At 41.6% G+C, this 69,823-nt stretch overlaps 1 protein-coding gene across 1 annotated transcript; it reads left to right on the top strand.

Moving 5' to 3' along the window:
* Window positions 1–13,890: 13,890 nt before the first annotated feature.
* Window positions 13,891–60,505, top strand: fndc7b (fibronectin type III domain containing 7b). Its single transcript, XM_033621518.2, is given in 58 exon segments — window positions 13,891–14,005; window positions 15,237–15,497; window positions 16,067–16,327; window positions 17,360–17,629; window positions 18,088–18,351; window positions 20,931–21,049; window positions 21,688–21,829; window positions 22,076–22,342; window positions 23,547–23,807; window positions 24,284–24,544; window positions 25,913–26,164; window positions 26,552–26,812; window positions 26,905–27,168; window positions 27,629–27,889; window positions 28,038–28,298; window positions 28,381–28,638; window positions 30,435–30,695; window positions 30,837–31,094; window positions 31,401–31,661; window positions 32,361–32,627; window positions 33,190–33,453; window positions 33,671–33,928; window positions 34,038–34,301; window positions 34,405–34,662; window positions 34,995–35,255; window positions 36,170–36,433; window positions 37,127–37,387; window positions 37,592–37,852; window positions 38,011–38,271; window positions 38,660–38,929; window positions 39,448–39,708; window positions 39,908–40,168; window positions 40,405–40,668; window positions 41,078–41,338; window positions 41,441–41,701; window positions 42,227–42,487; window positions 42,912–43,172; window positions 43,255–43,515; window positions 44,454–44,711; window positions 44,793–45,053; window positions 45,526–45,575; window positions 45,724–45,934; window positions 46,570–46,830; window positions 48,505–48,765; window positions 48,879–49,139; window positions 49,362–49,622; window positions 50,008–50,268; window positions 50,371–50,628; window positions 51,075–51,338; window positions 51,567–51,827; window positions 52,362–52,622; window positions 53,569–53,829; window positions 55,295–55,552; window positions 56,490–56,750; window positions 57,252–57,539; window positions 58,138–58,374; window positions 59,811–59,875; window positions 59,997–60,505. Coding segments are annotated over 58 exon segments (14,319 nt in total). The 3' UTR covers window positions 60,279–60,505.
* Window positions 60,506–69,823: the final 9,318 nt, after the last annotated feature.

Here is a 69,823-nt window from a genome sequence, read left to right as displayed (position 1 = left end):
GCCAGTTCAATGAAATGTACCAAATTAACTTAGGGGGAGAGCAGGGCACAACCTAACACATTTTAGTTTGGGCTGAAAGTTATTAAAACTCTTTGAGATTAATTATTTTTTTGTTCTGTTCTTACAACATACACATCTCTGCTAGAAATAAACAGCTATTGTTTTTTCTAGAACTTACCTTTCATCTGCAAATGCATGGGTTGGGTAAATTGTAACAGGCAAGAGGTTAGTTCAATCAATACCATTATATCAATATACTACAGGTCTCCATCTTCATCAGGGTAAGGATAGGGATCCGTACAGGTATCCATCCATCTGTTAGTCTGTCATCGATATTCAGATATACATGGAATGGGTTACCTAGATCCACATGTCAAAATATGAGTATGCAATGTATGAATATTGACAAGATTGTAAAATTGTGTTTCTATAAGATACCTGGTACATTTAAAAATACAAAGCGTAACTCATTTAATTGAGGACATGAGGCTTAGCTGTAACACTGCATTACAACTAACGCTACTGTGGTGAAATTATTTCAAGCCTAGCTAACACTTGATGGGAGTTGGTTACGTAGTTAAAATGGTGCTTTGTTTTAGGCAACAAGACAGTTGTTAAGATGGTATATGCTTGGATTCGGTGATTTACATAGATAACTCAGTGATCAAAAAAGGAGTATGACAAAGAAATTTACTCATGTCAGCTGAAAACAATCTGAACTCAGCTGAAACACGTCCAATTTCTGTGGAATTTTGAGGGTCACTGTTTGGTGGTATTGTGGTCAACTGGCTAGAAGCAGGAGAGGATAGACCCTGTGTAACCAACCACATCAAAAGTCCATGTTACAATTTACCATGCATATTGTGTGAGGTTCAGGGTATCATTGGATACTTCGTAATTCATTTGAAATTTAAAAACAAACCAAATCAAAATTCAACGGTCCAGATACCCTGACTTGTGAGTTATAATTTTTTGGTATTTGGCCTTCTACTATTACCTTCTCTTTTGTGATTATTGTGTATTTTAAATGTTGCCCAAATTAGGCCTATGTCTTTGCTATTTTTTCCAAACCCTTCTGAAAACCCTTTCGACACTTCACCTTCTGTAGGTTAATGCTGAAAGCAAACATAAAATTGTCTCTCCTGTGTTACTGAGAGAGCGGCAGGTCTGTGACTGTTAAAACATGGCAGAGGGTGTGGCTGAAGTACACTTTGGAAGTACACATTTATGGAGCTGGGTAATGGCTGCACACAGAGGCAGGATGAAGTGTATGCTCCGGTTGAATTCACACAAAATGTGACAAAGAGACGCCTGCCTACAGGGTCATTTTGAGCTTAAAATCGTAACCGTTGTGACACAGTCAAAAATTTAAGTGTCATCTGATTTACTGCTTTATATGCGCGACTCTCTCGCCCCCCTCCTTGAGCTGGATTATCCATGCCAACTTTGAGTAGAGCTTTAATAAGCAGCAACCAACAAATCCAGCATAGTATTGAGGTTTAATGATGACAAAAAAACCCCATGATCATCCACCTCTTATAAGCTTGGTTCACAGTAACACTTTGGTCACTCTATGCTTTCTTTTTATGTAGTGCTTTCTCTGTCAAACGAGGATGGACTTGCGCTTCAGATAGTTAACCCTATGGGCCCTAGGCCTTTTTTGGGGTATTTTTACTGCCTTTACTTTAAAGATCATATCACAGTCATTATAAAGGCTACATACACATGCTTGTTTTTTTCAGGACAATCTGGGCAATCCAGATTTGCCATCATTCCATGACCTTCTATGTGCCTGTATTTTATATTCATTTTTATATCAATGAAATGCCCTCTTGGGAGCCAAAACGCGCGCTAAAGTGCCCTCCTGGGAGCCAAAACACACACTAAAGTGCCCTCTTGGGAGCCAAAATGTGCGCTAAAGTGCCCTTTTTTTTCTTTTCGCCTCTGCACTTCAAAAAGTCTGTGCACGTCACTGGGTTTGTGCCAGGCGGACATGATTGCCAGCATTTTTTCATTATAAGTCAAAAATGTGATTTATCTGAAAGAAACATGCAATATTTACATCTAAGATCATAGAAAAATAGTCAGCCAAGTGCAATGATGTCCTCCAAGATAATATTTGCCACTTTGTTTGCAGTTAAAAAAAAATAATTTGGGCATTGGGGGGGACGTGTCCCCCTCAATGTATATGGTGACTACGGCCCTGTCAGCATGCATAATTAGGTCTCAGTTGTCTGGGGGCGCAAAGGTGAAATGGCTGGTCTTGTCATACAAAGTTTGATGGAGTGTCAACTGGACAATATGGAGATATTTGCATCTTGAAAGCCGGACTACAAACGTGGATAGTCAGGGAGAAACACACGCAAGCCTAAGACGTGGTAAGATACGATATTCCTCACTATATGTATAATGGATTGTAAAGAAATTTGTCAGGATTTTATTTTGTAGACAATTGATCTGTATTTATAGCATGATGGGATGACAGCACAATGATGCGTGTGGTATCACTGGAAAGCTCTGGTCCTGCACTTTCAAGTATGTGTGGCATTTCTGTGCGAGCCAGCATTCGCGAGTAATCCATTTAAGAGTAATGTGTGTGCAAAGCTGTACGAAAGCTCTGTTATACATCATTTTAGTGTAACTTTATCTTTTTTTTTCGCTGTGAAAACACTGGACTACCGACAAGTGCTTGGTCTTATCGGAAAGCTGTGTTCCGCTCACGGTCGCAGAGAAAATCAATAGAAAAGAACAAGTGTGAATTTGGATGCACTATGCCTCGTTCAGGCCCATAGGGTTAAGGTGCCGTGTAAATAGTCCTGAAAATGTAGTCGTGTAGCATCTCCATCTGTCTACAAGATACAGAATTAATAGCAGTTTTTTTTCATGCTACATCAGTTGACAATCATGCTCCACCAGATTGCAATTTGCCATTAAAAGAAGACGACAATGGCGGAGGAATACGTTTTGAAAGTGAAATCGTGGTGTACTTAACCTGACCGGTCAGTGACCACGCAGTGGCAGTTGAAAGGAGAGATGAGGTGAGTGGGTACCTAAATCAATGACTTCAGGCAACCCAGCAAGGAAATCAATTGCTGTGATGTTAATATTTATAAATATGTGCTGTCTTAGTTTAACGCAGTTGGTCGCAGAACAAACATGGAAAATTATGTCAATGTAGCACCTTCGCTAACGTTAGACCGTCCGCCATCTTGTTTCATACTTTAGGCTAATGTTAGACAATGGTTTAGCAAAGTAGTTGAGAGTCAATGACTTTAGGTAATTTTGAAACTTAATGTGAAGTGATTTCAGGCTGTTTAGAGTTTCTGGTGGTTGACTACTTGTGGTAAAGTTTCCAGCTGACCAACTCTGGTGGTGGAGGTTTACCGAGTGTTAGCTGGCTAACGTTAGCTAGCAAGGCTTATTAGCAAGCTATCACATTAAACAGCACATTTTCACACTAAGATTTTTAGTTTAATGAAAACGTATATGATTAAAAAAACTCGCCATCTTGTGCCGCCATATATGTAAGGCAGCCCTAGCGGACAATCCAACCAGCCAGAGAACGCGTTTTGCGTGTATAAATAAACCAACAAGACAGCGGATGGAAGGAAGAAGGAGGAGGAAACAGCAGAGAGTGTTAGTAGTTCGTCGACAGAGAGTAGTGAAAAGTTTTTTTAGTTATAAAGTTTGCGAAAGGACCACACTTACCACGCAACAGGAGAGAATGAACCCGAACCGTCATCTGTGAGGAAAAGAAGACGCAACTTCACTCCTTGTGATGCACTCTCTGCAGCGCTTTTCCTCCTGGTGATATATCTCCCCAACGATGGTAGCACCGAATCCCATTCTGTGCACTAAAATGGGAGCGGAGGATTCAGCCTCTCTTCTCGCCCGCTCAGCATCCAAGTTCCTCATCTGTATGCTCCGGCTCAAACAGGTATGGCTCTGGGTCTGTGTCCGCTACAAGAAACTCTTCAAAATCGCGTTCAAAGTCGTCCATTGCAGCTACTATAGTCCGGAGATATTGCTAGGCTAAATAAACAGCTGAGCTCTGTTTACCGGCTACACTGTCAGTCAGTGTGCGGGCTGGAGATTGGCGGAGCAGAGAGGGGAGGGGGTGCCCGCTTGGTACTGTAAACGAGTATGTGTGTATGGAGTGTGTGTGTCACGCTAGAAGAGTCAGAGTTTGGGACGGAGTCTTTTACCCCCTGGAGTGTTACCGGAGTTTTTGGAGTGCTCAAATAAACGGGCCTTTTTCCCGAACGCTCCTCTGGTCTCCTGCGCGTGAGGGATTCATTACAATATCATAACATGGCTTAGATTACTAAATAAACATTTACCTCGTCGTTAGATAGACCTACTCCTGAAAAACTCTTGTCTGCGCAAGGCTTTTTGTCCCTACGAAGCCACCGTCATTTACCCAACGGGAGGGGTGAGCGAGTGAGCCCTGCAATCTAGAATTTGACCACTGATGTCACTGTTTTCAACGGTTTTCAACCCATTTTACACAGTGGCCCTTTAAGGCTCAACTTCAACAGGGAACAAACTGTCCAACATGAACATTTCACTGTTGCTGAAGTTGGGCTTTAATGGACTCAGTTAAACTGTTTAAAAAATATCATATCCTCCATACCTCATGGTGAAATAAATTCCATCATGCAAAAATCACCCCCGAGTGTCAAACCTTATGCGAGGGTGATGTACAAAGCTGCCACCTAAACAATGAACTTATGGAGCTATAACACTGTTCACAAACCTGCGGGCCTTGTCAATCCTCTCCGGACTGGCAGCAGCCTTAGACCTGCACCTCTGGGTGGTGCCATACCACACTATGACACTATTACACTACACTATTCCCTCTGTCCAGATGTAAAAAAAAAAAAAAAAAAAAAGTCTGCTGTACTGTTTTACACTTAACAGCAATAGAGAAGTAACTATTACTCACTTGTGTGGCTTTGTGTGAGTCTATATGAAATGAAGCAGCACTCAGTTTTGTAACCTTTTCTGAAAGAGAAAGAAAGAATCATTCCAACAGATGTTTTTGACGACTGTCATCAACACTGAAATGAACAGGACCTGCATATAAAAAATGACCTTAACCACAGAACGTTAATATTAATACACACTTACTAAACAAACTGTAACATTACTGTGTTTAGCTGGGAGAATACTACACATTAATCAGTGAAGATTTTTAGTGCTGTAACATTAAAGGGCCAGTGTGTAATATTTGGCATGGTTTATTGTCAATCTGAATCTGAATATTCTACCCATTAATATGTTTATACAAGTGTATGATCGCTATAAAATAAAATTCGTTTGGTTTTCGTAGCCTTATAATTATGCTTATATATATATATATATATATATATATATATCAAGGGCCTTGCTTTAGAGAGGTCGCCATCTTGCGCCGCCATGTATGTACGGCAGACCGAGCGGACAATCCAGCCAGCCAGAGAACGCGTTTCGCGTGTATAAATGAACGAACGAAGACAGCGGAAGGAAGGAAGAAGGAGGAGGAAACAGCAGAGTGTTAGTAGTTCATCGATAGAGAGTAGTGAAAAGTTTTTTTAGTTATAAAGTTTGCGAATGGACCACACTTACCACGCAACAGGAGAGAATGAACCCAAACCGTCATCTGCGAGGAAACAAAGACGCAACTTCACTCCTTGTGATGCACTCTCTGTGGCGCTTTTCCTCCTGGTGATATATCTCCCCAACAATGGCAGCAGTAGCACCAAATCCCATTCTGTGCATTCAGCCTCTCTTCTCACCCGCTCAGCATCAAACACATGGAGTTCCTCATCTGTATGCTCCGCTCAAACAGGTATGGCTCTGGGTCTGTGTCCGCTACAAGAAACTCTTCAAAATCGCGTTCAAAGTCATCCATTGCAGCTACTATAGTCCGGAGATATTGCTAGGCTAAATAAACAGCTGAGCACTGTTTACCAGGGGGGTCCCCACTCAGTATCGTAAATGAGTATGTGTGTAAAGTTAAAAAGTGTTTTTTAATGTAGAAGAGTCAGAGTTTGGGACGGAGTGGAGTGTTACCGGAGTTTCTGGAGTGCTCAAATAAACGGGCCTTTTTCCCGAACGCTCCTCTGGTCTCTTGCTCGTGAGGGATTCATTACAATATCGTAACATGGTTTAGATTTCTAAATAAACATTCACCTTGTCGCTAGATAGACCTACTCCTGAAAAACTCGTGCGCGAGGCTTTTTGTCCCTACGAGGCCACCGTCATTTACCCGACGGGAGGGGTGAGCGAGTGAGCCCTGCAATCTAGAATTTGACCACTGATGTCACTGTTTCCAACAGTTTTCAACCCATTTTACACACTGGCCCTTTAACTGGGTTACATAAACTAAATCAGTCAATCCAAATCTTAACTAAACTCAATAGACTAAGTTCAAACAACTAATAAATGCAAGTTCATTCACTTAAATATTTAAAGCATCCATTAAACTTAAATATTTAAGTTAAACCACCTGATTTTTTTTTTTTTTTTTTGCAGGGAATACTTATGATACGCTGTTATTTATAAAGTTTATTATAAAGATCTTTACACTTTCTTTCTTTCTTTCTTTCTTTTTCTTTTTTCTCCACTAAAAGATGACTTAGCACAATTGCAGTGCGTCAACACTTCCACTTTCCCTTGCTACAAAGAAAGAGGTCTGGTTGGAACACCTTTTGTATCCAGCTCATGTGCTCTCAGCCTTTCATAGCTTGTCTGTAATCTCAGGCACCATGGTAGAAAGGTGTGTCCTAGTTTAATTACTGTAACAAGTGAGGAAAGAAAACCTCCCAATCTGGAACAACAATCACGGCTTTGGCTAAAAACAGAAATTTCCTGATGAACAATATAAGAATATATGCCTTGCTCAAGGGCACCTCAGCAGTGCCCAGGAGGTGAACTGGCAACTCTCCAGCTACCAGTCTGGATGGGGACTTGAACAGGAGACCCTCTGGTTCCCAACCCAAGTCCCTATGGACTGAGCTACTGTCGCCCCTTGATGAATGTTGATACAAGGGGTGGCATGGTGGGACAGTGGTTAGCATTGTCGCCTCACAGCAAGAGGGTTCCGGGTTGAGCCCTCACTCCGAAGTCATTGAAATCCAGCACTTGGGTAGTGATTTGTGGTGTCAGAAACCAACGAAAAAGGCGTCCTTTAAAGTTAGCATGATGAAACATCAATATGTAAAAGCGGGCTGCCTCACGTCAGAGTGAGAATGTGTTGTCTGGTTCAAACCTGGGGCGGGGAAGCCCTTCCGTGCGGAGTTCCGTACTCTGGCTTCTTCCCAACAGGTTAATGCAGGTTAATTGGTGACTCCAATCTGGCTGAAGGTGAATGGTTGCCTGTCTGTGATAGTATGGTGACCTGTCCAGGGTGTACCCGCCTCACACCCAATATCAGCTGGAATAGGTTCCAGCCCCCCCGTGACCCCCAATAAGCCATTACTGAAAATGAATGAATGATGATATTAAGGCAAATTTTTTTAAAAAAAGAGTTCTGAATATATTTCTTTACTTTTATTTAAGCAATAATGATTACATTTGTAATACATATAATAATAATATAATCATTGACCCCTGGAGGCCCCAAGGGGTGTGTCATTTTTTGCACATTTTAGATGAAACCACACCCATTTCTGCATGATAAAAGTGGGCTGCCTCACATCAAGCCCAATTACTGGCTGCCAGCCCACTTCCGCAAGTACTAGGCTTCTCGTTGCGGCACACTGGGTACCATGTGAAACAGCACAGCATGAGTTCATCAGTGGCTTTAACCACCTTCCTTGCCCAAAAACACTGAGGAACTCCACCCCCTCTCATCTCTCTTTTTTGAGGCAGAATGTTGGGTTTCTAACACTACCTGCTTTATGTATCTATGATCTAGTCTATCTATGAGTCTAGTTTACATGTGTTCGCCTCCCCTGTGTTTTCTGTTTTACTAAAAGTCGTTGGCTGAATTTAAATTGTTTCAGCTGTTAAAAGTTTCACACCAGCTCTTAACTACCCATGTTGCTTTTTTCCAAGCTACTGTAGCTGTCATATTTCATGAAGATCAGTCCTAAGTGGAGTCCATGCCCATTTGCTATTTCCACATATTTGTCACCTTTCGACTGCATAAAGTTGTGGAACCTCCATAAATTTATACATTTAATAAAACAGATTAAAAATGCGGGATTATACTTATCTGGTAACAACTGTCAGTTGAATAGAGCAATACAGATGAAGGTCATCAGCATACTGGTTGACATTAACAGTTACAGTATCAGATTATACAACTACAAATAAGCAGTTCATACAGATGATAAGGTCACTAAGAATATGATCTTAACAAAGACTTAAATAAAACTCAATGTGATTTTGTGGCAGGTGCTTTGCAATAAATGGCTTGATTGTGTTGTAGGAAAATAATTGAATAAGTAAGGGATAATGGACACATTTGCTCTGCAGCCTTGCCGTTGTCTTATTGTGGACAAATTGTGGAGCAGTTTCATGCATTTTAAGAGCACAAACAGCTCTACCCCATCTTTAATGCTCATGTTCATACAGGAGTTTTGCATCTTGATTGTGTAGCTTGTCCTCTACTAGGTTTCCATGGTGGAGAGGAGGTCATGTATCTCAGGTTCTACCAGTTTGGTGACACCCAAAGTTACTCAACATCGTTCTGGATTCATTCCTCATATTTGTTTACAATCTATAATTTCTTGCCATCACCAGAGCTCATGTGCGTGACGATACTGGAGCACTCAGGTTAACATAATGCTCCTGGCAACTGATGTCATTAACACGGGCATCAGGAGAGATAAAAGCAGGTAGAGGAGCTAATGATGCCTTTCTATCCTTAGCACAGAGGTCAACCACCAGGGTGACCTCAGGATCTCAAATTAGACACCATATCACTTGCCCTTACAATGAACTTTGTGCACGTCTGACAATGAAAATATGTCTGAATGTTTCAGTGCATTTTTCCTTTAAAACACAACCAGCCACCAGCGTCACAGGGCACCCATCCCAGAAACATGTGCCGCCCTGCACCCTTTTCACAGCACAAGTTTCAGTTGTCTGAAGTCCCTCGAAACACAAAAGGGATGAGTCAGGTGTTATTCCCAGTGCACTGTAAAGTGTATAGGTTATCAATAATGATACTGTGGTGACTCTCAGTGGGAATAGTTACCATTCACAGCTGAAACATGGGACATGACTCAGCCGAAGAGGTGGTATTTCTTTGAGACACACAGATATGGAGGTCTTTTAGCAGCTTACATAAGCCGTCGGTAAAAAATTTCAATGGAGATTATTCAGCGTATCTTGCTATAACTGCAGACATCTCAATGTAAAGTCTTGCAAGACAGACACACGTGTATCCACATGAGCACCTGCTTTTCTGATGTGTGAATCCTCTGCTTTCCATGAAAACACATTTCAGACAAGTAGTGCAGTGCCTGTTCAAAATGTGCCTGTCTGGAACGGGCCAATTGCTTGCAGTTTTCTTAACAACCACTTATCCAAACAACTTTATACTCGACACTGTGTTTCCTTGGATCCTTAGGAAAACACCTGCCATGACAAAGTTGTGTCTTGCAATGCTAAAATATACACGTCATTTGCTAGCAAGCAATTTAGAACCAGGCTATTTCCACGAACAAATGTGCTCATTCCAAAAGTTACATTGCTGATGCTTGAAATGTTTGAGTTTGCTATAATGCAACATCTCTGATCTGTCTTTCTTTATCTGTTCTTGTATACTGTAGCAAGAGATGGAGAACAAGCTGTACCCAGCATGCCTTTGGCTTTGTAACAATTAATAGAGGTCCCCTCTTAATGCATTACACAGTGTGTTCATAATGGACAACTAATCCATATGGTCCCATAGAATTATCTCTAAAGCTTGCACTTGACACTGCACTTCCTAGGGTCCTCAGCAATTCACCTGCCAAGTGTAAAGTGGATTGGGTTTCAAAGACTTCTCCCATTTTAGTTAGATGACAGGAAATGATTTTGGATATAAACGGATACAATTAAACAATGGTCCACTCATGCTCCATTTTTGCAAATCCTTTTTAAGCCTGTGATTTTCGTGGCCGGATGCATTGTTTTTTTGGTTTGTTCATCCGTCTGTCTGTCTATCCCATTTTCATGATTGTGATATCTTAAGAACTCCTTAAAGTCATTTTTTCAAATCTAGTACAAACATCCACTAAGATAGTGATGACCTCATGAGATTTTGGTGGTCAAAGCCCAAGGTCACTGTGACCTTGAGTTCATCTTATTCTTGTGATTTTAAAGGTCATCGTTTAAGGGCATTGTGTCCTCACACAACTTGAGCTCTCAACGGGCTGAAAAAATTACAACCAGGACCAAACCGACGTGGGTGAGTTAAGGCCCAAACCCTGGCCCATCCAAGATCATCACACAAAATACTGAGCCTGAGCCCTACCAAGCCCAACTCTCCCAAATAACACTAGTTGGCTACTAATGCCTGGAACACATCAGCTGTGAGACGGCACAAGCCACGCGCTTCTCCAGCAGAAAATGGTCCAGTTTGGTGGATCACCGACTCTACGCTGTATTTCTCCGCTAGAGAAGCTCCCTGCTCTGGCTGGGAGGAAAGACAGAGAGTCCGGCACGGACCCTGGCTGCTCTCTCTTCTGGTCTTTCTGCCTCCCTGTGAGAAGGAGAGGGTCAGGAACAGATGAGGTGGTTAAGGAGCTGACTGGTGCTGAAAAATTCACCATGCTACAGCAAAAGAAATGGGAGATGATATAAATCAATAATAATAGAATTAAATGGTGAAGTGATAACATTTTGAATCCAAAAGGTCAAAGGTCTTCTGTCCTGCTGGGTTGATGTTGTGTTTGAAGCATCCATACTTAGAATTTGTAGCCACTTCGCTGCAACATCTACATTTGAAGAATTGTAAACTGTCATGGCCAAATAATGAGCCTGGACAGTAATGGATGTTAACTGCAACTTCACTGGCTCGTCCAGGAAGACAACCATGAGGTGCTAATTGTATTTTTTTTTTTTTTTATCCTGCTCATAACAAGTGACTGTCTACAATAGCCGTATGGAGGGTATCCGATCTGGTCTGATCTCATGCCATCATGATGAGCTGTGAACTATGGTTTACCGCGAGGTCAATAATCAATGAGTCATTCAATCAGATTCTAGTTTTCTGTCAAAGTGGTGTGAAAATGATGACATATTTCTTGTGAATATTACTTTAAAAAAAAGGCACAAAAAAATCTGAGTTTTATTTCAAATACTTTCATCTCAATGGAGTAAGGCTGGGCTCAGATTTTAGTGGGGATGGACGATAATAGGTAGGTCAGCTGGGACCTCCCATTCCGGCTAATTTATTTTATTCAACCACATGGTCTCAGGAGTAAATTCTGGTAACTCAACCCCCTCACCGCCACCGTCACTGCCAGACTTTTGTCTTTCTAGAAAGCACTTTACATCACACAGCGACAGTGTTCAGTAATATGAAATTGATAGATCACATTCACTACACTATATCACATATTTAGGCTACAGTATTTATACAGTAACTATACTTGTGAAATATTTATTTGATGATTTAGACATCTAGATTAAACGCTAACTAAATCTGGTTTGAAATTAAATTTTTTTTATAAGTCTAGGTTACACATAACCATTTCAGCAGCATTTGAATTAGTGTACTTCAGTGTGAGGTTAGGCCCTTCTTCACACTAAAATATATAATGTGTATTATTCAGTTTTCAAGCAAATTTAACTGACTTTTAATAAAAACATCCAGAAATCTTTTCACGTGCCTCCTACACTATTTGCCTTGAGTTTACAGCTATAGTCAGTCCTCTTTTTCATCCTCAAGAGGTTTAATATATTCTTAATAGAACCGATTGAGCACACGGCCTACTTTATTTGAAATCTAATAACAGATAACGTTTTTGATACAACATCACTGTATTCATATTTTTAGGAACAGGTGCAGTGCTCTTACTTCAAATGACTTGAGAAATTTGTGAGATGTTGCATCATAAGATGCGCAACACCTGTGACCTGTAACAGTGTCTACTTCGGGACAATATCACAGTCACATAAAAATACAATGAAATATCAAGCTGTTCACACCACTTGTTCTTATTCACTGTGCTGTAAAATTGCTCTGTTGTTTAAGCGGGGCAGCTTAAGTTTCCTGGCATGTTTATTGCCCGTATCCACTTTCATGTTGACTTCCTTTTTTTCTAATACACGATGAAGAACCAGGAGGTGATAGCCCTTTATTCTCCTGAGATAAAAGATCCTTTTCAGCCCAGTATGTAGCCTACATAGAGCAAGTTCAGGGATTAGCCTCTCCAGGAGGAAATTACTTCATTTTTCATTCAAGTCTATTTCCAAACACCTTTAAACCTTTAAAAGTTAGCAGGTTAAAAAAAAAAACACAACTTATTGACAGTTCTAAGAATGAAGGTGTTTCGTAAATTCATTCCCTTTTAGATTGAGTCCCAATTCCCAAGTTTGCATTCTTGACTTGGGTTTCAGTGGCACTTGTCTCCTTTGCTTGGGCGGCCCCTCCCAAGTCTTTATCTCTTTGCCTCAGGTCATTCACTGTGTTCTCATGTATTGTTCCAGGGATGAAAAAAAACTGTTAACACAGAAACAGGGCCATGTGTAAAGTCACTGCATGCTTTCAGATTCTAGATATTTACAGTAGCTTGGATTCATGGGGGGAGGATGGAAAGAACTAGAGAGAAATAAAACTAAGACTAAGAGACAAGGTGAAAATGAATGGATGACATAATGTCTTGACAGTTTTTAAACAACAGACTGTTGTTTGGGTTGATTCTACGATCGATAGCTTGTTTCTGTTCTATAGGTTGTGTAAGTAGGTCAGGAAAGTTTAAGCTGCATGTACACTGGGACCTCTGAACACAAAACTTATGGCATGCTGCGATAAGATCAATGTCGGTCAGGCACCTGTCATCAGTTTGAACTGAAGTTTAAAGTGGATCACCTCATTATTTGTTCCCTTGAGTTGTTGTCGCTGCTGGTACATTGATAAAATTCATTAAAGTGTAGTTCACAGTTTCATTCATTCATTCATTCAGTCTGGATTGATATTTTACATACGTTTTTTCATTTCCTCTGAGAGGATGTGACATTCAAGGCTTTACATTCTGTCTCAACCTGTAGCCCAACTGGTAAATTATGGTAAATTTAGCACCAACAAATTCTTAACCCTATAACACAACTGTAATTGTTGAAATCCAAAGAAAACACCACCTAGACGAATATATACAGATCCAAATTAAAGTTTAAAACAGCAGATGTTAGGATACAACTCTGGAAACGCCAATTGAGAATTAGATCCTAAAATCTGAACTGTGTTTTTTTTTTGTGCGTGTGTGTCCAGTGCATTTCTGGCTGATAAAGGTTGAAAGCTGACCCAGTTGCAAGAATGAATGCTTTGTGCGTTTCTGCAAACCATGAATATGTTACATTTGTATATATCATATATCTGATATACTAAACTTTACATCGCTATACGTTTTTTTTAATGTAGTGACATCACTGTGGTTTAAGAACAAAAGACACTTGATTAGGGTTAGGAAAAGTTTGTTTTTTTGACTTAAAGTACCCAGTTTTGTTGTCTTAAACACAACTGGAAATGTCCCTGGTCCACAGCTGTGTGTGGTTGCTTGGCAGCCACCCCCCCGTACTCTTATGTCTTCTTTTGCAAGTGTCAGTGGTGCTTTTTGTGGTTGACTTTGGACGTCACTCATCAGGACGAAGAAATCAGCTCACCAGTCTGTAAACGCTTCTCCTGCTGACTTCTGCCAGCTGGCAAAGTAGAGGTTTCATATGTGAACATCAGTAAACATCAAGGAAAAGATGGAGAATATGGGCACCTACCCAAGTAGCATCCTGCTAGCCATTGTGCAGGCTTTGGATAATAAACTGGGTGATCTCCATGTCCGCATCAGTTTCCAATGGGATATCAGGAACTGTAACATCTGTAACAACAGAAGCAACTGTACTGAAAAACCACAGTTAAATCACTTCACATCCAGAAAAAAAAAATCCAAATGAGCTATTAAAGAGGATGCAGGATCCTTAGGACCTCCCAAAACAGTAGTAAAACACAGGGATGCTGATGTGCCAGCATCTTGACCAGGACTCCCTGGAGGAAGACATCTTGTATTTCAATGGGACCATCCTAACTAAATAAATGAAATTAAAATAATAAAAAATGGCACAAAATGTAAATATGATGTGTACAACTTTTTTAAGACTTCAATCAAACTTATATAATAAATGTAGTCTTAAGTCTATTTATAGGTCCCGACAAATACAAGACGAGACCTAAAAATGTAACACAGGATCAGATTGGTGTGGCTGGAAAATTACTTTCACAATGACACACTACAAGCAGACAGACAGATCAGTTATGACACTAAATGGCTTTGATGGATGATATGCAAGCTGATAGATGCGTGAGAGACAGTGTGTGTGTGTGTGTGTGTGTGTGTGTGTATGTGTGTGTGTGTGTGTGTGTGTGTGTGTGTCTGTGAGTGAGACAGAGAGAGAGAGAGAGAGAGAAGAGACAGAGGGGCAGATAGAGGGACCTTCTTCTCATCCGTGACTTCACCAAACTCTCATCCATCCCTCCCTCCATCCCTCCCTCCTGACTGCCTGGGGTGGTTGGTGGGACAGCCTGCCCCCATTTGGGACCTACTGATTGGTTCCCACGCACGCTGGGCTGAAGCTCAAAAGAATCCAGAACACCTTTTGTATTTGACTCCCTTGTATACTAAACTAATTGTAATCCCGCAGTCAATGTCAAAGATGGGATTGTTGGGAGCCATAGGCTTTTCTTTAGCACTGGTATCTCTAACCCAGGTAAATATTATTTTTAATGTTAAAACCTGTCAACTCAACAATATGAATATAATCTGGTTTTATTTATATATTTATCTATATATATTTATTATTTATATCATGTTGTTGATTACATTGTGCCTGTTATTTACAGATACCTTACAGTGCGGAAGGTAAGTAAACCAAGTAAACCAGTAAATTTTAGTGATTGTAATATTTTAGAATGTTTGTACTGCCATAGCTTGGATTGTTTTTAAAGAAATAAATATCATATTATCAATAATCATAACTTCAATAATGCATTTTATTTCTCAAATCAAGCAACTGTTTTCAGTGCCATGTATTTCCATCTCTTACAGGGTGCAAAATCTTGTCAGCAAAGTCCTCAGGGCCCTCTGCGATTCTGGTAAAATGGGAGAAATATCCTGGGGCAACAAACTATTTTTTAGACCTTCGGGTGAAAAACAATACAAATATTGCACCTGTTGTGGTGACTCTGCCAGCATCCAGGACAGAGACGGTGGTCAACGGTCTGAGGCCAGGAGCCCAGTACAGTGTGACCCTCAAAGTCTTTCAGTTCTATTTTGTGGTGTGTATGGCTACAGATGAAGCGTCCACAGGTAAAAAAAGACAGCACTTAATACAACATTCATGTAGTATAGTCGTAACACCTTGTTTGTGATGGTGATTGGCAAGGCCACAGGTTTTGTTTCAACATTGGAGGGAGCATCAAACACTTAATTTCCTGCATTCTGGTAAATTATTATGCAACAATTTGTATCTTTTCAGCATCAGTTTGTGGTGTAAATATCTTTAATTTGGTCAAAATTGAAGTCATCTGCTATTTTCATGGTTTCATCACGTGGATGGGGACACATGCGTATGTTATGAATATTGTGGGGGACGTGTCCCCTGCATTCCCCCCAGTAAATCTACTCTTGTGGTGATTGGAATGATTGTTAATTTTGTTGGGGCAGCATCGCCATGCCATTCACTCTCTATCAAAGGCCAAACTGTGACATACATTTATAAATACCTATCAAGCAAAATATCAGATTCGTGTTAGACTACATAAAACCAGCTCCCAAGAGCTATTCAAAAAGAAAAATATGTTATAAGCTTACACACAGAGACAAAGCAAATATCTAGTATCCTAAATAATGCCCTGTCCCCTGCTCTTTCCTTACAGTCCCTGCCACATCGCAAATAGTAGCTGGCCAGGCACTGTCGAGTACTTCAATCATGGTAAAGTGGACTAAGGTATCCTCGGCGGATCACTACTACCTGCTGATATATTCTCAGGCTGATGGACAGATGGTCAACCTGACCTACACCAACTTCACTGCCGTGGTGGAAGGGTTGCAGCCCTCCACCAATTACGACTGCTACATTGTCACAGCCAACAAGGCCGGCCATGGAAGCAGAAGTAAAGTGAGGACCATCACGACCTGTGAGTGTTCAGTTTCTGCCCATTTTGAGCCTCGAAATTGTTTTAGGAAGGGTTGATCAGACAACATGTCTCTGCATGTACAAACACAGATGACAGCAGAACAGAACCTCAGAGCCTTGCTTATGTTTACTGAGTGCATTATTAACTAATGACCAAGACAAGTTCAATTAAGCTTTTTAATATATGTCACAGACCGTCCATTTGGAAAGTGGATAAAATATTCTATGTTTTTAACTGTAACAAAATTACAGAAATTATGAATTTGAAGGGCCAGTTCACCCAAATCCTTCCTCGAGCCATACATTATAAAGCCATACAGATAGCTTTGAGTTATTTTTGGCTTCTAGTTAAGTCTATTCTTCTATTCTGAGTTTTGAGATTTCTGTCTCTGAGAGTTTTGCCTCCACCTCAACACAGTTCAGCTGAAGGGAATTTTGTTTCTGGAACGTTTCCCACTGTTCCAGAAAAATTTGTCCGATAGTTGTCGGATCGATTGTCTGGAAAATCCAGACCTCAGTGTAGACAATTTTCATTGGAACTTCTTACATTTGTTACAGAACAAATACTTCCTACAAAAACAGGAAGATGTGTAGATGATCAGTAATATGGATAAAGTTTTAGGGAAGACACGGTGGTATGGATTTTTTCACATGTAATCTTTTAATTATTTATGCCATTCAACTCGACTCTATTGAAAGGCAAAGCATGACGCAGAGGTGGATATCTCAAAACCTCTGCACAGAAAGTGAAAACTTTCAGCCTGCTTTGACACTGCTTTGAGTAAATTAGAATACATGTACTTTTATGATTTATGTGAATTGCCCCTTTGACACTGTTGAACTTGTCATTGACTGTAATAGCAGAGTATGAATTCATAAATGGAATGGCAGCAGTGACCCTGAGATCAAAGAGGTCATGATAATTAGTTTCAAACCAGTGTTTAAGTGTATACCAGTGTAATAATAATTTAGTCATATACATTATCAAATTGAATGTTATCTCCTCTGACTAAGTCCTTATGTCTGTCTGTAGTGGTGCAGCCTCCTGCAGAAGTCACAGTAACACAGACCGGCCGCGGCACGGCGAGGGTGACATGGCAGCCAGTGGAAGATGTTCTGTTATACCGAGTCAGCGTCCAGGACACTGATGACCCCTCCAGCCCGCCGTCTGTGTACAACATTACAGACACTCAAATGGATGTTCACGGCATTCTCCCGTGCTCCACCTATCTGATATCAGTGTCCTCATTCAACAAGTTCCTGTTGCCGAGCGAGCCCACAGACTACACATACACCACCAACAGTGAGTCGGCAGAGCCAAACCAATATCAGTAACTTGGTGATTATGATCTAGGTCAGCTATTCTCTCTGAGGCGCTCCTTTCAGACATGCAGAATATGATCCTCAGGGGAAAAATGATTCAGAAGCTCTGACAACCTACTTGGTGCTGAGGTTGTCATGTAAACATGAACCTGAGAAAAAAAATGAAATCTAAGGTGATTATTTTGATGTTTTTATAGAATATTGTATATGGAAATATACAGCTTTACCAGTTTATTGTCAGGCTGCTCCTGTCAGAGATAATGTGATAGTTTTGAACAGATCAAAACAATGCTCTTACTCATGAACCAACTCTCCAATCAGGGTTGGTGCAGAAAATGGGCGATGAGATACAAAACTTAAGTACAGTCAGCAATCACTCCATCATTATTTCTTACTAGTTTCTGATAAAAAAAAAAATCTATCTTGTGTTACTTGCAGAGCTGAGACCAGTTTCAGCAGTTTCTGTGGACTACACCTGCGCCACTCACTCCGCCATGGTGCAATGGTCGGCTGTGTTTGGGGCCGACTCCTACAAGGCCACTGCGTTGGGCGACAATGGCACGATGCTGACGTGCACCAGCCAGAGCAACAGTTGTCGGATCACTGGACTGAGCTGTGGCCAGAGCTACGTGGTGCATGTGACACCCATGTCAGAGAACTGCAAGAACATGATGAACACCACTTTGGCCACTTTTCAAACCGGTGAGAAACAATAATCACAAAGTAAAACACTAGAGACTGACCTTCTCATAACCACCAAGCTGAGTCATTGTTGCAGCCTACTTTTCATAAAGGAGTGGGTGGTTTTACTTCCAGTGATTCAGCAAAATCTCAGCCAAAAATGATCCTTCCTCTTTCAAAGGAGGGGAAGTCTTAAAGTTCAGTGGTTGAGCCCAAGACTGACTTGCAACTGCTTGTTCAGAATTTCAGGTATTATCTGTCGGATATTATTCCTCTGCTGGACATGTCGAAAGTATATGTACAATAGGGGCATCATTCTCTTCACATGTCAGTTTAAAATCTTTTTAGGGATCATGTCAGGAGCTGAATTTTCTTCACCCACTTCACCCACATCTTTCAAACTCCACACCTAGAGCTTGTAATGGGGGCTTTAACCCTGATGACATCACAGTGACATCAGATGGGATTATTTTCTTAAACTTTTGAAAGCTCCTCCAGAGTCACAGAAGACATTATGCAACTGTTTTCACAGATCGAAGAGTACTTTATAATTAAACTGGACTCCATGTGTACACTACATGCTGGAATTGTGGCCAAAGGTTCAACCTCTGCTGTATGATAGCTGAGTGTTTGTCTGAGCAGTGATAGTTACATTACATTCGAGGCTTTCACATGAATTACATGTGACCCCAAAGTCCAGTTACAGAACACTGTATACTGTGCCCAGGCATGGTGTGTCAATCCAAGTCCACGTCCACTTTAAAAGGTGGTACTGAGTATGGTTTATGTTTACTCGGTTTGGTTCAGATCAGTTGTGAAAAGCAGCTGCACCAAAGGATGGAAGTGGACTCCTTTTTAACATGAATAGTAGTCTGCAATTAGAGTTGCAAAGGCATTTCTCAATGCCGCCAGTCTCCTCTGAAATCGTGCGCTCAGCAAATGCTGATCTCATCTTCCACACTGCACAACCATGGGTGATAGAGTATGAAGGCCAGCGAGAGAGTTGTTCTTTAAATTGTCTCCAAAATACAATCACTAGTAGGCACAATGTGAAGGTTGACTGTATAGTATGGGATCTTGGGATTGGCACACTTTTTTACACTGTATGTAACAATATGTGAAAGCTGAGCAGCAGGAGAATGAAGGGTTAGGGATGGGCAGTCATAGCTGGGCATGGCACGAATCAATTGTACCGAATATGAAAACAGCCATAGCAGTGTTACCCTTACTATGTACAGTACCCTTGAATTATATTGGATTGATTTTAAACCAATCCATTTGCAATCATTTGCTAATTTCTGTTTTCAAAACGAATTTATACTGATATAGAATACAAATGGAAATTATCTGCACATCATTCAGTAGGAAACAGAAAGTAAATACCACCAATTGTGATAAAGTGTGGTCAAAGCCCTGATATATAATTGTATAAATACAGCAGATTACATAATAATGAAATAAAACCAAACTTCAAACCCAGCCATGAGTTGGTTATCATTTTTCCAAAATAGAAACTCATCCAACCAATTAGTACCCAACCCATCACTGCCAGTCAACTGGCTGAATGGCTCCGTGTCTGTTAAAACTTTGGCTGGTGAACATCTTAACCACTCCACCCTGCCATCTACTTTGTTGCAGGCAGTTAATCCTTTCATCTCACATATCAACTCTATTCTGTTGGAGAGCCCGGTCGAGATTTTCTGTCCAACCCCACCCCTGGGGCCACATTGTCCACTGCGAAGCTTTCGTGACTTGGATGATGCTGAATATAATTTTATGACGGAAGTAATTGTTACATGTCAAGTATACAGCCATTTAATACTTGAGGGAAAACATTAATAAAACTTAATACAGTGACATAAAACCTTTTTGGAAAAGCCTGAAGGCACAAGCAAAAGGAAACAACGTCATCTTGATAGTGTTTGATTTTGTTTTGTAATAAAGCAGCTTTTATTGGGCTTTCATAGCCTTGGGTTACGACTTTGTACAACAGTTTGATTCACAGGACATGGCGCAAAGATCCGTATTTGAATTCTGACATTAAAATTACACCGAAGTGACAAATAGATTCCAGATTCATACACCTTTAATTTATTTGCTTTTACCTCAGAATAAGGATTACTGAGGTCATATCAGTCAGGGGTCGTTTGGGAATAGCTGTTTACAACATGCCTCCCCCTCGGTGATGTTTGGTGTCTAAATTCACATGTTTATTTGAGTGCATCACTAGGTGTTTCCTTTGAAAACTGGGTCTCCCATTGAGTTCTACTGTCTATATCATATTCTGTTGTGTTCAGGTTGCTAAGAATGAGCCTGTGTTTGTGTTAAACCTGAAACCTCATACAATGAAAAGTAACACTGGAGCGTAATCTTCAGTATCAGGGCGTTTTAACCTCCAAAGGGATTTGTGATGCTTGCCTTTGATGATGATATTTAACCCCATTTACTTCGTCTTTTTTTCTTTAACTCTCTTGTCCTTTATAATGTCATCTATCTATCTATCTATCTATCTATCTATCTATCTAACTGTCTAACTGTCCATCTATTTAAAGCTGGTTAACACAGTGTAAACTAATGTATGAATATATTTTTCCTTAAAGTTCCCTGTCCTCCAAAGAACCTGACGTTGTTGCGAGATTGTTCCAGCGAAGTCATTGTCTTCTCCTGGGAGCACACAAACAATACAGACCACTACATGGCCCGGGCAGTGGACTCTCAGGTACTGCATTCTGGACTAAAAATGTTTACAGCAACAATTTTCTATGTGAAATCAATTCATATGTAGGATTCTTTCAAATAAAAACAAAATTATTTGCTTTCCTAACGAGTGTTAGATTGATGATTAGCCTGTAAAGCTAAAGCCAGAAGCCATGTAGCTTAGGCACATATCTAGTCTGCTGGCTCTGTCCGTAGCATAGCTGTATGACAAAGAACCTGAGGACATGGCTGTGGTAGTGACTTGTCAATCACAAGGTAGCCATGACCTCAAGCAAACCCTGCTTTATCGTCCATTTTACTATTAATTGAACCATAATTTACGACATCAGCATCATGCTGTATTGAAGGAGACTTCAATGCAAATAGACTTCTTCTGGCCCCCTGCTGGCCATTACAAAAAAATGCAGGTTTAAGGCATTCCCACATTGACTTCACTTTCCAGACCTGGAGATAACCCCTTGGTCTGAGGGTAAATCAAGCTAACTAGCTGCTGGCTGTAGCTTCATATTTAACATAACATGTGGTATCAATTTTCTCATCTGACCACTGACAAAAAATACATAAGCATATTTCCCAAAATGTTGAACAACCTGTAATTTATTGCACATATAAAATGCCTTGTGGTTTCTCTGTACCCAGGGAGTGGTCCAGGAGTGTCTGACTGAAGACAACTCCTGTTATTTCACACACACAGTGTGTGGACGGCATTATTTCTTCACGGTCTACGCCATCACAGGACAGTGCAGAAGCCAGATTAGCTCTACAGTTGACATTCGAACAGGTATGACTACATTATCACACACACCTATCATTTTGTATCCATCCTCATGTGAGCGCCCTCTGGTGGATCCTGCTAAAGTCACATGCAACTGCTTTGTAACACCATCGGCAGTGACTTGGATGATCTATCCTATTACAAAACAACATTTTTTTTAAGCCCCTTTCAGCTTGCAATTTCCAGTTTTCATCTTTTATAAATTGGAAATAAAAACTAGAAGTTAAGTAAAACAACTCTGCCTCTCTCCAGCACCCTGCATTCCTCAGAATCTGCAAACTTCAGCCGACTGCAACTCAGATGTTCTGCTCAGCAAGTGGGACCTCGCCGAGGGGGCTCTGCACTACACTGTGGAGGCCTTCGGCAACAGGGGAAACAACAGCCGCTACAACTGCAGCTCCATGTCCAACAGCTGCGCCATAGAGGGGGTCCACTGTGGAGAGTTCCTGACCGTCTACATCACAGCTTACGATGACGAATGCGCCAGCCCGAGGAACCTTGGGCCCGTGGCTCAGACAGGTGAGGAGATGCTGTTAGTGCCTGTTTATTAGATATCAACAGTGGTGGAAGAAGTATTTAGATCACTTTCCTTATTCTGTAAGTATCAGCAAAATGTACTTAAAGTATCAAACGTTCAGTAGCTACAGTAGCATAGCAGTGACTCCTGTTAGCGTTATGTTATTGTACATTAAATTATTAGTACTGACATATTAATGTGACAGCAGCATTTTGATGTTATCACTAGCAGTTCATTTGAACTATTATAAATACCGTTAAATGCTTGACTCTAATATAATCATATGTTCTTTATATAAAATCTGAATCTGTGAAGTACCATACTTTACACACTGCTGTAAATATTGTATGTGGAAGTACTCAAAACACCTAAAAATCGTAAAGTACTTGGTTACAGTTTGAGGCAAGTTTACATAATTATTAAATTCTGTTTTAACAGTGACAAGAATAAAGTTATGAATATTCTTTCTGTATGAAAGTGGAAAAAAACAGATACTAAAAATTGACAGAAAATAAGGGAAATAGTAAAGTAGTCAGTTGACAAAAAGTAATTGTGACTATTTTGATAATTGATTAAGTGTGTAGGTAATTGTTAAAGTTAATTGTTTCTAGTTTCTTAAATATTAAAGGTACAAATGTCCACTTTGATTCAAGGATGAACTAACACGAATTTGGTAGTTACTGTGTGGTCACTGTGACCCTGTTCATCGCATTCTTGTGAAAGCAATACCCTCAAGAGCACCTTGAAGGAATTTCTTCAGATTTTGCACAAACGTCCACTCAACTCAATGATGAACTGACTTGGTGGTCAAAGGTCTTGGTCACTGTGTGTCTGTCTCATTTTCTTGAACGTGATGTATGTAGAAGGCCCTGAGAGAATAACCTCAAATTCGGCACAAATTAATGAACATGACTTGTTTGCGGAGGCGTACAACCATGAGGTGTTAAGTGTGGTATCATTATAAATGGGATATCTTTGGATTTTGGACTGTTCGTTGGATAAAACAAGCACTTTAAAGATCATTTCCTGATTTTTTTAAAGAATAAACCAGTAATTTAAAAAAGAATAACTGGAATTGATGATCGAAATAACCTATAGTTTTAGTAGTTTTATCAAAGACAAAAAAAGTTTTAGAAGGAGACAGATTGGCATCCTCGATTTAATGGTGGAGTTTATTTTCATTTTAATCTGTCCTCTTTTCTCTAGTTCCATGCGTTCCTCAGAATATAACAGCAGTGAAGGAATGTGACGCCTCCTCCATCACAATGACATGGTTAATATCCGGCAGTTCGCTTTTCTACGTCGCCATGGCAAAGGACAGTAATGGCGTCATTCACAGCTGCAGCTCCATGGATCTGACGTGTAAGATCATGGGCTTGACGTGCAGCACCAACTACACAGCGTACGTCATTGCCTCCAACTTCATGTGCAACAGCTCAAAGAGCGAGATGGTCACCATAGAGACAGGTACAGTGTGGCTGCTTGTTTTGGAATATATTACTGTAAAGCTGATTTGGTGTCCTTGAAATGAACAAAAGTGGGAGGAGGGACTTGCATCTTCCATCTGAAGGATGCTTTGAATCAATTAAGGTTTAAGATGTCAATAACTTTGTCTGGGCAAGCTTAACAAACCCGTATACACATTCTGTATTTTATTGTATGGGTTGACCACATTTCTGGATGATAATTTTCAAATCTTTAAACATTAGAAGGATGTAGGTATGTCCTTTATTTACATATATATTCTGAGTTATTTGCCAGTTAAATTAGGCTGACTACAGAGAGCACAGAGCAGTTTTTTAATATCTACCTTTTAAAATTGAGAATCTAAAGCTGCTAATTTCATGACTAAATTCTGTATCAGTGTTTTATTACATAATGTCCAAAGTCTAGTGATGTTTGGTTCCATTCTGCAAGTTAAATATCTCTTTGCCTTATTGCAGCTGCCTGCCCACCGAGTCACGTTACTACCTCCCTGGACTGTGCTGCCAATGAGGCTCTGATTTCGTGGCGTGGCCAGCCTGAGATAAACTCCTTCACCGCCACCATTGTGGATGAATATCAAGGACTTCTCAGCTGCAGCTCCACCAATACCACCTGCAGGGTACCTAACCTGAAATGTGGCCAGCTCTACACTGTCACCGTCAGCCACCATGATGGCGTGTGCCCCAGCATGCCCTCTGAGGCCTTCTACATGGAGTCTGGTAGGAACATGTTCTGCTTGAAATAAGTGATTTATATATATTAAACCCTCCCTTTGTGTCACTATATCGTCACTATGTCTCCAGTAAACCTCTGAAAATTGTTTAGAGGCTTTCAACAGCACAAATAGTTTAGAATATAGCTGCTTAGACAATGCAACCACCTTCAGGGGCACCCAAAACATACAGATGAACTGTGCTGGTTGCAGTGGTGGAGAGAATACTGTATTCCTGTCCTGTACTTAAATGACGGTATCACACTGCGATGTAAAAACACTGCTTTTTTGCCACTGACAGGCTCAGATTGTTATTAAGTCCCTAAGAACATTAAGGAAAGGATTCCTACAGAGACAGACCTTTCTGTCAAAGATTAAGATAACTTTTGTTTAACTAGAAACAGCCCTGAAATCTCCATCATCAAATCACCCACCAGACTCCATTTAAATAAACATTCATTTTAGCATGTATAGATCCAGCATATTTTCCCATCTATCTGGGTGAAGTAAGGGTTTATGTCAACAGTGGAAAGACAAAGATGTTTTTTGTTGGTTATATTTCATTTCTGGTGGTGACTTTGAATTAAGTGTCTTTTATGTTGATAAAATTGCCGTTTATTTAAATGGGGTCTGGTGGGTGTGGCAATGGCAGTTTCTTGCTGTTTCTGGTTAAACAAAAAGGATTGTATACTTCACTGTATGTTGGATACTACCTAATCAGCATTAAACAGCAAAAGACAGAGTTAGTGACCAGCTGGTGAATATAGTGGAGCATTCGGTGGCTAAAGGGCCTGACATTTCCCTCAGAAAAGACGTGTGAAAATTTATAGATTGATTTATTTGTCAGGTTGCCAGAAACATGACTCCAAATGAATACTATGTTGCGCCGTGCTGCTGGATGTGTAAATAGGCATGCGTGGAATCTCCATGTCAAGTCCATTGTAAGGTGATAATATGTCACGTTATGTTTACAGGGTGTAATGCTGCCCCCAAGTGGCCAGAAATAAATAAATGAATACAGGTTTAAGTTCAGCATTTTACATTCTTATAGCCTGAGAAGTTCTAAAATGGCCACTCTGTACAAAGGACAAACCCTTTAAAAACACAGCTCTGGTGCCACCATCAGGCCATACTTTGCATTATTTTCCTGGCTAGCAGGGATCTGAAAACAGCAAAACTTTTATTATTTATCCATCCTACATTTGTTTTCTGGTGTGTACTGTGCGTTGCAGCCTGGCACCTAGTCTTGGTGTCATTAGCATTTAGACGTTCAAATCTCTGCTTTCCGTTATTCCTAAACAAGGTGTCTAGATAAACCTGCATGTAGAAGTTCTGAGAGTCACATACTTTACCTTTCTGTCTTCTCTCTGTCTAGTTCCTTGTGGACCCAAAGTGGATGCTGACTTAGATTGTCAGTCACAACTTCTGACCCTCAGCTGGAACGCGTCAGATAATGTGGACGGCTATGAAACTCTGGTCACAAGCGGGGACAAGGAAATGTCCTACATCACCACAGAGCCTGGCCTGATGATCTCCACACTGGAGTGTGGCCAAGATTACACACTGAAAGTGATGTCCTTCAACAGCACCTGCGTCAGTCAACCCACAGAGTTATCTGTCAGGGAAAGTAAGAGAGCACTGTGACAAATGTGTTATGTTGTTTTTGTTAAGTCTTTCAACATACAGGAGGTGTCTGAAATCAATCATAAAACGTGTGTAAATTATGTATCAGGCAAGTGTGGCCTGATATGAATGTGACTTAGTACATAGAAAATGTAAGGGAAATAGATTCATGACTTCACTGTGTTTTTGTCCCTCTGGATTTTTTAATACTCAGCTATAGTAATGTGTTAGTACGTTACATTTTTTTTAATCATATGATGAAAACAACATTTGTAAAGTGAGAACAAGCTTCACTTTCCAGATGTGTGGGCAGTCGTGATGCTTTTTGGTGATTTAAAATGAAGACAGTTGTTTAAAATACTGAGCTGATCAGAGGTTTTCCCTCCCCCAGCACCGTGTGTTCCCACTAATGTCACGGCGATGAAAAACTGTGGCCAGAGTTTTGCGAAAGTGACTTGGAGAGCAAGCCATGGTGCCCTACGCTACCAAGTAACTGCAGTGGATCAAGACGGAGAACACTTGCAGTGCTCTTCCAATGGGACGTCATGCATGTTGGAGGGCCTCATGTGCAGCCAGGTTTACAGAGTTGTGGTGACTGCCATGGACGACACCTGCACCAGCAACGAGAGCTCTGTGGAGATACTACAGACAGGTAGAGACAAGCGGGAAGCAATCCCTGAAATATGTGCATTCTCTCACAGTCCAACTCATACCATCCTGATGTTCTGTGTCTTTCCTCTGCAGCGCCCTGCCCTCCCTCTCAGCTCAATGCCTCTCTAAACTGTGCCGACAACTCTGCCATGTTAACCTGGAGTAACAGCCCCAATACAGTGTCCTACACTGGCAAAGCAGTGAGCGCAGATGGACACATTGTGACCTGCGACGCTGAAATGAATCTTGGTTGCCAGTTGGAGGATCTGGACTGTGGCACGGAGTACACCTTCACCGTGTCAGCCTTGGATGGTGAATGTGAAAGTCCTGACAGCGAGCCAGTCATCCATACAACTGGTGAGAGGGAGGAGCATCTAATCCTCATCAAAATCTCCTTTTTTACTTTTGTCTCTAGCTTTACCTAACAGCTTCTTCATCTTTCTTGCCTTTGCTGTTTTTATCCTCACTTTGCTTCTTTCTGGACAGGAAAAAACATTATTTTCCTCCTCTACCTCGTCCTTTCTACGAAAACCCCAAATCATAAAAACATTTCTTGACAAAACAATATCAGCTCACGGTTTAGGACTTGGGACCTGAATTGGGACTTATGTGCAAAGTCTTGAGACTTACTTGTGACTTGCAAAACAATGACTTAGTCCCACTCCTGCTATTTTTTTAGACAATAATAAGGATTTTAGTATTGTATATCTGATTGCACTGTGGAGCTACTCTGCCCCCAAGTGGCCAAAAAACTAAATCTATTACTACAAGTCCTTTTTTGAACTACCACTGAGTCTCACTCTTTGCTTTCTGTCAGCCCCATGTGCTGTGGAGTCGATGCTCAACACCCTGAACTGTAGCACCAACGTACTGACCATCAGCTGGGACTCTGCATCTATGCCATTAAACTACAGTGTCACTGCCCTGGCCGGAGACGGCACTGCACTCCGCTGCATGACAGAGGATTCAAGTTGTACGATGACTAACTTACAGTGTGGACAGCAGTACAATGTGTCGATCAAAGCCATCAGCAGCACATGTGAAGGACACAGCAGCGTTATGGAGATTGTTAATTCTGGTATGTTTGTCAGTTGCCCCAGCAGAGCAGTGTGCTTTATATAAATACAAAAATGTAGCAAACTAAAAGACATGATCTGTTGATAGTAAAATGGTTTTGTCCTTCCTCCTCTTGTGCCTCTGCACCACCATCATCATTTCTCCCTCAGTTCCCTGTGTTCCGATGAACGTCCAAGGCATGGTGGAGTGCTCCACTAACACGCTCCAGGCGTCCTGGTATGCAGCTGCCGGTGCAGCGTCCTACGCCTCCATATTGAAAGGAGCAGGAGGTTTTTCTTCATCCTGCTCCACATCTGAGCAGAATTGCCTCTTCCCTGATCTGCAGTGCGCTCATACGTATATGTTTAGTGTGGTGGCCATGAACGACAGGTGTAACAGCTCTGAGAGTGCCATGATCTCAGCGACAACCGGTAAATGAAACAAAATATGTATTTCTATCAGGTCACAATATGAATATGGTTGTAATGATTCATCTACCCCTTCCCTCTCTAGCACCCTGTGATCCTACAAATGTGACTGCTAACCTGCACTGCCTCTCGGGTGTGGTGACAGTGACTTGGGGGCCCAGCGCTGGGGCAAATCATTACACAGTCGTCGCTGAGGCCAGAGGACACATTGACTCCTGTGATTCCAGCGGCATGTCCTGTGAGCTGACCCAGCTGCAGTGTGGGGAGGACTACACTGTCACAGTGCTGGCAGGGGATGGGAAATGCAACAGCTCCATACACGCCAAAACTAATATAACAACAGGTAAAGATACTGTGAGAGTGAAGAGACTCTAGTTTTAGTTTTACTTGGAAGCCCAAGTGCAGATTATTTTAGGTCGCCATATCCAGGTAATCATCACTGAATGTTGGATGGATATATGATGTTTTATCCTGGTTTATTGAAATCATAATTTGTATGTGATGCTTCACAATGCAGGACACAGTGAATTCATCTTTACAAAGGTGATGCTTTTGTGCAGGGCTGAGCAATGGTGTTTAGAAATATTGCTGTCACAGTTCCCCACAAATGCACCTCTTACCACTCTCAGAATAGCTTGACCTTAAATAATCTAAAAGAAGGTGTAGAAGATGGTGTTATTTATTTTCTATAAATTTTAAAAAAAATTTCAAAATTATGTTCTAATGTCTTCTCCTCACAGCCAAGGATAAAACTCTGGTAAAGAAACAATAGAAATGTCAAACATATGGATTCTAAAAATACTAGATGTCAACTTCCCCCAGACTGTAACCCCCCCCCCGCCAAAAAAAAAAACAAAAAACAAAAACCAAGGACATGACCTTAAGGTCCCTAGTGGAAGTCACCATCCTGCTTATGTGATGTACTGTACAATCCTAATTTTGTAATTTTGACAGACACATGCTGACATAACTGTCTTGAATGTAAAACCAGCATGGCAGGTTTCCCCTTTTCCATTTTAAGCCTCTTCAAATAAACAATTAATTTCATTTAATAATTGCACAGGAAAGGGGACATGAAACAGTCTGATGGTTAGGGTTGGGACTCATTAGGATTTTAATGATTCCAATTCCTTACCGATTCCTTCTTAACGGTCCGATTCCTTACCGATTCCTACATTATATTCATTATACTTGCTATACCTAAACAAGTATATAATAAACACAAATGCAATCATACACATTTGTGTGTGGTGTGTATTTCCGATTTAGAGCTTGTATCATCTCCCTGAGAATATATAACAACAAAAAGTAATTCTCTGATTTCTACAGTAACACTATTACCTTAAATTAACCACAGCAATGTAATAAAAAATACTTATATGCATTCATGCTTGGGCTGTTATTTACGTGACAACACCTGAACAGAACACACACACACACACTGGCTATTTGTTTACCGCTCCCCTTGCTGGAAGCGGACCTCCCGCCGCCCGCCTCCGCCTTGATTAAACGCTGAAAATAAAATAAAAGAGGGAGATAGGTGTCTCCTATTTTATCTTATCTTGTTATATTTCTACCGCTCCCCTCGCTGGAAGCCTCAGACCTCCCGCTGCCCGCTCCCGTCTCAAACATGGAGGTCTCCCTCTCCGCGGAGCACCCACGGCGCACGCCCGGCCTGTTAAATAGCCTGTAACCATGACAACTGTGTGACACAAACTCAGTGCTTTAGTAATTAAATAATGTCAGGCTCGGTCAGGTTCGGACAGAAATATGCGGCCCGTGCCGCACTCTAATGGAAATGCACGTGACGTTTTTTTTTTTACAATCTAGGAACCGTTTGCAGGAACCATTACTCCAAATGTGATGGAACCGGTTCCGGAACCGGGACTTTGGACCCGGTTCTAAAAAAGAACCGGATCCGGATGGTGTTAAAAATTGTGGCCAAAATAAAAAAAACCAAATGTGCTCCTGTACATAAAAGAAAATAAACAACGAACAACCTGTAACTCTCAGAGATCTGATGAGATTTAGTTCTGAGATACACTTGTGTGTTAGGAGGAGGGGTTTTGTATTCAGTCTCTCATGTAAAAGATTCCTCTGAAAGACTAATTTGTATCTATGTGACAATCTCCTGCCCAGCCCCCTGTGCTCCAGTGATCATGGACCACTCCTTGGACTGTGTTTCCAATCATGCCATGGTCAGCTGGGTCAAGGATGAGGACGCCATGAACGTCACAGTCAGCGCAACTTCCAGTGGACACTCGACATCCTGCAGATCCTCCACTAACAGCAGCTGTGTCCTGGACGACCTGCACTGTGGAAACACCTACACTGTGCAGGCTGTTGCACGAGGAATCCAGTGTGATAGTGAACCCAGCTCCTCTTTTCAGATTGTCACAGGTAAGTTATAATTTAGAATAACTTTGTGTTAAGGCTGTTGCTTTGGGGCCACTTGATGTTAGCGGGTTGCGTGAAGTATTCACAAGGTATTCAAGTATGAGATGTTCAGGAACTGACTGTGTTCCCCTCCCACTCTCTCAGCGCCCTGTACCCCTGCAAACGTAGAGTACACATACTCATGTGAGACTGGCATCGCCTTCCTGACTTGGGACGAGACTTTGGGAAGACAGAGTTTCTACGCCAAAGTCTACTCTGGAGACGATATGGCCTCCTGCAGCACCACTGACACCAACTGCCCCCTACCCTCACTGCTCTGTGGTCGCCTGTACAAGGTGGACGTGATAGCTGTGGCTGACCACTGCAACAGCAGCGTGCCAGGGTCAACGAAAATACAGACAGGTAAGAGAGCAACGATTGGTTGTTTGTTCAGTAACAGATGTTTCTGTGGGTTTACTCTCCACTCCACTCTAAACCAGTGTGTTTGCAATATTTGTCTTTTTAAATACATAGAATTTATAGTCCACTAACCATTTTGGGCATACGTGCCCTTTTTGAATGCCAGCAGTGTATTTTTTAGTCGTGCTATTTCAGGCGTCTTTGATTTCCATATATTTGCGTATGCTATGAAGATCAATTAGCATACTGTTAAAACTTGGTGTGTAATACCAAATTCTCCTACTGTTTCCCCTCTTGTTTTCCCATCAGCCCCCTGTGCGCCCATGAACGTCAGTGCCTCCCTGGTGTGTGACAACAACACGGCGGCGGTGAGCTGGGCACACAGCCCAGGCTCTGTTTCCTACACGGTGACGGCACAAGGCAGAGACGGTGATACCAAACAATGCACCACAAACACCACGAGTTGTCTCCTACCCAACATGCACTGCGCCCAGACCTACGTGATCACTGTTACCCCCTTCTCTGATCGCTGCCAGGGCTTCGACAGCTACACACACTCTTATGTTGCAGGTGAGGTGGAAAAATGCACTTTTACACACTTTGTAGTAGGAGCTCTGAGTTTGTCCTCAGTAGAACTCCATTGCAGTAATATACAACCAGATGCCAGTGGTGAAAAGTATTGAAGTACTGTATTAACGTACAATTCAGGAGTACTTGTACTGTACTATACTTACGGGAGTAATTGTTTGCTACTGTTTACTTCAACTCCACTACATTTAAGAGACAAATACTGAACTTTTTTACTCAACTAAATTGATGTAATAGTTTCTTCGCTGATTCTGATTGATGATACCAAATATAATCAAGAAATTAATAATAATGTATTATTATCAGTTAAAATAAAACTTTATTGATCCTCTGGGAAATGCGCAAGCCACCCAACAGTGTATAAAGTGACTAAAGTTAGCTCGTCCTTTACCAGCTGCAACATTAAAGTGCAGTTAAATCCAATAATACAATATAATGTTATTCTGAAGTAGGCCATACTGCATAATGAGTATGTTTAATTTTAGTACTTAAAGTATATTTTGATGCGAATACTTTTGTCCATTTACTTAAGTAACATTTTGAATGCATTACTTTTATATCTGCATGTTTTCACTACTGCTTTTACAGGATTTAGTCTGTTTGCCACAGTTATAATTATTATATGAATGATTAAATATTAAAAGTGTTTCCCTCCTTCTCCCCTCCTCCTCTGTCATTCAGGCCCCTGTCCTCCCACCGATGTTCATGTGTCCCTGCAGTGTGACGGTAACGTGGGTCATGTGACCTGGAACGCTGCCCTACAAGCAGATCACTATGTGGCTACAGCGATACCATTTGCCATGGAGGAACACAATTACATCTGCACTTCCAACGGAACGGACTGCACCCTCACAGACATCCACTGTGGCGAGACGTCCGTAGTCACGGTGGTCACCGTAGAGAGGGGCTGCATGAGCGAGCCCAGCATGCCTTTTACTTTCCAGTCAGGTGAGAGAATGTATATGTAGATATTCAAGGAATAGTTTGATTTTTTTTTTCTTGCTGAAAATGAGATGAGAAGATCCATGTGTAAAGTTGAGACTGGGGACAGGAGGAGGTTAAAGGTGATTATTCACTTGTTGAAGAACCGTTGATTTGGGGTGACTACAAGGTGGTAATTAGTCAGTTTCGGAGTTGCTTGTTTGGAGTATATTTTAACTTTGGACAGAGCCAGACTAGGCGGCTCCACATGCTCCCAGTCTTTATGCTTAGCTAAGATCAGGGGTGTCCAAACTTTTCTGAATGAGGGCCTACCTGGGGGCCAGCTGTTTCTCACATCAGAGTGGTATTGATCTTCTAATCTAACTTTTCACAAGAAAGCAAGTGATTGTATCTCCCAAAATGCCCGTCTGGTCCTTTCTCTCTGCTCTGTGTTGTATATAATGTTTTCAAAGTTGTGTAAAAATCAATAGCTCAATCAAATCAACATCTCAATGGATTAATTAAAAAGAAAATGTATTTAAATCAGCTGATTTACAAAATTTTCAAAATGTCTTTCTCTTGTTCACAGTCATCTGCCCACCGATGAATGTGACTGGAGTGACAGCTTGCAACAACAATGACATCACAGTAAGCTGGGACCCGAGTCCTGAGAATGGTGTTGACTATTTTGTCCACTCAGAGGAAGATGGCGGGGCGAGTGTCAGCCTCTCCACAACCCAGACCTCCCATGTGCTCACCGGGCTGCAGTGTGGCGAGCTGTATACACTGACAGTTGCTGCCAGGGACAATGAGTGCACCAGTGTCCTCAGCAAGCCTATACAAACTGAAACAGGTTAATGTCCGGATGTATCTTTGTTGCTCACTTACAGTAATGCAGAGCTGTTACAATAAGAAAAGTAATTCTGAGAGTCCCAGTAATCAGTGGTCATTTCTCTAAGCTGACAAGTCTCTATAGTTTTCACTTCTAGCTCGGACTGTAAGTGCAGTTGTTTTGGCGTATTCCTCTGAGGAACAATGAATGATTTGTTCCTAAATCTCTTTCCTGCCAGCTCCGTGTCCTCCGACCAACCTGACTGCCAGAGCCGACTGTGGCACCAACATGGGAACGCTGACCTGGGCACCAAGTACCTACGCTATCTCCTACACAGCTACAGTGACTGGTACCCACGGCCATGTAGTTTCCTGTTCATCCAACACAACAACCTGCTCAGTGAAGCTGGATTGTGGACACCAGTACACTGCAGTTGTGGTTGCTTCCAGTGCGATGTGCAACAGCAGCACAGGAGCATCCTTAACTTTTGACTCAGGTAGATAACACCTGCAGATGTCTGGATTGCACCCTCACTGTTTTTAAGTTCAAAACCAATGAATACATGATTAAAACAATCATCTCCCCCTCTTGCCCCCTTCCCACAGCTCACTGTCTGCCTGACAGGGTGGAAGCAGACTTGGACTGCAATGCCAACTCCTTTGCGGTGCAGTGGAGGGCATTCATCGGCGATGTCGGCTCTTACTCTGCAATTGCCATTGGCAGTGACAACACCCGTGTTACCTGCAACTCCCCTAACACAAACTGTAACATCGAGAACCTAAAATGTGGCCTCACCTACAGCATCGCCGTCACTTCATCATCAATCGACTGTGGCACCATTGAGGGCTCTGACTACAGCATGCAATCAGGTAGCAAAGGACTCTAAATGTAAACTCACATCTCCTCATTCTTTCTTGTCACCAATTTTTCTCACGACCCAACTCTTTTATTCATCCGCCTCTTCACTCTCAGCACCCTGTAAACCAGAAGGGGTGATGGTAGATCTGCAGTGCAGCACTAACATGGCATTGGTGACCTGGGGAAACTCGGGGCCGGACCAGACCCAGGTGGTGACAGCGGTGGACAGCAGAGGGATGACCACCACCTGCAACTCCAGCAGCTCCAACTGCACCTTCGACCAGCTGACCTGCGGGGAGAGCTACGTTATCAGTGTGGTCGGCCACACAAATTCATGCAGCAGTGAACCAGCTGTTGCAAATGTCAAAACAGGTACTAATAATTTAGGATAAGATAATGAAAGCTGGTATGGGAACCCTGTCCTGGTATTGTGCATGCTGGCCCACTGTCATGACTTACAGGGACAGACTGGAAAGAACTGAGCCATCATTAATGTTATTAGAAACACCTGTGCTTATTTTACTATGACCAGTCAAACACTGAGAAGGCCTGCTTTACTTAAGTACAATAAATATACTTAGTTGCTCTCCACCATAAAAGCTGGCAACATATTACAAGCTTAAATGATGAAGGAAATAATTGTGTTCAGTGTTGACACAAGACTGAGCTGAAAGTAACACTGCCTCTGTCTCTCCCTCCACCAGTTCCATGTGCTCCCACCCACCCCACTGCACGAGTGGACTGCGAGACTGGTATCACCTTTGTGACGTGGGACTCAGCACTTGGTGCCACATCTTACACCGTCTATGCTCGGGGAAGTCTGGGCCACAACGATGAATGTAACAGCACGGACACCAACTGTAATTTCCTCAACCTGGCGTGTGGGCAGGACTACAATATTTCAGTGGTGGCTCGTCATGAGTCCTGCGTCAGTTTGGTCAGCGAGTCCATCAGCGTCACCACAGGTAAGAAAACAAAAGCAGACCAGCTGACCAATTGAAGGTGCCATCAGTTTTATTTTACCGTCTCTTTGAACAGCATAACAGAATATATGAACAGAGTTTTGCTGAATTGTTGCTGATCAGTTGCTGATGACCCCGTAACATGCTCAAGCATTATGATGAGGCACAGCCCCAGTGTTTTTGCTGCAATTGCTCAAGACTCCCAGCCACCCTGAACTATTCACCATATGCTACAGTATGCACTTGGCATTGTCTCTGTGTAAGCTTTTCAGCATTGTGGAATGAAACTCCTGATGCAGAGTTGACATTACCTTTGACAGGGAAGCAGTCTATGACCTTCTAACAGCGGCCTTATGCTCAGTGTGATGCAGGCACTGATGGCCATTTGTCAGGATTAAAATACAGTCTAAGGATTTATTCCTGTTACTGTACGAGCGCTGTGACATCACTTTATCTGACAAATTGTCTTGGATGAAAACCTGCCAGCATAAAATAACATTAAGTAGATATGCAGCCTGTGTATCATTTTATTTTTTGTCACCTACCTTTAATAAAATACAGCAACCTTAAAAAAAAAAAAAAACATTGAGGGTTGTGCAGGAAGACAGATTTGGCAATGTTGTTGTCTCTTATGGCTGCCACTAGGTGTCACTTAAGAACCATATTTTGTAAGTTGCACTTTTTAAGTGTCAGAGGCATGAGAAGTTCTCATTAAACCCATTTAAAATCCAATTACGAATCAACAGAAGCAACTACACTTGACAGACAGGATTTTCATGTGACAATGCTTCCAACAAATCTAAACATCTTCAACATCTATTTTGTATTTAACAGAGCATAAATTTGACTGTGCACAATGCACGCCCACTTTACCTTCTGTCTAAGTGGTTTCCCTTTCTACATCCCTCTCTGTCTAGGTCCTTGCCCTCACAGTGGTCTACAGGCTACTCTGGACTGTGACACCAACACAGCTGTTGTGCACTGGACTCCGGGCAGTGGCATCCTCTACTACAACGCCTCAGCCGATGCCTTTGACATCGTACACCAGCAGACCTGCTCCACCAATGGTTCCTCCTGCAACATCACCTCTCTGCGTTGTGGGGAGAGCTACAGGGTGAGCGTCAGCGGACAGGGACAAAACTGCCCCAGTCCTGCCCAGGACTGGCACAGAATCAACACAGGTAACTTGGCTGTTTGTTAATTACTTTTAGATTTTTGTTTCAAATGTTTTTCTGTTTTTTTCTTTAATGAATTATTTCAACTATTTATTAGGGGTGGAGGAATAACTGATACAGCATAGTATCATGATATTTTTGTGTGGCAATAACGTATCGTCACACAGTACCAAGTATCCATTTTTTTTATTATATGAATTATTAATATTACCCATACAAGTTAAACTTTAGGTAGCCTTTTTCAGTCCACTGGATACATTTCACTTAAGTAATTTACGTTTGTTTATTTTTTTACATTTATTATTTACCATTTATCCATCACTTTTGCCCGACTATTTCAAATGCTAAGCCATTATTTTGACCAATTTTTTCAGCTATTTATAAATTACTTTTAATGAACAATTTTTAATTATTTTAGCTGTTTCCGTATTTTTATCCAACTACTTTAACTGTTTATAAATAATGTTTACACTACTATTTAGACCATTTATCCAGTACTATCTACACAACTCCTCCCCTTGCTCGCTAACCACTGTTAAAATGAAGTATATCAAGTAAACATTTTGTAATTGTACATCATGAAAGTAAGTAAGTAAGTAAATCGACAGCAATAGAAAAAAAACACCTTCTCAGCACTCTTTTAATGCACGTAATGATGCATGTAAGTGATGACTCAGCAATTGTCCCTCACTCCTGCAGCTCCCTGCCCTCCAACCCAGCTGAGGGTTGACTTCTCCTGTGAGTCAAACGACATCTCGGTGTCATGGCAGGCCTCGCAGGGCTCCGTCTCCTACATGGCTGTGGCTATGGATGCACAGGGTCGCTGGTGGTCCTGTAACACCACCAGCACCACCTGCCAGATATCCAGGCTGCTCTGTGGACAGCAGTACAAGGTTTATGTTGCAGGTGTCGATGAAAACTGCATCGGAGCCAAGAGTGATGTTCAGGTGATTCATACTGGTAGGTATTTAAACCCAAGTCATGTCTGGTTTGTCTATGATCACTTTAGATTATCTTATTCACATGTCCTGTTCTCCAGTTTTTACATATCACCCACCCTCATTAGAGCCACTACATTTGGCTTTACAAATGCACATCAGTATCTTCCTCCATCAAATCTGTGACCATACAGCTGTTTTCTCTTTGCTCTCTCTTGCTCTCCAGCTCCGTGTGTGCCACAAAACATACAAAACGACCTTGAATGTCTGTCCAGTGTCCTCAACGTTACCTGGCAGTCGATGGGTAACTATTCCCAGTTCCGTGCCTCTGTGGTGAGCAGCAAAGGTCACGTCAGCATTTGCCAGACGAACAAGCATCACTGCGTAGTGCGCAACATGCAGTGTGGCCTGACCTACAACGTTACAGTGGTGGCCCAAGATGAGGCCTGTAACAGCTCCCACAGCCCCACAGAGCAGGTCCTTACAGGTAGGTTAAACTCCAGGTGACAGTTACAGCGCATCTGATCACAAAGAAATAGAGGTATAAAGGTGTAAACCTTACATGAGAAAGGTTTACATGCATTAGTTTTACTGTCCTCTTTATTCTCACCTCAACTCTCCCTCTCCTTCCTCTCCTTCTTTCAGCTCCCTGCCCTCTTCCAACCTTTCTCCCCGCTGTCAACTGTTCCACCGGTGTTGTATCTGTAACCTGGAGCAACAGCGTGGCGGGGGTCGACTACATGGTGTCGGCTGTTGACGCCGCAGGTTGGAAACACAACTGCAGCAGCAGGAACAGCGGTTGTGATCTTAGCATGCTGGAGTGTGGGACGGAGTACAACGTCACCATCACACCATCCAGGGACGGATGTGTGGGCAGAGACAGCCCTACAAAAATGATCAAGACAGGCAAGGATCAATAATATTTTAGTTTTACTTGAATAAAGAGGCAGATGTATACTTTTTGTGTACAAATACTGCGCTTTGATTTTTCTGTTCTGTCCAATTTTATTTTTATTTTACTCTTTTTTTTAAATATATTCATGTCTTTTTATTCAACTTTGTGTTTCTGTTATATCATGTGTCACTGCATATTTATTAAATACATATATACAGTACTTTGAATTACATGTTTGTTGCTTGTCTTGCTTTACAAGAAAGAAAACTTTAAATTTCTGTGCACAGGGATGGCGTACTTTCACCTCTGGATTATTTTAGGTTATGTGCCAAACTAAAAGTGTACTATGTGTAATAAAAATGATGATGCACAACTTATTTTCTGACCCCTTACCTCCAGTTCCCTGCGTACCTCACCTGTCTGACGTGGAGATCGACTGCCTGTCCAACTCGGCCTGGGTGATGTATAACGAGTCTGCCGGGGCTGAGGACTATGTTGTCATGGCGACAGACAGCCAGGATGACATGGTGACATTCGAGTGCAACTCCACATCAGACGGGATGTGTGCCCTGCCGCCACTGGTATGCAGCCAAAACCTCACCTTCACCCTCAAGGCCCGAGACCAACAGTGCTCCAGTGCACCCAGCAATGCTGTCACAGCCGAGACTGGTAAATGAAAAATACAGTGAAACTATAAATATGAAAAAATACTGAAATCAATATTTATCATTTTAAAAACAAGGAAACAGAAAGTCACTTATGTAACACAAATGTATTGTGCTGTACCCGCTGATAACGTCAGTGTCCTCAAAGCATTATGAATGGCTTTGGTTTAATATAGTGGTTTTAGTAGTATACATGAGAAATATATTAGCTACCCTTAGGGTGCAGTGGCTGCTCTGAAAAAATCAGTGAAGTATTCAGTCTGTAAAGGCAGCTAAAATCTATATTCTTAATCTAAACAAGTGTTCATGAGGGGTTTTAGATAAAATATGTTATTTTTTACACTATAGTTTAACGTGGTTTAAAATATTTCGCCCCTAATAGCATCTTAATTTGTTGCATTTGCATCTGATTCATGTACCCTGGCTTAAGGTTCTTGGTTTTTGTAGTATAAGTACAGATCCAAGGGCGCCAGTCAGGAAGTTTATTGTAAATTGTACCTCACAGTGCTTCTCCTTCCCCAGCTCCCTGTCCTCCTGAGGACATAGAGAAATCAGTGAGCTGCGACAACCGCACAGTCAGCATTGCCTGGGCGGCCGTCCCTGGCGCAGTAACGTACACGGCCACGCTGGAGCAGATAAATGGAGGCACTTCCTGCTGCACCACGTCAGACACCGGCTGTGACATCACTGATCTACCATGTGGAGAAATGTACATTTTGTTTGTAATGGCTGAGGGACGAACATGCAACAGCACCCAGAGCGAAGGGGACATTGTCAGGACAGGTGTGGTATATATTGTACATGTCACACACACACACACACACACACACACACATACATACACACACCTATTTCAGAAATTTTGACAATAAATACGATCAGATAATAAAATAATCGCAGCTGCAGTGTTCAGGATTTATGAAATAAACAATTAGAATAAAGAAATGCTGCAATAAATGTCCTTATTGACCTCTCCCTGCAGTGCCATGCGTTCCCCAGGACCTCAAAGCCAGCCTGAGCTGCAGGGACAATGTGGCCTCCATGACGTGGAACCAAAGCAGAGGAGGACAGCTTTACCGAGTGAGGGCTGTGGGAACTGATGGCCACGTGGACGAGTGCAGCTCTCACGAGAACCAGTGTGATCTAACAGGTCTGCACTGTGGACAGCATTACACGGCTACTGTGATGGCAGAGGACCAAGACTGCCAGAGCAAACTGAGCGACAGTGTGACAATCAGGACTGGTACGTAAAGACATTCACTGTATGTGTCCATGAATTCTGAAATACTATTATTTACACACTGTCACAAGGAACATAAATTATCCAGAGCTGTAACAAACAAATTATTCTCAAACATAAATCGGTAAATCAAAAATGCCACCTTTATGCTTGGAATTTCACATTTTCTGTTCATGAAGTTTTTGCTGGTAGTGCTCAATTCTGTTTCTGTACACCACACCTTTATCTCTTCTCACTAGTGCCATGCACACCTGAAAATGTGTCCGCTGTGGTGGACTGTGAGGACAACACTCTGAATGTGTCCTGGTCTGAGAGTTTAGGAGCTGATTCCTACATCGCCACAGTGCAAGACAGCAATGGTCGGACCACAACCTGCCGGGGCACGACCGAGGGCTCCTGCAATATCACAGGACTCGGCTGTGGTCAGATCTACCATGTGTCTGTGGTCTCCTCCGATGGATACTGTGACAGCCCACCCACTGATGTGGTTGACACACCTTCAGGTAGGACAGAGAGCTAAGTGATGGACATGTATAGTAAGGATGGAGGCTAGAATCAGATTAGGAACAGGTTTTAAGAAACCAAGAGAGAGTGCTTCATGCTTGAAATAAAGGCTTTCATAGTTTACCATTAGAGATTCTTTGACCCTTTTAGAATTATGAAAGCCTTTCATCATCTCAAATTTTATTCTCAACTAAGATTTAATCTTGCTAAAATTCTACTAAATTTAATGAAAATATGTGCTTTTAAACCCTTTGTTTTGCTTTGTAGTAACACAAACTACAGTCATTTATCATCATTAACAATCTTGACTTTCTTCTATAATTCTTTATAGACACTGGGCCAATGTAGTTTTAATTTAAATTTAATTTAAATCAAATAAAATCATGACTGTCTTCCCTGTCCTCCCAGTTCCCTGTAAGCCGAGACATATTGAGGCAGTGATGGACTGCCTCATACAGATGGCCACGGTATCATGGTACCCAAGTGATGGAGCTCTGTCGTACATGGTCATGGCCACCACCGCATCAGGCGACTCTGTCACCTGTGAAGCAAACAACACCCACTGTGAACTGGAAGGGCTGCTCTGTGGCCAGAGCTACTCCGTCGCTGTGACAGCTGTGGGACAGACCTGCAGCTGCATCGCTCACATGACAGGACAGCTGGACACTGGTGAGTGACGGCACCAGGGTTGAAGTTCCCCTCTGCTCAGTAATGTGTTTTAATTATTGTCACCTCACTTAGTTCTATTAACTCATCAACACTTTCTTCCAGAGCCGTGCATCCCTGAGCACATCAGCACTCAGTACAGCCTGACGATCGGCCAGGTGCTCTGGGACATGACCCCTGGTGCCGACTACTACACAGCTGAAGGGGTGACAGAGCAGGGCCTGATGGTCTCCTGCGTCACCAACGACACCTACTGTCCCATGTACAACATGGAATGTGGCCAGATGTACAGCATCAACGTCACGGCACATAATCACGTGTGCAAAGACGTGTCCACCTCGACGGAACCGGTTGCAATTATGACAGGTGAGAAAGCACATTAATAAAAGATGCATCTTTGCGCTTGAGAGGTTCAGTCGGAGGACTTTCTTTGATGGTGCCAGTGTTGATTGTGTCACTATTGACAAGATGAAGGTTGAGCCTGAAAACTTTTAACTTATTAATTAATATGTACAGAAAAATAATCTTGTTGTTTAAGTCAGTTTTCATGTGATAGTAAAACAAATATCTAGTTTTGGAGTGTTGGTCAGACAAGCCAGGACATTTAAGAGCATCACCTTCAGATGTTTTTCACTGAAATGATAAAACAGTTATTTGAGGAAACAATCTGCACATTAAGCTATATAGAAATTAACACTAAGCTGCAGCCCTAGGACAAAATAAGTGGATGTAAATGTGATTCATGTGTCACTTTTGACATGTTCTCAGTATCTGTTGATGTAATATCATGTTTCAAAAGTATTAAAAATAAGAAGATTATGTAGTGCATTTGTGTTTTTTTTCTTTATGCAGCATAGATGAAACCTGTTCTGCCTCTTTTTCTGTCCTCAGAGCCTTGCCCGCCCGAAAACGTGCAGACCAATGTGAATTGCCAGAACGACATGGGAATCGTGTCGTGGGAGGCCAGTTATGGTGCTGTGGCTTACGAGGTTCGTCTCGCTGGGCGTGACGGCCACTCTGTGTCCTGCTACAGTACAGACCCTTTCTGTAATGTAGAAGGCCTCCACTGTGGAATCATCTACTACACCAATGTCATCGCCATTGGAGAGATTCTCAACAGTAGCATCTCCACTACTGTCCTGCTCATCTCAGGTATGGTGACATGGTATGCAGGGACAATGGAGACATACAAAATAAAAATTGGCTTTGTAAATAATTTGAGGAAGGAAGTACACTCAATGCAACTGTGTGTCCTCAAGGATACATTTGTTTGTGAGAAACCGTAAATGTAAACCTTTTTTAAATTCTGATGCTGGGTATCAATACACCTACACCACCCACGAAATTAGGCCTCAAGAGCGAAACGCAATCTTTAAACTGAAATGAGCAAAGACAGCTGATGCCAAAAAACTTTAACATATTGTGCAGTTTACTGACTTTTTTTTCAACTAGTAAGACCTAGATTTTGGGACTTGTTTTCTGAAATAAAGAGAGTGAAGATCATAACAGCTTCAACATGTGATCAGTGACATTGCATCCATGTCTTGTAATGTCCATCCGTCCCCTCTGTCTCTAGCTCCCTGTGCAGCTGAAAATGTAGCAGCCTATTTGGATTGCGACAACAACACAGCCAAAGTCTCCTGGAGCTCGGCCGATGTAGGAAACTCCTACATGGTGTCCGCTGTAGGAAATCATGGCTACTTGGCTTCATGCAAGTCTGATGAGCAGATGTGTTATTTGACGGAGCTGCAGTGCGGTCAGACGTATAACGTCAGCCTCACAACCATCAGCGAACACTGCCAGACTGAGACACACGCTGATGTCACCTTCAGCACACGTGAGTTGAGCAACATCTCATCCCAGAGTAGTTTGAATCCAGTGAATGAGATCACTGATACTAAACTGAACATGTTGTCCAGGACCCTGTAAACCTCTGCGTGTTGGAGTGGACCTGCAGTGTGGGACGAGTACAGCCAACATGTACTGGGAGGAAAGAGAGGAGGTGGAGCTTTACATGGCGACTGCCACCTGCAGCATGGGAATAACTCTGAGGTGCAACTCCACCAACTCCACGTGTCAGTTCTCCAACTTGCGCTGCGGGGAAACCTATGAATTCTCTGTAACTGCGTACAGTAACATGTGCTACAGTGAAATCAGCAGCACTGTGGAGATTCAGACAGGTAAGGAACATCGTTATCAACCAATTAACTAGTAATGTAATTTATTGACTGATTAAGAAATTTGGTTTTAGTTACATATAAGCTATTTTGGATTAGTAGGATCTGACAAATACAAAAACTGAGACACTATCAACGATAATAATGTCCCAGTGTCCTCAAACGAGAAGACAATTAAGCCCCACTGCCCTTCAATGAGCTGATAATAAATTCCCAATGTCCTCATACAAGTACTTTCTAATTAATAGGATCTTTTCTTGTTACTGTTGCTAAAATTGGTAAAGTTTGTATGGCATATCAAACTACAACAGTTATTATTCATAGATTAACAAATTTCAACCATTAAATTTGATCAGGCTTTGTATCTTGTCCACTATTGTGGACAAGATACAGCTGCTGACTGACTTGGCAGAGACAGCTACCATCTTGTTTTTTTATGGATTAGTGTATTGTGGTCTTGCTGCCACTAGATGGCACAAAAAAGTGTCCACAAACAAGGACAACAGGTCTAAGTTAAGCTGAATGAAGGAGAAGGTCCAGTAAATCCAAAATGTACGACACAGGGGTGTAACAGAGGAATTGATTCAAGTAATTCCTGAGAAAAAAATACAACAAATTTACATATTTTAAATGTTGATAATTGTTTGTTGGTTTAGTCGTCTATGATAGTAAATTTAATACTGCTTGTTTTTGTTGGTGCTGAATCTCATTGTACATCTAGAGTGACAATAAAGTTATTAATTATTTGGTTTTAGGAAATGATGATGGACACTTTCCACAATTTTAGGACATTTTGTAGAATAAATGATTGATTGATAATAGAAATTAATTGTTAGTCATAGCCCTACATTGCAGCAGTATTGGAACAAGGATGTAAAAGGTGGGAGTTCAACAGCAAGTAGATCATAAAGGAACTTAAATAAAATTGTCTCGTCCTCCAGAACCCTGCCAGCCAACTGGTGTCACAGTCAGTGGGTCATGTGACAATGAGACGGTGGTGTTGGATTGGCTGGAGGCTAAAGGGGCATCAGTCTATGTGGTGACAGCCACAGGAGACCTGGGATACACCACGTCTTTCCAAACCGAGGAGACAATGATAGAGGCTGAGCTGCCCTGCGGACAGCTATTTACCTTCACTGTTCAAGCTCAAGATGATCGATGTAACAGCGCTGTGAGCCTGCCTGAAGAGTTCAAGACAGGTATATGTCTCATTTATACTTTTGTCGAATTTGGTGTACAGTGTAGTAAGTCTATGATCCAACAATACACCTTCTCCTCAGGTCCCTGCGTGCCCCAGCATGTGCAGAGCTTTTCAGATTGTGAGAACAATCTGGGCTCGGCCACCTGGGCCAGCAGCGACGGCGCGGAATCTTACTTGGCCATCGCAGTGGGACAGGATGGCCACACCCACATGTGCACCACAAACACCACCACGTGCACCTGGGACGACCTGCACTGTGGCGATCAGTACACCGTTCATGTCATTGCCAACGACTACCTGTGCAGTAGCATGCCGAGCAACAGCACTTCAATACGAATGGGTAAACACACTTTTGTAATGCATGCAAACTCCCCTTGAATGTTCAACGAAACAAATGTGGCAAGTTTTAAATACTACACATGAAAAGAGAGTGCTGCTATAATCACCTATACTCACCAAGGTATGGATGACCTGGAAATGCTGACCAAACAGAGCAGACAGAGCAGGCTTTTTTGGGAGGGGGGCTTAAAGAGACAGGCACTAAACAGAGCATTTCATACAGAAGCTTATAGGTGCACCAGCACAGACAGTAAGACGAAAATACAAGTGTTTTTTGAACATTAATGCATGTAAACATGTTCTACTAAAGACCCAAAATACAAGCGTGAACCTGAAAATGAGCACAGTAGGACATTTTATAGACCAAATGATTAATAGGTTAATAAAGAAAATTATCAGCAGATTAATCAGTGATGAAAATAACTAATATTTGCAGCTCCAATCACAACTTAACCTTTGTCTTCTGTTTTTAGCACCCTGTATTCCCCAGAACTTGACATCGTCTCTAAACTGCACTATGAAGGTGAATATTTTACCTTTTTTAACAAACTGTCCATTTTCTCTGGCTTCATTTGTTCTCTGTGAAAAGCTTTTGTTTTGAAAGTGGCGAAACAATGCAATTACTTATTACATTAACTAAAGTTAAAATGATATTGTAATGTGTTTCTAAGGTGGGAACGCTGACCTGGAACGCCAGTGAAACTGCTGAGTTTTACATTGTGACAGCAGAGAACAACAATGGCCACAAAGTGCAGCTCAGCACCAACGACACCTGGACCCTCATTTCTGAGTTACAGTGCGGCCAGGAGTACCTCCTGTCTGTTCAGGCGGTAGACTCTGTGTGCACAAGTCTCCCCAGTCAGCCCTCAACGCTTGAGTCAGGTGGAGACTATTCGCCTTTAAAACAGTAGTTTTCAAACTGTATTTTGAAGTCACCTGTTTTATTGAATGCCCAAATCTGATGACACAAAGTTAAAGTGAAGGGACTTTTGCAACTCATTCAGTCCTTCAACTGCCTCTTCCTACAGATTAAAGTCAGCAATGCAGTTTAGTGTTTTTAACGAACCTTAAAATATTCCACATCTTTCATACATTTTGGGTATTATTCATCTTTTAAAGCCAGCAGTGCAGTGTAGTGAAAAATTGTCCTCTCCAGTTTACTGAGAAACTGTGGTTAACATGCACTGATAAACATTTTTGTGTTGGTGATGAATTTAACATCTTTCATGAGCCATTATCAAGTTTATTCATATATCACCAAATCCCAAATATGTCTCAGAGGGATTTAAGATAAGGTTAGTACAACCTACAACACACTGTATCCTAAAGGGAGAAACCTCAGGGAAAGCAACACAGAAAGACACACATTCAGAAAATGGTCGGTTGTACACCAGACTATACTCCTATACTCTTTAACACTGATATTAACCTTAGATCACAAGACACACAGGGACTCTTCTGCGTATTCCAAAGACAGCCTTCACTAACAGTTTACCCTCCTTCCTTCCTTCCCTCAGAGCCCTGCCCGCCCACTGGTGTCTCCAGCTTCATGACCTGCCACGCTAACATTGCTGTGGTGTCATGGTCCGCCTCGGCCGGGTCAGAGTTCTACACCGCCACAGTGATGCAGGAAGATGGCCAGTCAAGCAGCTGCTGGTCTGACAGCGAACAGTGCGGCATGCCCAACATCCACTGTGGACAGAACTACACAGTGACAGTCGTCGCCTCAAACGGGAAGTGTAACTCTGACCCCAGTGAGGCCGACATGCTGCAGTCAGGTGAGACATTCAGGACAATTTTATTCTATGTAGATACTTCTTCCATACATTTTTTATTTTCTGAACAGAAGGTGTGAAAATGGTTTTGGTCAAGAGTTGAGGTGGCTTTAATGTGTTACTAAATAAAGGTCAAACAAATTCACTTTTACTCAACCACTTTATTCAACGTCCCAAAACAAGCAGATGAATTCTAAGGGGGCTAACTTAAGGAACCAATTAAAATGGGTTACAATTTACTTTTAAATTAATCTTAAATTTATCCTATTTTAAAATGTACCTTACTTGTCTAACAGAACTTTTTTTTTTTTTTTAAGAAAAAATCTTTAATTTTGTATTTTATGATTTCCTTCTTTCACAATCTACATATTTGATTAGAATATTGTTAATTTATTTTTTACCCAGAGGTAATAAACCAGCATTTCTCAGGTTTTCTTTCCTCTTCCTATACTCTAAATTTCCCCTAAGTTCTAAGTTGTTTACATTTTAATTTGTCCATACAAAACTCAGACCCAAAATAAAACTCAAACAGGGTCTCCTTAATATATCCCTGTTCAGGCTGAGCAAAATTTGAAGCAGTGGCGACAGACAATAGGTGTCTTGTATTTATAAGAACTGATAACTGAGTCAATGTCAAATGGGTAACCAGAGAAAAATAATCTTTAAGGGAATAGAAATGTATATATTTGTCTGCAAAATGTTGTCTCAATGAGCGCGTTTACATGCACACTAATAAACCGATCATTATCTGATTTCTGGAAGTTACCTGACTATTCAAGTGGTCATGTAAACAGCATAATCCGATAGGCTTTATCAGATAAAAGCCATTATCTGATTATGAGAAATCAGATAAACACACCTAGCTTTTTCCCCAATAGTCAGATTATTCAGTGCATGTATACCCTTTAATCTGGTTTCTTTCGGATTTTGCTATTTTATACTCCCACTCTACTACATTTTAGAGGGAAATATTGTACTTTCTACTCCACTACGTTAATCTGACAGCTTTTGTTTCCTTTCAGATAAAGATTTTACACAAAATAATATATTTTTATATTCTCAGTGTTTCAATTGTCACTTTTATTTTATCTTAATTATATGTTATGCACTTTGTGTGACAAGTTTATATACAATACACTTGTATATTGCACTTTGCAGTACTTTTACTCCGAATCTACCCGAAGTATGTAAAATTGGCTCCACATTGATAAACTACACATTAGAATGCTCTCACATGTATTCGTTAATGATAAAACAAACAGTACTGTAAGAATATAAGCTGTCAGCATGATGAGTGCTTTATTTTGCAAATATATGACTTGCGTACTTTTCGAGGTTTTTCAAGGATATGAGTACCTACTGTAACAGGAAGTTTGAGTTTTATGTCATGTACTTGGGGAGAAATCCAACTGAAGGACTGAATCTTGTAAACCAGGTTTTTCTGATTATCAGATTATTGAAGTACACGTAAACGCGTCAAATCGGATTATTACCATTACCTGATTATTCCCAGTTAACTGATTATTGTGCGCATGTAACCGTGCTCATTGTTGCCCTAACTGATTGTTTTCTCTGCCCCTTTTGAAAATGAAACCTTGTTTATATGATTTCAAACTTCTTATCACTCCATGATTAGATAATTAAACCTGCAACACTCTCCTCTTTGTCTTTCTCCAGTGCCTTGTGTTCCAGCTGATGTGGATGTGAAGATAGACTGCTCTGAAAATCAGGCTGTCGTGTCCTGGGGGGCCAGCGAGGGGGCTCTGTCCTACAACGTGTCGGCTCAGAGCACACGGGGAGACATGTCCTCCTGTGAGAGTACAGAAACAATGTGCATCTTGACCAACCTCACCTGTGGCCAGACCTACTCTGTTCAGGTGGTGGCGGAGGATGATATTTGCTCAAGTTTACCCAGCCCAGCTATAGAGTTCAAGTCAGGTAGGACAACTGGGTTGACATGACTCTCCTACATGTGAACGTGTCACTGACTTATTGCTCTGAACGTGTTTAAGTGTTACTCCAGTTCTCTGTTTCTTCCCCTCCTCTCTCAGTCCCCTGCACACCCAACATGGGCTCAGTGGTTCTGGACTGTTACACCAACTCAGCCCTCTTGGATTGGGCCTATGCAGATGGCGCCCTGGATTACACCGCAACAGCCCAGTCCTCTAGTGGCCATGTTTCCACCTGCAACTCCAACTACACTAACTGCGAGCTAAAGGGCCTGGAGTGCGGCCAGACCTATGATGTGATTGTTGTGGCCTCAAATGAGAATTGCAGCAGCCCTCCAAGCACTAGGTTGCCGGTGGAGTCAGGTGAGCTCTTTAAAAAAGCTCTTTTAATTCAGTAAATTCAAATTAGACCTTGGATGCAAGATTTTATATTTTTGTTTTGTTTTGTTTTTTAATTTCACCAACTGAAAATCTTGTTTCACTGATCTGGCTGAGATTCTCGTCTTGCTGCAGTGACAGGTGGTTTCAGGTGCAAAGCAACTACAGAATCATTATTTTTTACTCTCTTCCCCTGTCCCCCTCCAGCTCCTTGTCCTCCTGAAGATGTTGGTCCTGTACTGGACTGCTCTACCAACACCGCCCGTGTAGAGTGGCAGGGCCGCGGAGGAGCCGATTTCTACATTGTCCAAGCCTTGGGCGTGGAAGAGCATGAATCTAGCTGTGAGACTGCGTCTCTGTCTTGCGACCTGGGAGACCTCATGTGTGGCTTCACCTACAACATCAGTGTGATTGCCGTCAACAGCATGTGCAATGTCTCGAAAAGTGACATGAAACAGCTTCAAGCAGGTGAGGATGACCAAAGAGATTTAACATGTGGAGGCCTTGGCAGCATGATAAATGTCTATATTACAGGATGGGATAATGTAATTAGGTCAGCTGTATTTTTGGAAACATTTAGAAATATTTTTGAAATATTGGGATGTTTCTGTAGATGAGTCAGGGTAGGAGGAGATTGATTATGTATGTATGTACTTTATGTACTTGTCATAAAAAAGGAATAAAAAACTTAATAATACAGTGGTAATACAGTATTTCTATGAAACTGATTTTGGTAAAATAGTTGTGGTTTCTCTGGCTGTGCTGATAATTGCTAATAAGAAATAATTATTGGATCTATATTGACACTAAATCATTATGCAGGATTAATATTTCTCTGTGTGTGCCTGTGCAGTGCCCTGTGTACCGCAGCACGTGGAGGCCCGGGTGGTTTGTGAGTCTGGCGCTGTGGCAGTCTCCTGGGAGCACAGCAAAGGGGCATCATCATACACCGCAGTTGCCCAGGGCAACGGTGGCTACGCATCAACATGCAACAGCAGTGAGACAACATGCCTGTTTGATGACTTGCTGTGCGGCCTCAACTACTCCATCACTGTCAGTGCTTCAGATGAGACGTGTAGCAGTGCTGAGAGCTCTGCTGTGGAGCTCAGCACAGGTAGAATCATGTGTAAGGCATAGTGCATGTTATATTAAAGCTCTGTTTATACCCGTCTTCATTCACACTTGTCCGTCTGTCTGTCTGTCTGTCTGTCTGTAGTGCCATGTGTACCACAGAAAGTAACAGCAGAGATGGTGTGTAGCAATGACACAGGTGTTGTGTCATGGGAAGAAGAAGAGGGTGTGTCATCCTACATGGTGCGAGCTTTTGGGCCCGATGGTCACAAGACTCAGTGTAACAGCACCGGAAACTGTTGCCATCTACCCAACATGCATTGTGGCCAGCTCTACAACCTGACAGTGACAGCTCTGGACGGAGAGTGTGACAACAGCCACGCCTACCTCAACCTGCAGTCAGGTAAATTTTTCAGTATGACAGGTGTAATTTTCAATGAGTTCAGTGCAGTGGTTTAAATTTTATTTATTGTCTGTAGAATACTCACTGATATGAAATAAAGGACTCTGACTTTGAACAATCTGAGTGAATATTAAAGACCTGTAAGAAGTCGGACTTGTTGGGTATGTTAAACCTACTTCAGAGAATCAGGCAGGTAGCATTTAAGTCAAATGATAATTATCTTTGTCCATCAGTTTTCTTTTCAGGCTCTCCTTAGGAAGAACAATTTACTGTTTAATATTTGCTTGTATAGACAGAACCTTATAAAGTATAGTATGACAACAAACACTGCACTTTTTGTCATTTCAGTTTAGTTGGACTAGTGAAAGGATTTAAAGTGTCGTCTCTTATCTCACATATAATATTAAGTAACAAGAACTCTGTTATCTCATTGCTTGTTTTCCCAGTGCCTTGCAAGCCAACCAACGTTAAGGCTTCCCTGCGGTGTCACTCAAACTCTGCTGCGGTGACGTGGGAACGAGCCAGCGGAGCGCTCTCCTATCTTGCGGTGGGTGTTACAGAAGACGGAAGCCACCAGACGGAATGTAACAACACCATGACCTTCTGTGATCTGAGCGACCTGCAGTGTGGACAGACCTACAATGTGAGCGTGTTCGGCCAGGATGAGTCCTGCTCCAGTATGGAGAGCGACAAGGCTTACGTGCGGACAGGTATCGCAAACTTTTCATAAAGGCTTCCTCTGATTTTTTGTAATTAGTGATGGCAGCATCATTTATAGTTACAGTGAGATGGGAAAAGTTTTTCACATCCAGAAGTGCTTTCCTACAGTGTCAATTTGCATTCAAACTTTTCTTTTGATGGTAACGTCAAAGGGTAGTTAAACAATACCAGTACCGTATTAACTTGCCCTCCTGCGTCTCTGTGCCTCTCCCCCTCAGCCCCCTGTGCACCCCAGGATGTGACTGTTGATGCACAGTGTAATGAGGGTGCCATGACAGTGTCCTGGCTCCCCAACCCTGATGCTGAGTACTTCCATGTGGCAGCAGTGAGCAACACTGGGGCGAGACTCTACTGTAACTCCAGTGGGCTTTCCTGCACCATATCAGATCTACCATGTGGACAGAGCTACAATGTGACTGTGCTTTCTGTAAGAGAGGGCTGTGAGAGCAAGCCCAGCGCTATGGTACACACTTCCTCAGGTAAACTTCAAGTAGTCAGCCATTTGTCCGATTGCAAAATTTACACATATCAGTGTGTTGATCATATGAGGCACTGAAAATAGCTGTCCAGTTCAGAAGTTCATTCACTTAGATGCATAAATCCAGTGTCTCTCAAGGGGGGAGCTGTGCATTAATATCAGACCAGCTTTGAACATGTAGTAGTAGTGCAGGAATGAGCCTTAACACACAGACACATATTGTGATCTCAAAAAGATCACTGATGTCAGCAACATAGGGTTTCTGCAAACCTCCCCAACATTTCCTTACCTACCGTATAAAAAAAAGCTGCACAAGTTCTGTTTGCCTCTTCGCTTATTGAATGATGTATTGCCTCAGTTTTGGGAAGGGGTTTAGTGCATAACAAGAGGCTTCCTCAAGAGCAAACCTCCCTTTTTTCCACATAAACATTATATATCACCCAAATGTCTTTGATGTATTTGTGACTCAAGTGTAAACATGTTTCCTTCACTATTGAATCGACATGCCCACGTCTATCTGTTTCACCCTCCACAGCTCCATGTGTGCCCAGGAATCCTGAGGCCCGTCTGGACTGCGTATCAAACGCCGCTTGGGTGACGTGGGACGCCTCAGATGGAGCCCTCAGCTACTTTGTGCTGGCCCAAGGAGTCGGAGGTCACAACTCCAGCTGCAGTACCACTTCATCCCCCTGTAATGTCCCAGATCTGGAATGTGGGACACTTTACACCTTCCACGTCACTGCAGTCAACAAACACTGCCGCAGTAATCACAGCACCACCTTTGAGCTGGAGACAGGTATCCAACAAGACTCTCTTCTTTCAGTAAACTGAATTTGAAGTGAGGTGCTCATTGTCTTGGTTGCTAGGAAAATTATCTAGTAAACATTTGACCATGTTAATGCATTAACAAAAGTTGTAAGAGCAGAGTGAGATTTTCAGAGACTTTGCATCTTATAACCTCCTGAGACATGAACTTTTGTTTGTTATGCGTACTTAATTTCTCTTAGCTATTTGCTATAAAAAACTAAATATTGTCAATGATAATTAAGTCCCAGTGTCCTCAAACAAGACAATAATAAAGTCCCAATGTCTTCAAATGACTACTTCCTAATTAAAAGTGTCTTAACTCACACTGTTGCTAAAATTGATTTAATTTATGCCATATCAAAATACAAACATTATCAATCATAAATAAACAAATTTCAACCATAAAATGTGATCAGGTTTTGGACCTCGTCCACTTTTGTGTCAGGATCAGCTGCAGACTCACTTGGCAGAGATAGCTGCCATCTTCTTTTTACAGTGATTAGTGTCTTGTGCTCTTACTACCACTTGATGGAACAAAAAAGTGTCTTTGAATGAGGACAACTGATCTAAGTTAAGTAGAATAAAGTATAAGGTCAAGTACAACCAAAATGTGATATCCTCATATGAGGACACAGGGTCTCAAGAGGATGAACTTACATGTGTGCTTCCATCTGCTGACTGAAAGACACAAAAAGGAAAGGAGTATCATGTGGATTCGAAAGAATGTAGTATTATCTGATCTGATTTAAAAGCTTTCAAAAGTTTATAAAGACAGACTAATGCTTTAAGGCACCTATGAAGCCTCTTCACAAAGCAGCTTCTCTGGAAGGTTAAAGAGGACAAGACATGACAAATATACAGTCTGTAAGTTTTTTCTTGAAGATACTTGACACTGATCACACTACCTCACACTCTTTTTTATTCCTGTCTTGTAGGTCCTTGTGCTCTAACATCCATTAGTGCAGTGACACAATGTGACAGCGACACGATACTGGTTGAATGGGAGATGACGGAGGACACGCCACTCTACCTGGTGACTGCTGAGGGCCACGACCAAACCCTTATTTCCTGTAACAGCTCGTCCACATCATGTGAACTCCAGGGTATCCAATGTGGCATGCATTATAGCATCATAGTGTCAGCTTCCTCTGATAAGTGCAGCAGCCTCAGAAGTCCACCAAAGAAGATCAAAACAGGTATTTATCAGCAAACCAGTTTAGTCTGACTCACTTTATCACTTACTGAAGCAAATTACTTTTATTCTTAGTATCTTTGTTTTAGTTTTTTGCCTCCGCGCTGGCAATAGCCATGGTCGGAGGCATTATGTTTTCAGGTTCTTGTAAACAGAATATCTCAAGAATGCCTTGAGGGAATTTCCTCAAATTTGGCACAAACGTCCACAAAGACTAAAAGATGATTTATGTAGATTTTGGTGGTCATAGGTCAAAGGTCAATGTCACTGTGACATCGTCCGTCTCATTCTTGTGAATGCAATATCTTAAGAACACTTTAAGGGATTTTATTTTTTTTTTTTTTTTCTTTTCAAATTTGGCACAAACATTCACTTGGATTCAAGGATGACCTGATTAGATTTTGATGGTCAAAGGTCAAGGTTTCTCTAATCTTGTGTTCATCTCATTCTCGTGAACATGATATCTCAAGAACACCATGAGGGAATTGCATCAAATATGGCACAAATGTCCACTTGGACTCCAGAATGAACTGATAAGAATTTATTAGTCAAAGATCAAAGGTCAAGGTCACTGTCACCTCACAAAACATTTTTTTGGCCATAAGTCAAGACCTTATGACATTTTATATCCTAAAGGTCAAACGTCAACTTCAATGTGACATCATAATGTTCATCATAACACTTTTCTGGCCATGAGTCAATGTTTTCCCAGCTGAAAACGGCAATTGTTGTTCAGCACTTGTGTATGTCCTCTATGACTGTTGGTCTTTGTGGTATTTGTCCCGCCCTTTCTCCACTGTGATTTGATGGCTGGTGACAGTGACCAGTGCAGCGTTTTACCCAAAAGTAAACATCTAACTGTAATTCAACTCTAATATATCTCTAATTTTGAATTGGAAAAATGGATAAATAATCACGATAATGTTAATGTTGAGCCCTGGTACAAGAAAAAACGCTTTGGTGGACATACAACAATACCAGGTAAAGTGCAGGCACTGCACTGTGGCTGATTTAGTTAATCTAGAGATAATGTAAGGTTCTCTTTCCCCTATCGACCAATTGATTGGTTGAGGAGGAATCCCAGTAGACCAAGATTTTCTGTGAATAATTACAGCCTTACTAATTTTGAGTGTCCACCTTGAAACTGTGCTGATTGCATAGATCTTCTGTGCTGCCTGATGGAGGATGGGTGTGAAGCATCCACGTTTTCACAGACATGGATGTAAACTGTATCTGGAACTTGACAACCATAAGACTGTAATTCTAACTGAGTGTATTTTATGTAAAATTATGCAGTAATCTGTTTTCCGGTTGCATGTGGTATTATAATGGTTTTTATGTAACTGTGAGATTGGTATTGTCATGGTGAAAGAAGTTATTAAGGAAACCCAGGAAGAATTGCAGCTAATGGGGATCTAAATATACAGACAAAAAAACAGAAATATTGAAGGTTATTCTGTCCTCTTTAGCGCCCTGCGTCCCAGACAATGTGACAGTGGTGCCGTCATGTGAAGAGAACGGAGCCACAGTGATGTGGGGACACTCCTCTGTGGCTACATCCTACCTACTGACAGCCACAGGGAGGGATGGACATGTTGTGAGCTGCAACACCAAAGTGAACAACTGCACGCTGGCTGATCTGCATTGTGGACAGCCGTACAACGTTAGCATCACTGCCAGTGGAGACAACTGCACGAGCCAGCCCAGCATTTCATCCTTCCGCACAGGTAGAGACATTTTAGATTACTTTATTTCAATTTCAATAAATTGATTGATTGATTGATTTCACCATGATAACCCCCTATGTATTTACACTGGTTCTCATGAGTACATACAGTATATTACGAACAATAAGATTTACAATAAGAATTAGAACATCAGTCGGTACAGTCTTTTTGTGTTTAATTGAGCAGAATTTAAAGTGGTTTGAAGAAACTACAACTCAGTGACATTTATTATTAATTTAACTAAAGCAACATATTTTGATTAGTGTATATGTTGGTCTGTGCGTGGATGACATGGACAATCAAATCTATAGCCTAAATTGTTGATTGATTGCTTTGTTGTTGCATGGAACATTTATTGGCAATGATTCTGATGATTGATTAATCTCTTTTATGACTTTTTTCAAGGAAAAATGCCCCCAAAAATTGCATGTCTTAGCCTTCTCATATTTCTACTTGTCTTTGTCTGAATATCTTTAATTGGTAAAGACAAAATAGACAATAAACGGTAATCAATTACTTGACAAATTAAGGTAGTTACAGGGAAATCCAATGGCAAAGGCATCTTGTACTATGATACTGCAATGTTTTTTTTATCATGCTAGAGTGAATACTCAATCCATAGTGTTAAATTCTCCTGTTGTTCTTGTTGTTCTGCTACTGTACTAATCAATATGAATCTTAATCTACATTTATCTGCCACTGTCTAGTTTGGTTTCCGCAATACCACCAAGTTAGACTGATACATTGAAGTTCTAGTAGTGCATACTGGATCTTGCACTAGTCACCTCTCTTGATTAAATTTCATTATTGCACGGAGCCTCTTTCCTTGTTTTGACTCCTGTAACCAACAAGAATGAGTTGACACTTAAATGTAGAAACTGCAGGTCAGCTTCCTGCTTGCATCTCTAATAGAAGTTCTTTCCCTCTGTTGTTGCAGTGCCCTGTGAGCCCTCTGGTCTTGCAGTGGATATTGATTGCGAGACCAACACTGCCATGCTGTCTTGGGAGGCCAGTGAGGGCGCCGTCGAGTATTTCGGCTGTGCCCAACCTATGTATGGAGATGCACTCTACTGCGACAGTACCGGCCCCTACTGCACCATCGAGGGCCTGGAATGTGGTGACATTTACAACTTCTCTGTTGAAGCCTCTAACGGCGTCTGCAACAGCTCGTTTAGTGCACCTCTGCAGGAAGGAGCAGGTAAAGTCTCACCATGTTACCAATTCTCCAAGTCTTTAATCATCAAATTCATTTTTTCTAAAAAGAATATATATGTGTTGATTTGTCATTGTGTCTTTTCTAGTCCCACATATTTGCAAGAATTATATTTATTTTACAGAAAAACACATTTTTAGGGCTACAGGCCACAGTGATACAAAATGACAATATTTCTGTTTGTTATAGTATGTAGATATTAAAATGTTGTATAATCTTGCTCATGCAATAGTCATCTTGAGAAGCAGTGGTTAATTGTTTGTTACCCATGTTCTATGCATACGAAGTAGTGCAGCTGGTCTAGTAGTAAAGGATTTATGAAGATCCCCACCAAGACGTCCATTCAGGAAGTCATTTCATTCTTCAAAATGAGGACTAACCAAGCGATATACTGATAAACTACACCTGAACAACAAGAGCTAAAAACATTTCACTGGGCTACTTCCACTGGTAAAATACTCAATCTCTAATCTCGTTCCTCCTTAGCTCCATGTGCTCCGACTGATCTGAATGTCCGAATGCAGAAGATAGACCAGACTCACTGGGCCATGACATCATGGGACAGCGTTAATTGTTCTGATGTTGAGTACCTTGCGGAGATAACCGGTCGAATCCAAAACGACCCACGTGCCCAGATGGAGGTCTCCTCCTACTGGCGGCCCATGACATACTTTGAGTTCCCAATGCCATGCAGCACAGCTTATAACCTCACCGTACGCTCCAGAAACTCAGCCGGGGTCAGCGAGCCATCTGCTGCCTTCACTGGAGTCACGGGTAACTTAACATTGCACTCATCCCTGACTTTCTAAATGCTGTTCCTTCCTTTCTCTGTTTGGGTTTAGGTTTATGTGGAAAAAAATTACAAACTTGCAACACTTTAAGTCCCTCTGTATAATTTATAAGCAGTATATAAACATTTAATGAATGATTAAAAAAAAACACTATCATGTACTTGTAAGAGGATTTACGTGTGTGAGTAATGGAATATAAAATTCATAACTATGTTTTCATTAGTGTATCAGACGCTGAAACTATGAACTGTGTTTTCGCTGGCTTAGAATGAACCCTTCATATCTACCTAGGGAGCAGTTCCTCTTCCATGTTGCACGGCCATGTTTCTTTAGTAGCGCAGAACAGACAGCATTTTGACGTTAAGGCCACCGTGGGTTCTCATACATGCTTGGAAAGGGAGGGGTAGCAGTAGGGGTATTTAGTTGGTTGCATCAGCTTATGACTACATCATAGTGTGTTAATTAAACCCTTTATTAAAGTGCTCAGAATGCTAAATAAATAAAGTGTAACAACTTGTTCACTAACAATGCATACGACATCCCCCAGTGTTTCTGTTAACAACATTGTCACTCTTCCCCAGTCCCCTGTGCTCCACAGAATGTGCAATATAGTGGTGACACACAGTCTGCTGTGCTTTCCTGGGATGAGTCAGTGTTGGCCACAGGGTACACCGTTTACAATGTGTCGGGTGCAGGCCGTGTTGAGCTCTGCAGCACCACTGAGCTCTTCTGCGAACTGATCAACTTCGATCCCAGCACCACTGAAGTGACAGCCAGCAATGCAGAAGGAGAGAGCATTGCTAACGGAGATATTACAGGTCAGAATACACCTGCAGCATTTTACAGGACTCAATAAACAATGTCGATCACTTTTTGCTGAGGAAATGTTGAAACCACACATTGCCCTTGTATTTTTGCATAACAAAATTGTCTCTTTGTGACACTAGAGGATATAAACACACAAAGTTCAGTACAGTCCTGCATAAATTGCAGTCAGTCGCCAGGCACTCCTTGTTCAGAAGTAATCTGATTGGTTTTCAGCTATCAGATTGGATCAAACCTTTGAGGATGGTCAGTTTAAAAGGAAAGAGAAAAAAAGGATTCTGAATTTAGATTAGATCACACAATCCAGTCTTGGTTTTAAGCTTAATCAAACCTTCAGTTTGTTGTTCAAAACTTTTTAGTAGGATAGGGTTACCTTTGATCCAAAATCAGGATTATCCTGACACCGGCAGAGGGTTGGATTCAGGGTGCATTTCAGGAGCAAAATGTAATAAAACTTTTAAACTGGTCAAATATATATACATTTATTTACACGTTGCACTTGATTTGTTAAACTGTTACAGCGATAAAATAGATACAAAGTAGATATTAGGCTATCTATTAAGCCTTTCGGTACAATAAAAAAGCTGTCAATAGCTAACAAATAATATTTAAAGTTACAATTTTAAGGATCTCTGTTCTCTTTGTCAGAACCTGTCAATAAGCAATAATCACAGTGTGTTTGAGTAAGGCTTGGATCCAGGCTGGTGAATTTATTGTCAGCTGGTGAGATGAAAGGGTTACCACAGAATGTAACTGTATTTTGGTGAGTGTGAATGTCGCCACACACACCCAGTTAGTAATACTGCAATATCTGTCATCAGTGGGCCACCATTGTGTTACCTTATTCGGTGATAGTGATTTAACAGAAATTTCTTAAAATAAAATGTTGACATAATTACTATATTTGAATTTACAGTGATCACTTTATATGTATTACAATCACGCAGTCAAAAGTAGTTTCTAACAACTGCGTCCCCATGCTGCCTTTTGTTTCGTTAAATAAAAACAAGTGACCCTACACTGGCTGTTTTACCTGTTATTCTCTATATGACAGCAGCTTACAGTGTAACATGTAGTTCCATTTAGAGCACTGATTATCCAGATCTTGAAAAGTTTGTATCTGAAAAATAAATAATGTTTCCTTTGAAAAACCAGCACAGAAGTAAGACAGTTTAGCAGATCCTAGATAGCAAAACATGGGATTTCAAATCTGGATCATTCTGATCCAGACTAAATTTTTAACAGCTAGTCCAGGAACTGGAAACAGGTCTTCACAGAAAACAATGCCGTGTGTTTGCTTCTTAACAGCTACAAATCTCTCATTCCTGCCAATTACTGTTCTGTTTCATTTAATCACTTGTTTTCTCTTTGTTGCCATTTTAATGTCCAAATTCTGACATTTCTAACATATATTTCTCATCTTCCTTAGGTCCAGGAGCGCGCAGAAGAAGAGATTTGTGGTCCAGTGAAATCTAAGCCCCTTCAAACACACAGGTAAATATAGATACATTATCTAGAGATAATGTGATACCTACTAATGAATCTGAAATCACCATTGGTCATAGGCCTTAACTATGAAGCAAGTTATAATTTCTAACTAATTTCTCTCTCTCAGATCCGAAAAATCCCAGAGGTGACTGTCACAGTAAAAGGAGTTTCATTGTATGTGAATTGGTTGCTAGTGAAGGATGCAGCAGAGCACACAGTCTGGATTGAGGAGGAAGAAGAAAGAGATCAGATGAATAGGGACTTTAGAGTGAGAACCACTGATGGTAATTTTCACAAAAAGACTAACCTCAAGCCATGGACCACCTACATCATCAGGCTGGCAGCCAAAAACACCATCAACCAAAGCAACTACTCCAAACTACAAAGCAGAGCCACTAGTGCCTCCTAATGAAATACCACTGATCCATTTATAGACACTGGACTCAACAGAAGTACCATCATATGGGTTTTATGTTTTCTTCACTCTGTAGCTTCCATAACAGATCTGTTACCGGTTCATTCTGTAATAACTTTAGGAGGAAAATTGTACAACAACTAATTTACATGTTATTACAAATTCTTCTGTCTGGGAAACATGTCACAAATAAATTATGATCAAAGATGAGAACCTTTAGATTTGAATGCTTATGAATCTTTGTTTAGCAATAGTATATACAAGCCCAATCCCAAGAAAGTTGGGACGCTGTGTAAAAAAACAAAACAAAAAAAAACTGAATGCAATGATTTGCAAATCTTTTTTGACCTATATTGAATTGAATTCAAGATATTTAATGTTCAAACTGATAATAAGAAAAATTGGTAGCTGTTTTTTTTTTTTTTTTTAAATTACAGCGTTCTAACTTTTTTGAAATTGGGGTTGTATATTTTTATAATTGTGGCTGGTGTCATAGCATTACAAAGTTGTGCTTAAATTCTATTTATCAGAAATGGTTTTATTTTCAAGATAGGTTATTAGATTCTCTGGATGATTGTTAAACTGAAAAAGTAGTGTAAACAAATTAAATAATAATTTATCAAGCAATATTTTTAAAACCATGCAGTATATTTTTCTTTATGATGTTCTTTGTGACTTTTTTTAACAGGCCCAGGATTGAAGGAATAAAAAAAAATCTTTGAAACACTAAAAACACAAACAAAAAACGTTCTTTCTTTCTTTTCTTTTTTTTAATGTGTGCCTGTGTCTTTGTAGGGCTGCAACTAATTATTGCAGCCCGAGACAGACACACAAGTACCCGGGGACCTCATTAGTATCTTACATTGACCACATTTACATGCACATAATATCCAGCTTTTTCTCCTTATTCTGAAAAAAGATAATATTTCTAATAAGCTGTTTACATGAATAATTATAATGAATATTCCACTAATACTCCTGTTTACATGCAGCCGTGCATACTATAATTCAAAATAGGATTTTTTTCAAAGTTTACCACCAGTGGCAGACTTGCTTGACCATGTGAGCACAGCCTCATTTTTCATTCAACCACCTTCTTGAAAAGCTCAGTGTTGTGATATTTGCGCATATCCAAAAACCTGTTAATATCTGAGTCTTTTAATAACATTAAAAGACCAGAATATAGGTTTTTCTTTTGGGCATGGATCTCCACCCAAGCCTTGCAAACTGTTGGCGAGTTGATTTGTGTACAGTGCGTCCATGTCAACGTACAGTACGGAGCTGACTGTAAACAGGTAAGGGGACTGTGTGTCACAAACTGCAGTAAAACCCCCAATTATGACGCATATTCTGAATGCACTGTATACGTGTCCAGAGAAGGTTATTAAAACCCAAATAATACTGGCATATCCCACATGTTTTATTCAGAAAATGTAAATTCTGAAAAAGGCCAGCATATTCTAATGGAATATACTTTACATTACCTGCATCAAATTCAGAATATTAGTGGGACATTAGTGTGCATGTAAATGTAGTCACTGTTAACACAGGACTCAATTAATTTAATAATAGCATTCACTCTGTTTGGCCATTCATTCGATTTATGCTACACAATGTATTTCTTTTCCGTCTTTTTTGCAATGTTAAGGCCACTCCTGCACCTCATTCATTAGATTGTTCAGTTCTGAATTACTCTAATATTAATAAACACACTGAGAGGATACCTTTGTAATTATTCAATCATTTTTCTTAACCAAGCGTGTTAGAACCGTATCATCTTCACTTCTTAAAAGTAACACTTTATATTAAGGTACTGTAATAAGCATTAATTAATGCTTAATAAGCACCAATTAACAGCTAATGAGCACTTCTAAGACACAATAAATAAAATTAATAAGGTGTTATTAATAGTTAATAATGATCCTTTTCATCTTTTCATCATCATAGTACAACCATTCTGCAAACTAATTAAAGACACATATTTACAGAACTTACCAAGTAGACCAGTCTCCTCGGCGACTTTCACCCAAGCCTGCTTCTTTTTGTTGCGGTCTCTGTAGAGTAGACACGTAGTATCATATAGCTCCGGGTAGCCACTGAAGACCATGGCTGAGATAACCACCATCGCTGCTTTGTACCTGCTCTGGAAGTCCCAAATGCGTTGGAGGGCCAAACGCCGTCGTTTTTGGGTTCACCCTATCCTGCAGAAGCGCACCCAGCTCGGCGAGTTTCACCACCTCCTCCAGGAACTTCGTCTGGATGATAGCCGCTTTCAGCGGTACTTCAGGCTGACTGGGGCCCAGTTTGAGGACCTGTTGGCGAGGGTTGGCGCCAGGATCTCCCGGCAGGACACCAACTACAGGCACTCCATTTCAGCTATGGAGCGTCTGTCCATCTGTCTCCGGTGAGTAGCAGTTTATTGCTGTGTCAACAACTGGCGTGTGTCAACAACTGGACGTTGTTGACACACGCCAGTGACGTCGGGAGAATCTCAACGCTGATTGGCTTTCGCGGCACAGCGTCACGCGAATTCGCCTCAAAAGTTCAATATTTTCAACTTGACAGTGTGTTCACACCCGACGCGAGGCGAATTTTTCGCGCGATAAGATTACATACAAAGTCAATGTAAAGACGCGAATAGACGCGAATTTGTGCCAGCGGCGCGAATGACGCGATTGGCGCGACGCGAATGACGCGAATGACGCGACGTGAATGGAGCAAACACGCGAAATTCGCGTCATTCGCCTCTTCGCGCAAGTTCAAAATATTGAACTCGAGCGAAATATTCGCTTGATGCTGTGTCGGGGCAGCCTATCAGCGTTGAGATTTTCCTGTCGTCACCGACGTCACTGACGTGCTGCTGCCGTTGTAGTAAACAACATTCATTCAGGCGACATGTGACTCGCCAGATACAGTGAATATTTATTGATTTTCACACGCCAAAAACTGCCACTGTCTCGCTGTAGTAAACAACCTTCATTCAGGCGACATGTGACTTGCCGGATACAGTGAATATTTATTGATTTTCACACGCAAAAAACTCACCGGAGACAGATGGATATTTATTTTGGTGCTAATATTCAGTGCAGGCTCCACTTCACCGACGGCGACTGGGATGCTCGCCCTCACTGCAGGTGTCTGGGTTATGGAGAACGCAGGTAGCCTTCACACACTTCTCTGCCATATCTGGATGGACCTCAATGGTCAACAACGGCCCCGCGTTGTTCCGAAAATGGAGGACAAGCTAACAATAGCTGTTTGTGGCCACCTTGAGCTTTATGATGTTACGTCCCCAAATTATAAGCTTTGGACCAAGAAAGACCTGGCGTGGAGGAAAGTGAGTGAGGAGGTCGGTCTGCCTGGTAAGTTTTGAAAACTGATTCCAACTATCGGCTGTACGTTTCTATCAACAAAGTTAGCACTAGCATTAGCCCCAGTTAGCACAACCGATGTAGCTTGCTTTCCGGCCGGCATTCTTGTCTGATTTACTAGCGGTGTGAACACACTGTTACTTGCGCGAATGACTCGCGTGAATGTCGCGAGTAAAAACAAATATTGATTATATTGAAATATTGATATTGAATTATGATTTATACGGGTTAATTATAGAACAATAACCACATTTATTACTGGTTTATAAGACACTATAAGACCCTATCAGATTAAATTAATAAGGTGTTATTAATAGTTAATAATGATCCTTTTCATCTACCGGATCATTATTAACTATTATTATGCTCTCAGGGCTCGAAAAAAGCTGCGTTCACACCAAACGCGAATTCGCAAATTCGCGCGTCAAGATTACATACAAAGTCAATGCAAAGATGCGATTAGACGCAAATTCGTGCCGGGCGGTGCGATGGACGCAATAGAGGCGTCTAGTGCGGCGCGATAGATGCGAAATTCGCGTCCAACACCTCATTGCTCGAGTTGAAAATATTGAACTTTTGAGGCGAATTCACGTGTCTGATTTACTAGCGGTGTGAACACACTGTTACTCGCGCGAATGACTCGCATGAATGTCGCGAGTAAAAACAAATATTCCAGCGGTCAAACTCGGGCGAATATTTTACTCGTGCCCGGTGTGAACACACTGTGAGCAATGAGGCGTGCTAGACGCCTCTATCACGTTCATCGCGTCGCGCTAGACGCGTCCTTCGCGCCGCAGGCTAATGGATATACAGTAGGCTGCGTCATGTTCATGCTAACTCCTGCTGATTTGCTAACGCCATTGCCTGACTTCATTCCTCTCCGTCAATAAGGTTAAAGGAACATTTCATACATTTTGGCAATTGAAGTTTGTATCAGGCTCTGTGTAAGTGTTTTGTTATCACTCTTGTGAAACCACTGTGAGAGTAATTCAGCACTAGGCTGTGGATTAAAAACAAGGGAAGTTACAAGTTACTCTCATTAAATGTGTTTATGGGTTTAATTCTGAGCCTTCCCTTTCAGAGGGATGGGCTGATATTGCAGATGGTGTCAGATGGACTGCAGAAGATGACCCTGACTCTTGTAGCCAGGTAAACAAAATAAACTCCCTAGAGAGGAATTAATATGCTACGGTGTATGTTTAGCAATCGTGACAGTGAAAGTGTTTTTCTTCTGTATTTTAGACAGTCCCAGGTCAGCATCTGAAGCAGTTCCTGGATGAAGTGGGACGTTTTCCCGGAAACACCTTCTCTGGTGTAAAACTCAACAGGAAACAAGTGGATGATGATGACTTCCACAAAGTGAAAGATAAACTAATCAATGGCTTCTGTGACAACCTCACCGCGCGGTTTGGCAACCTTGATGAGGGTGTCTTGAAGGCCACTGCCACCATGTTTGACCTAAGCAACTGGCCTGAAGACATCGCTGACCTGGCCACCTTTGGCCTGGCTGATGTTGAGACTTTTGTCACTCACTTTCAGAATACTGATGGGTTACAGGGAGCTTTGTGGAACACTGTATTCACAAACAGTCAATCTAAGTAACAAAACTTTTGAAAAAGCCAAATGAACGGTGAAACCCTTGAGATGTTATACACCCTTATGTGATGAGCCATGCCCTCTGCAATATTCATTGCCTTATAGAAGCTCAGCTTTCGTACGTTTTCTAACTTTTGCCGAGAGGGAACTTTAGATATTGGTCCCTAGATTATGTTCACCAAGTTTCATGTAGATCGGTCAAACTTCCTAGGAAGAGATCCATTTTAAGTGTTTTTCAAAAAATTCAAAATGGTGGAAAATCTATATAACCGGAAGTTATGGGTTCTTGAGGCAAATGTGTTTCGCATGAGGAGAGGCATCTCTGTGCAAAGTTTCATGTCTCTACGACATACGGGGCATGAGGTATGCCCATTCAAAGTTTGCAATTTCAATCCGTTGCTATAGCGCCCCCCTTTGGCCAGTTGATGTAATATTGCTTCATTCGCATCCTCCCATGACCCTCTACTACTATGCCAAATTTCTCATGGATTGACCAAGTCAGTGAGGAGAAAAACGTGGAACAAACACACAGACACACCCACAGACAGAGTTTTCGTCATTATATAGATAGTAAGATATGACTTCTGTATATTGGGTATTGGTCACATAAAACCCTTAAGTTTTTGTAATCAGCATGGTTATATATAAAACTGCAGCAGATACAGTGCTGCTGTATCATGCGTTCAAATTGCCGCCGGCGTGGCGCTGTGGCCGTCAAGTGCCGCCCCCCAACACACACTGGCAGCGGCGCGCAGTGGCACCGTCAACATGTATTTCCCACCCCAGCCCGCTAGGTGGCTGTACCTACACTAGTTGCCAACGGTTGCCAACTGCTAGTAACAGAGGAAGAAGAGGAAAAACTTTCAGGCAACAACTTGAATTTCACGGGTGAGTTTCTTATCAAAGTTGTCTTATTAAAAATTTGAAACAACTGGAGTTGATCCTACGAGACGAGACGTACATAAAAGGCTTTTCTGGCAGCGCCGCCATGAGCTGGAAATAGAGCAGTGGGCTGAAGCAGAGCGGCGCGGCGCGTCGGCCAGCGCCAGTGTGGGTTGGTTCATAGAATATAATGGAGGCGGGCGTTTTGACGCGCGGCGTACGGCAGCGGTGTGTGTTGCACTTAACCCTATTTTCAGCACAGGGACCAGGGATAGCTGAATCTCTTGTAACTTTCAAAGAAAATTGTATCAAGAAAATAATTAGAACTACAGAGCTTTTACAAAATGCTTTAGTCTGTGGTAAACCATACATTGTCGCAATTAAATTCTAATAAAACCTAAGGATAAACTTTTGATTTGAATGCTTATGAGTCTTTATAAGCAAGAGTGAATATACATTTTCATAACTGTGGATGGTCTTAGAGCATTATAGCTCTTTAACAAAGTATTGCTGAAGATTTACTTACATATTTTCATAAAAAAAAATATTGTATTGTATCAGCTACGTCCACCTCATTAAGACAACTCAGTTCAGCTGTTCCTGATTACACACCACCAGGACATATACCCCAGCCTCACAGACACTCTCTGCCAAATTGTTGATCGCCACTTTTTTGTGGACTCATTTCCTGTTGCTGACCCTGCCTACCTCTGACCTACCAGCCTCAACTGATTCCCAGTAAACCCAACAGCCTTCTGTCTCCGACCTTGAGATCTGCTTCTAGGTCCTTGGTTCCTGTTTGTCTGTGGCTGCTTGGCATTACCATCTGATGACGACGCTACAGTGTGAGTGTTCCTGTCTGCTTATCTGTGGTTTCCTGCTGTCCAGAGACTTTTCCTGTGTCGCCACACTCACCATTGTGTGTACTTCCTGTGAGTACTTACCTGCTGGCTTCTCGATTCTCTGCCTGGCCTCGATCTTCCGTCTGCTTGTCTCCTATTTGTCTGCTTGGACTATGTGCTTACCTGGTTCCTGATCTTCGGCCTCCACGACTACATCTCCTGCCTGCAGACAAGGTACTGTTGCCTGTTACTGAAGTGTGTGTGTGTGTGTGTGTGTGTGTGTGTGTGTGTGTGTGTTCTGGCTCGCATCACCACCCACTCAACTGCTTCTCAGCCCAGTTCTGCCTTCCAGACCAGCCTGGCTGCCAGAGACTTTGTGAAGAGGCTTTGCCAGAGTGTTAAACTGTACTTTGTGCTGTTAACCTGCCCTGCTGAATATCTGCTGAGTTGTGACATTAGAAGTCCTTACCAACTTTTTCTGGTCTCCTGTGTGCTGCAATTGGGTCCTAACGCAAACTGTTAAATTAGCATTAATTCTGATGAGATTCAGTCGATTTATCCCACATAATGCAGTCTTTTTCTTACCCTAAAATGTTTATTGTCATTTTCTCATATCTACAACACATCAAAGAAACACAAAAATACAAAAGTTTGAAACTAAAATAACATACATCACACAGACATACACATCTACATTGGGGCGGCTGTGGCTCAGAGATGGAGTGGGTCATCCACCGATCCTTGATTCAATCCCTGGCTCATCCAGCCCACATGTTCAAGTATCCTTGTGCAAAATACTGAACCCAACATTGCTCCTGATGGCTGTTCCATCGGCGTTTGAGTGTGAGTGAATGGTTGCTGAGTAGCAGGTGGTACCTTATATGCAGTACTCAAGTTGTAAAAAAAAATCAGGGGGGATGGTGGATTTTATCACATGGGGACATAATTTGTGCTGATGACAGCGCAGAGGGTCTGCCATAGCACCACTGCTCTTACATAGTTAGGGTCAGATGCACAGGAGTGTTCAAAAGTGCAAAATCATTTCTTCTTCTACTTGGGTCAAACGATGATACTAATAATAATCAAAGTCAATTTTGCTTTTAGAATATTGAATTATAGTGTTTTCAAAAAAGCAGTTAGTGGTATATGATCAAAACTGGTATCTAAGGGTTAATTTTTAATTGTGATTAATTAAATCATATAAATTAAACAAGAACCCCTTCATGAAAAAAAATGAAAAAGAAATTGGGAAAAATGTTGACCTTTATTGATACAAATACAAATTTTGTAGGTTAAAATTCCCAACTTCAGGGCATGGAGTGCAAATTGAAACTTAAAATATAAAAATAAATTAAAAATGCAAATAATACCAAATACATAGAACCAGTTCTATGGCTGCCTACCCCACTCTCTCATAAAAGTTTCCAGAGATTTTCATAGTCATGCTTTTTGTTCTCAACATTTCTTGCCCTTGCTTGCTGGCCATAGTTATCCTCTATGTGAAGAAAACAAGCTCATTATGGTTTTGTTAGAATGACTGAGCAGAAATCATGTGCAAGCACATGACATTACTCTTCCAGTTGATTGAGTTTAAGAAAACTACATATTTTCTTGAAAATGCCAAACATTCAAGTGTGGATTTTAAAAAAAACCCACTGAAGACAAAATAGTTTGGGGGCTGAAAATAATTTCTCACCTTCCTTTTAATATCACTGTTTAACCCTATGGGCCCCAGGCCTTTTTGGGGTACTTTTCAAAAAGGTTCCGCTGTTTCATGTGATATGGGTGGCTTCTTGCTATGACGCACGGTTGCGGAGAAAATCCATAGAGAAGAACAGGTGTGAATTTGGATGCACTATGCATCGTTCGGGCGCCCTCTATAAGGCACAGGCATAACATCCACGGCGCAGCTCGCTGAGATACGATATAAAAATACCTTTGCATGCGAGCCCTCGCCACGCCCACACAGTATTTTACTTGATATGTGTAAAACCAAAGGTAAAACTAAATGTTGAAATAGCTAGCCTGGTTCCAGACCATAGACCCCGCCCACTCAACTGAGTAGGCTTGCATCTCTGGTCTGGCATACTGCAATGAATTTGCGATTTATCTCATCCAAACGATGGAAGGACCAATGAACGCCGGAGGTGGGGGCGGGTCTAGCGATTAGCCAATCAGTGCCACGCTGATGTCAAGCTGTGCGCCGGTGGGTAACTGGTGAGGATAGCAACAATGGCGACCGCTACAGATCCTACAGACCACATTAACGATGCTATCGAGGTATTTCGCTACTACTTGCGTTAATGGAGGACCAAATTAGGGAAGCTGCTAAACTGGATTTAACGGTGATGCAGCTGGGCGTGCACGATGACGGAGACATTTTAAACAGGCAATGCTTGCTTGTTTTCGGCACCCCCAAGGCATGGATACTAATGATGTCAGATTCTGGGTGAGTCCTTGATCTCTACTGATTGGTTAGGGAAAAATCAAATTCCCTCCCCCTTGTAAATCGCCTTCAATGGAGGCAATGTCAGACTGAAGGTTCTGGTCGCCTGTTCAAGTCCCCGTCTGGACCAAAATATGGAGCGTGGACTGGTAGCTGGAGAGGTGCCAGTTCACCTCCTGGGCACTGCCGAGGTGCCCCTGAGCAAGGCACCGAACCCCCCAACCGCTCGGAGCGCCTGTCATGGGCAGCCCACTCTGACGTCTCTCCACTTAGTGCATGTATAGGTCCAGTTTGTGCAGGTGTGTGTTCGGACCTGTGTATAATTGACAACAGAGTGAAAAATTGAATTTCCCCTCGGGGGATTAATAAAGTATATAAAATTGAAAAAATTGAGTACTGCTT

The sequence above is a fragment of the Epinephelus lanceolatus genome, chromosome 6 (genome assembly GCF_041903045.1).
Source record: "Epinephelus lanceolatus isolate andai-2023 chromosome 6, ASM4190304v1, whole genome shotgun sequence".
Taxonomy (NCBI): Eukaryota; Metazoa; Chordata; class Actinopteri; order Perciformes; family Serranidae; genus Epinephelus; species Epinephelus lanceolatus.
Note: the sequence above shows the minus strand (reverse complement) of the source record. Positions and strands in the feature narration are given on the sequence as shown.